At 38.0% G+C, this 72,089-nt stretch overlaps 2 protein-coding genes across 8 annotated transcripts; one reads left to right on the forward strand and one right to left on the reverse strand.

The window, feature by feature from the left end:
- Nucleotides 1–2,909: 2,909 nt before the first annotated feature.
- kdm1a (lysine (K)-specific demethylase 1a) lies at nt 2,910–22,314 on the reverse strand. Of its 6 annotated transcripts, none has more exons than XM_079833531.1 (21): nt 22,262–22,314; nt 21,090–21,371; nt 15,373–15,538; nt 15,052–15,185; nt 12,693–12,771; nt 11,809–11,901; nt 11,557–11,663; nt 11,381–11,462; nt 11,172–11,266; nt 10,629–10,646; nt 10,026–10,168; nt 9,809–9,899; nt 9,597–9,731; nt 7,558–7,631; nt 7,336–7,447; nt 7,000–7,132; nt 6,719–6,906; nt 4,893–5,007; nt 4,537–4,664; nt 4,149–4,295; nt 2,958–4,063 (listed from the first exon to the last, which is right to left on the reverse strand). In XM_079833531.1, exons 2-21 carry the CDS (start codon nt 21,348–21,350, stop codon nt 3,875–3,877), a joined length of 2,490 nt encoding a protein of 829 aa, XP_079689657.1. In that variant the 5' UTR covers nt 21,351–21,371; nt 22,262–22,314; the 3' UTR covers nt 2,958–3,874. The 6 variants fall into 6 exon arrangements, with proteins under 6 accessions (XP_079689658.1, XP_079689657.1, XP_079689655.1 ...); XM_079833529.1 differs by having other exon boundaries at nt 15,361–15,538; XM_079833530.1 differs by having other exon boundaries at nt 15,373–15,541.
- Nucleotides 22,315–22,696: 382 nt separating this feature from the next.
- On the forward strand, nt 22,697–31,703 carry tmem30b (transmembrane protein 30B). 2 transcript variants are annotated; one of them, XM_079832617.1, is made up of 8 exons: nt 22,697–22,862; nt 24,058–24,243; nt 24,547–24,654; nt 24,743–24,850; nt 24,963–25,050; nt 25,138–25,281; nt 25,392–25,598; nt 30,938–31,703. In XM_079832617.1, exons 2-8 carry the CDS (start codon nt 24,058–24,060, stop codon nt 31,123–31,125), a joined length of 1,029 nt encoding a protein of 342 aa, XP_079688743.1. In that variant the 5' UTR covers nt 22,697–22,862; the 3' UTR covers nt 31,126–31,703. The 2 variants fall into 2 exon arrangements, with proteins under 2 accessions (XP_079688743.1, XP_079688744.1); XM_079832618.1 differs by having other exon boundaries at nt 22,705–22,746.
- The last annotated feature ends 40,386 nt before the right edge of the window (nt 31,704–72,089 follow it).

A 72,089-nucleotide genomic window follows, 5' to 3' on the forward strand; every position in this document is an offset into this window, starting at 1 on the left:
ATATTGACATAATTAAATGAGTTCATAAGAGGTAACCAACTACCTAGATGGAAAGACACCACAAATCAATATATGACAGTTATTAGAGTTCACTCACTCAGCATCAGAATTCACTATTGTTTGTCCAAGTCCTTGAAACGGCTCTTAACGCTTTAATCCTGTTCTTATCGGTCTTAACTGGACAGTTATTTGAAAAACATTCAAATTTCAACAAACGAAGAAGTGAGAAAAGTCTAGACAGTGAAGTCAATCTTGTTCCCGCCTTTTCTTCCAGTCTAGAACATTCATCAGCATTACCGAAGAAGAGTTTTAAAAAGCACTTTAATGGAGCATCAACATGAAACCGACTAGGTGATTAAAAGAAATAAAAACCTTAGACAGCCTATCTCTGCGTGGAGGTAGGCCTATTGTATGAGTGCCTGTGTGTATATAGGAGGCATTTTATTCCATCTGAAGTATATTTCTGCACTCGAGGAGTTGTGTGTTGAAGGGCACATTTGTGAAGTTGTTGTGTGGGTGATTAAGTGTAACATCTGCCTGTGAACAGGATGAGTCAGGTTTGAGTTCTGACACGCTTGTGTACCCATTACTGCAAGGCCTGAAATCAGAAATCACTCTCAAAAAGAGTGACTCAAGAGTCCAACATATTGAAAAAATGATCAGAGATCCCTGAGGGCATCCAGGTGTTATTGAGAACATTATGAAACGTCAAAGGTGTTACAAGTGGAGTCTGTCCTGAGGCGGCGCAGCTTGTGCATCATTTCCTGCTAGCCGCTAACGTTCTAGGAAAGTCAACTCTAGAGGAACTGGTCTTGGATTTGCCTGCAGTTAACAGCTCAAGATAAAAGCATCCACAAAATACCATAATATCTAATACACATGATTTGAGGGCAATTCGGCTCTGCGGTCAATGAACCAAATGTACTCACATTATCAAAACCACTGGTCGACTGCAGTATTATGAATAAGAATATGGTTGTGGCATCTTAGTACAGGCTGCTCAAGGCTCTAATCACGGACCAAACTGCTGGGGCCAATATCAGCTCAGGTCCCTCAGACTCCCACAATACAGTGCAGCTGCCAGGGCCCACACCACACAAACTAGGGCTGCAGCCAGAGGCCTGGAGGGGTTATAGCAAGAACAGAGAGCGGGGAGAGAGAGATGCCAAGAAAAGCCTATGGGCAGCATGACAGAAAATGGTCACAAAACTGGAAGAGCGAAAAAACGAAAATGTGACAGGGAGCTAAACAGTGTCTGACTGAAATATTAAGTCAATACATTTAAGAACTGCAGACACATTAGCTTAATGTGCAAAAAAGGTCCATCGATGAATAAAGCACAGCTCACACAGAAGTCACTTTCAAAGCAAGTAGCTTTCTGTTGGTCAACGCAAACGGAAACATTCCAGATAATATAGATTTCTTTTGAAATAACTATTTCATCTGCAGAAATTCGAGGAACACCGGTAATTGTGGCCGCATCTCAAGGAACAGTAAATAACTCAGTGCTGGGATGCATTTTTAGGGCAATGTACAATGAAGTACCAAAAGATCATTAGTTTTGTTTTGTGATGTATTTCAGAGAGAAATTGATTATTGAAAATAAAAAGAACTCGTGTGGCAGGGACTTTGTTCTATCCATTCATTGATTGTTGACTGGGTGAGGCATATCTGAATGCACACTTGGTCAGATTTATGAAAGGGGCGGGTTAGTCCACTGTCACCAGAAGATTGAGTCATTGATATTTTCATTAAAGTACAAAATTAAAAATAACTAAATAAAAATAAAGCGCGTGTGCGTAATTTGGCCAATACAGGTAAGCTGCATAAGATACCCACACCAAAACATGATCACACAGTTGTGTCCTTTGAACTACAATTTAACAACCTTGTAGCCAGAGGAACAAAGGAATTCTTATAGCGGTTGTATATCTGAACCTTGGAGTGCGAAAATTGACCCGATGGAAGTTGTTCGAATTCTGGATGCAGCAAACGAGAAGGGTCCAAAGTAATTTTCTTTGCCTGTTTAAAAGTAACTTTGTTGAATATGGACTGTAGATTGGGATAAACCCCCAGACCAACCACTTTCATTGCTATACTCACCAACCGGTTCAACGGAGATCTAAGAGTAACTGTTATATTATCCAGACCGCTATACCATACAGTATGATAGATTCAATACAGGCATGATAACGGCAACCTGACCCTCGAAGCAACTCCAAACGGTCTGAGCCTCCGTCAAAAGTAATTTTTTTGTTGCACCTTTCGACAGATTATCCACGTGCACCCCCCATGAAAGTTTGTCATCAATAAGCAACCCTAAATATTTGTATGAGGCAACCTGTCGATCATAATTGGGGAGCGGTTGCCTGCTACTAATTTGGAATCAAAAATAATTTTCTGTATTTTCTACGTTTTTTTATGTGTTTTTTATCTTTGTTTTTTGTAACAAAGTTAGCAATATGTGGTATAATGTTCAATGTCCTCATCCTCACAAAAGTCCAAGAATGGCAGTATCATCTGAGAATTATACAACAATATTCCCAGGATGGTGACTCCTGTATTCATTGGTGTCTTGAGTGCAAATAAGAGTGGTGAACATACACGACCCTGGGGAACACTTACATTAGTAGGTCTAATGGACCTACACTCAGAGAGTCTGCTTGATTTTAACTTGTGGAGATTAATAATTCCAAAAAGATGAATAACACGCATAGAATTACCATTTCATGCCCACTTTAGTTTGACTTAAGGCAGAACTCATGTGCGTTGTGTGAAACGGAACTAAGCAAACTTGAGGGGTTCATTCAGAGAGCGAGAGACAGCACTGAAGAATGGAAAAGAACAGAGGTTCTCTTTAAAAGTTGAATGTGGTACCAACGTGCGAAATGCTGAATAATAAACATTAAGACATAACATTTTTTTTAATTAATAATAAAATAGAGGGAAATAAAAATGCATTTTGTCCAAACCAGCTAATTTTATTTTGAAATGATCAAATGAAATAAAACCCACAAAAACTATTAAGAAACAGACAGCAGGGAGTATGAAGCTGTTTTCATATTTATTTTTAATCCTAAAACAACTAAATATAAAAAAAGATTGCAATGACCATACGTAAACAAATAATACAACTTCAGCTGCTCAAACAAAAAGATACAAAGCTACAAATGATATTCTATTTTAACAGAAACAAACGACATTAGCAAAATGTAATGTGCATTCCAGCTAATAAGACACAAACAAATCATTCAAGCTACAAAGTGAGGGACAGCAAAGTCAAAACATCTGCTTTTGTTTTCTTTCTTTTTTTTCCCTTTTTTGATTATTCTGAAAAAATAAAAAGGAATGGGCTGTGTGGCCAGTTGGATTTCAACTAATGCATTAATGTCCATCTCCTGTTTTTACAACTGAAATTTTAATGCTCTGCCTTGAAATATCTGATACTTTGAAACAGGACTTTGCATGAGTAGCATTAAATGTTAATAACTGTCCTTGTCCGTATACGTGCCTTAGAAGGGAGCAAACCATTCCAGGTAAATTCCAACATACCTGGGAATTCGTCGGGAACCATCCACCTGTCCTTTGAGATGACCTAGAAGTTAGCCAGTAAGCTGGCATGACAGGAGGGAACTGAGTGAAAGGTTCCTTTAAATCCTGGCTGCAGCTCTCAGATTAGTGAATGATTTCCCTAAAGGCATGTTCTAACACGCAGACAAACTCCCATAAATACACACACACACACATTCCCGGTCTAAAGAGTCACCCAGTGTCCTTACTTGACCCTCTCTCTCTTTATCTACCAAGACATTCTTTTACTGACAACCCCCAACTTGTTCTCTCTCTGGGCGCATCATGTGCTGGGTTGAGATGTTTATTGGATGCTGGGGGACGGCTGTGGGTTTGGATTGGCTGTGGCTTGGCGTGGCATAGTGTACATGGCTCCCAGGAACTGATCGGCGATCCTTCCTGCCTCCCTCAGCCCACTCAGCAAAGCGCCGTGCACCGTAGCGGGGTAGTTTCTAATCGTGTGTTCACCCGCGAAGAACAGACGTGGAACTGGCTGCGAAACGGCACACAATCAGCATGACATCTGCTTCAGGTAACCGACATCTCAGAGGAAATGAGCAATAAGATATGACACTCACCTGTGAGGCTCCAGGTATGGCAGGACCAGGTGTGATGGGCTGGGCCATGAGATCATAGTCGTTACCAGACGAACCAGCTGCTACGTATGAGTAGGACCCACGAGCCCAGGGGTCGGCCCGCCAGCGACTCACCACCGTCTCTTTTGGCTACCATGACGACAGACACATAACACATAGTCAGTTTGCTATCGTTGGAGCAGAGCCAGGCGGTCTATACCGCCAGAATGAGCCACAAAGTCTTGTGTGTGTGTGTGTGTGTGTGTGTACTGAGATACGAGAGAACTGATTTAGGTTGAGGTCTCCTCCCATGGCAGTTATTCACACAAGCTTTTGTTGTACAGTATGCAAGTACAAATGAAGAAAGCTACTCTAGCGCATCTGAGCTCACCTGAGGTACCGCACTGCTTCCAAAGATACCCTTGAGGATTGCCAAACAACGGCCAACGATGACATCATCACTAATATTCTCCATAATGCCTGCAGCCTCTCCAGCCATCAGAGCCAGCAGTATGGGTGCTGAGAAAGCACAAAAAGTCAGATTTAATGTAAGCTCTAAATTACATAATCATGTAATTATAAGTAATACATAAATAACATTGTTAGATGTAGTCTTTAGCAGATCTCAAGATAAATATGTTGTTCATATTTTGAGTCATTTCTTGGTTATCACCCATTACATCAAAATAATTATCAACTTAACCAGAAGTTTAATATTGGTGCATTGTTAAATTGAACGATGATCACCTTTGTAGAGGTTCCAGAAGAGAAACAGTTCCCCTCGACTGGCTGTGGTACTGCCCACATGTCCAAAGAGGTTAACGCTGGGGTCCCAGAATACTCTGTCAAAACACAACACCACCTAGGACAAGGACAACACATATTTTTAAATCACACCGTGGTTAGTGGAGGACAGTAAAGGGATAGTTCACCTTCATTCACTCATCCTCATGAATTTAGGGTGTGTGAATACAGTGACTGAATGACAGTGTGAATTCTAAGCATACCAGGACTAAATGTCATTTTCCTTTTTTGGTACGAAAAAAAAAGGTTGGCTCGTTTAGGAATGTAAACACGGCAATCGCGCTTGGATCTGCTCCAAAACAATCTCTCCGAGACCGTCTGAACGAGGTGGTCTCGTTCCCGATTGCAAGTGAACTCTGGGGTGGGTCGCTTGAGGTGTGAAAGCAATCCAACCAAATTAACTCAGTGGTTTTATAATTCAGAACGGGAAATGTGCTATAATATATTAGTACACAAGCACATTAGTCATCACAATTGAAAACCAAAAGAGTACCACTTCATCTTAAAATGTTGCTTCTCTTTGCGAGAATACTGTCCCGATGAAGCATTGACAGTGTTTGCGTGTCTTGAAACAGTTAACCTCTAAACAGCGCTGGGAGATCCAGAGAGAGCGTGTTTGAATTTGCTGCAGTATTAATATGGATGTAGCAGGCGAATAGTGTTTGCGTGTCTCGACAGTTAATAAAGCCACACGTGACTTTGATAAACACATTTTGGTACGCTTTGAAATGTTGCCTTGTGAAAGCGAACCGAATGAAGAAGAAAATGTAATTAAATTAAGTCCCTGTTTCGAAACAAAACAAATGATCTATTAGGTGTGAAAACGGCATTAATTTCCTCTATGGAATATAAGATATTTGGAGAAATGCATGTTTTTTTTTTTGCCCATACAATGGAAGCCAATGGGCACCAAAATGTTTGATTACCAACAGTCTTCAGAATATCTTTTGAGTTCATTCAGGTTTGGAACGACATGAGGGGGAGTAAACTGACAATTTAAATTTTTGGTTTAACTATCCCTTCAATTAAATCCCAATAAAATATTAGCAGTCTAATGCTGCATCAACATAATTCAAATGTATTCAAGACCACTTTAAAAAAAAAAAAACTATCAAATTACAAAACCACCATTATGCATTTTTTTTTTTATCACATGTACATGCGGTTTAGCAGATGCTTATGAAGCAAAATCACTTTCACTACAGTGCACAATACCACAGAAGCCTAAAGCCAAAACTGAGAGATTATTTTTATCACTAGAATGATACAAATTGATAAGGGAAAAAAAACATGTGATCTTAAAGTAGCTGAAGCTTGCTTTCAATGGAGTCAGAAAAAGCATCTCGGTGAACATTTCTGATATCCTGCGGTGTATACAGACAGCTGTTTCTGATATAGCAGCATTGTGAATGAATCTTGGAACACACTGTGCCCCCTTGTGACAAAAACTGAGAAATGGAGTGGGACAATTGCATAATACTGCAGTATTTTTCTGCTGCAGCTAAACTAGGAGAGGGAGTGAAGGGGGAGTGAGAGTGCAGTGGAGGATGATGACGCATCCTGGACACTCAATGTGTGTGGGGGTAAATTTGTTAAGGACTCATTAAATACACACCCATACCGATCGCATTAAATATGATTTGACCTTAGCAGCTCTAAACAGCTTCACTCTGTATTAGCCAAATTGGATCAGTTTGATATAAATATATAAAAAGTCCAGCATTGTCTTAACATCAACACCTTCCTGCCTGCAAAGGAATTATTCACACCTTGTTGAGGTTCCCAAAGCCCATTCTCTGGATGGCAGCCGTCTTCCATTCCGGCAGGGGAGGCACAAACTGCACGGCTGGCGGCTGTTGCTTCATCACTCCCAAAGGAAGAGTACACAACACGGCATCACACTTATAAATAAACGTTTGGGTAGTGGAGCGGGTATTTACCGCTATCACCTCACAACCTGAGAAGGAGAAGAAATTATGTTTAAACTTGCACAATAAAAATCACACCAAAATACAGGCTTAAACAGCAGGAGCTGGACTGACTGACTCACCAGATGATGTGTATCGGACCTGTCTCACTGCAGTGTTGAGCTTGATATCCAAACCCTCTGCAAGTGCCACTGGTACGCATGAGTATCCATTCCGCACGGTCAGGTGACTTCCCGTGAACTCAAAATCATCGTCCTACTCAAACACAGGAAGAAAAGGGAAAGGTTGCAGAAGCAAGATTTGTTTTCTAGAATTCTGACTTCTTACATTTATATGCATTTGACTGGGAATCGAACCCATGACCTTGCCATTGTAAGAACTGTTTTCTACCAGTTGAGCTACACAAACGCTATAAAGCCATTAAATGCGTTTTGCAAGAAAAGGTAGGCGTGCAGTACCTGATCCCAGTGTTTGAGCGAGAGTGTGGACAGAGGTGTAGCATTGGCAAACTCCAGGTTTGCAAAGTGCCAGTCAAGAATCTGTCGGTCTCTCGAAGACAGATAAACATCACTGAGAAAGAGATCCAGGATAACATTACTTGGACTCATTCGGGAGGCTCGACAGGTAAGTTAATGTGACCTCACTGGTTTTGATTACTTTCATGGGTTTAATATGATTACCTGGGTGGGTTGGCCTCCAGCTCTTGCAGTCTCTCCTCTAGTTTAACCTGCATCTCAACCAGTTCATCATACTCCTGCAGCAGAAAGAACAAAAAAAAAAAAACAGATCAGCATTTACGCATACGTTTGTTATTCTTATTGCATATTAAGGATTTCATATTCTTAAGCGAAAGAGGCTGATGTGAGGTTGAATCTAGAGAGCAGGATGACCAATGGTTGACATAATACAGATTTATAATGCATTTTAAAGATAGATGGGGGAATTAATATGCAGGCTTTTTACAAAATGTAATTGACCAAAAAAAAAACACAAAATTGGTATAATCAGAACTTGATTCCTAAGCCAGAACCATTCAAAATAAGACCATCCTCTCTGCCCAGCACCTGAGTGTGAGGTTTTCAGATGTGTACACTTTTCGGTGAACGGCTGAAGGCAGCAGCAGTGGTTTTATCCCAGAGGGCAGAGTCATCCCTCTCTGAGCGGGCCAGTTGTTCACCAAGCTAACCAGCGTAGGACTATTTAAAGAGAATTCTACCCATAAACCACATCACACAACTCTAAAATATCCAACTACGGTTTCTGTGTATCAGACCATTATAGTCTGCAAGAATGTCTTTTTAGACACATGAAGACCACAAGCACAATGGATGGCATTACTTCACACACAAGGTGAAAGCACATTAAATAGCATGAAAGAGAAAATGACAGGTATAGGTACACATTTGTGTTGCTCTTATGATTTCTTTTAAAAGGCTTATACACTACCGTTCAAAGGTTTGGGGTCAGGGTTTTGGGGTCAATATGCCCTACAATTGATCAAAAGTGTTAGTAAAGACATTTATAATGTTTCAAAAGATTTCTATTTCAAATAAATGCATTTGTTCTATTCAAGGAATCCTGAAAAAAATACATCATGGATTCCAAAAGTACAGCACAACTGTTTTCACCATTGATAAGAAATCGCTCTGAAGATCATGCGACACTGATGAATGGAGTAAAGGCTGCTTTTGCCTTCACAGGGATAAATTACGAATTAACTTATATTAAAATATAAATAAATAGCTTAAATGCATATAATTTTACAATATTACCGTTTTTACTGTATTTTTTACCAACATTTTTGAATGGTTTGAATGATTTGGCTCCTTTGAAGACTTATCATATGTTGCCCATTTATACTGATTTATAAAAAGTTCCTTCTGTAGTCAAGTTGAGTTTTAATATATGAAAATGTGAATACAACAGTTGTCATTTTTCCATACTATAAAGCTGAAGGCCAAGGTTTAAGGCTTCGTCACTGAGTCACGCACTAAAAGTATCTCAAGTTTAAAATTAAGTCAATCCCCAGGGAGAGCGAGCAGGCGTCGAAATTCATGTTTCAACCATAAATGGTTCAAGTTCCTCTAATGGGCTACAATTGAGAGTGATTATGTGAATTAACATGCTAAAATCTCACCAGTGTAGACCGCTTAAGTTAGGAATTTAACTTTCTGCTCTGTGGGTGCTAAAGAGAGTCCGACAGTCTTAGACTGCGGTTTGGAAAATGTACTAAAACAACCCAACTGAAACAGCAGGCTGAAATGGTATTATGCTCCATTACCAAACGCAGAGGTGCTTGGCATGGTTGGAAAATACTGCTGTCCGGTAAAAAGACATTAAGATTGAGCATGATTGATCCAGAGGTGTCTGCAGTTGCTACCAGAGAAGACCTAATTAGGAGATTTTGTGAGGGATGTTTGGCTGTTGAATGTGCATTCAGCATCAGTGGCAAACTAGTTTCAGAGTTTGATTCGACATCACCTTTAATTTGACAAAAATCGGGCTGAGAGGGACATAAGTACAGTTTTCACAGCCCACGTTTACCAGGTTTTTGGCCACTGTAATGGGGTCAGGAAATGAAACAAACCAGAATTGTTTGCAACAAACTGATTATGGCCTTGACGTGCGGTTTTCAATAAGCAAGTCTAAATGTGTAAGCGTGCACAATGTTTATATGGTCAGTGTGGGTTTGGTAAATGTGGGGATTTTGGTGTACTACCTTGCAGAGAGCTGTGAGGTCTCGGTGTTTGCTCTTCACCAGGAACTCAGCTGTGATGTCTCTGGGTGGCTTCACCTCACTGGCCTCTTTATACTGCTGATGCAGCTCCTTTACTTTCTCCTTAGTAGCCACCATCTGAGCAAGAACACGAACAAGTAAATTAACCGTGTGATGTGTAAGAACTGAGGGACGTATACCTGTGTGTTAATTACCTTGTTCAAAAGGTCTCTGAGCTCCTCTTGAGTCTTCACAATCTTCTTCCAGTGTTCAATCTGTTCATCTTTCACATGTTTTTCCTGCAGCCTGAACAGAGAAAAGCAGCATGTCAGTGCCGGTCTATTGTTTTGTTTTTCATTTTAAAGGAAAAGCATTGCTTTTATTCTGAGGCTCTTAGACAAGATTAAGCAAATAAACCCAGAGTTCACTCACTGTATGACAACTTCTAGGGCTTGTCCCAGAGACACAGGTTTGTTGTTGAGAAAGTTAAAGTCCAGTTGGTGGCTGAGATACGATGTCGCCTCTAACAGGCGATTGAACTCTTGCTCTACCATCTCATCCTTCTCTTTAGGGACCTTCAGCAGAGTTAAAACCATTAAATGAACATATATGGATGCTAATCTAAAAACTATTATTTTAAGTGTAAAAGTGCCTGTGCATAACAAACTGTAAAGAACAATTAACAAAATATTTATAGAAACAAAATGTAACATTTTATTAATGAAGACTCATTTCCCAGAGGGATTACAGTAACCTTAACTGTCAGAGCTTAATGATTCATAACTTCCGTTGTATCACCAAACAATGGAGAAAATTAACATCATGCATTTAGAGGATCAGAATGCATTATGAAGCCATTTAACAGTTAATTTTCATCATGTTCTTGGGTAGCAAACTGTACCAAACAGGTGTTCATATAATAATAAAACATAAACCTGTATTGAGTATGCAGTTGTCATTGGGTGTTAAATATATAATTAGAGGAATTGTTCTAATTAATTTATGTTGTATGATATTATAAACAGAAATACTTACACTTGTGCAGCGCTCTCCCTGTTAAACCAGGGCAATCCACCGTTTTAAGAAATGAAAATGGAGTGAAAGCAAGTGAGAAAAACAAAAAGAATAGGATTGAATGTAGCAAAGAGAGCATGTTCAGGGGTTAAGAGGGGGCAGAGAGTGAGAGAGAGAAAAAGACTGTTAGATTGTTTTTTCCCTCTAATTAGAGTCTGAGTGCTTGATTTTAAACATATTTAAGATGCCAATCAAAAGAGAATGGGAGGAGCACTGACTTTTCATATTTGATTTAAACAACTGAAAAACAACTGCACTATAACACTGAACACGCTGAGGTTAATGATGCTATACACATCTACTTATATCATCATGAAGATAATTTGTGACACTTATATTGCTATTTTAACATTACTTTTACTTTTGATACATTACTTTTACTTTTGATATATTACTTAATGCTTGAATATTCTGATCTCTTACATACAGGCATTCACATATTTGTTACTGATCTGTGTATGAAGCCAGTGATGTGTGTCTGTCAATGTTTTTAAGAGCACTCACAGCCTGTCCATTAGCCTCATAGAGCGGGCACTTCTGTTTGATCTTGGCCAGCTCCATGTTGACCTGTTTGCTGATTACAGCCATGGGGTTTCCACCTGAAAAATGTACACTTCAATTTCAAACTGTTGCAAAAAGTCTGAACAAACCTGACTCTTTTCCATGGTCAACAGTGCCATCTCCTGGAGAAAAGAATATTTGATATTTCTTACCCAATCCAGTCACCACCATGGCACCCAGGTCAGCTACATAGTTCCCTTTCCTGAAAGTGGCCACTCGCCCTCCTACACGATCCTATCAAGAACAATTAAGGTTTGTAAAAAAAAACAAAAAAAAAAACGTGTTTCAGCTCTGTGTAAAATGCTGTATCGTAGCAAAATGTACTTACTCTTGCCTCCAGAACAGTTACATCCATCCCAAAACTCTGCAGTTGTCTAGCTGCTGCCAGTCCTGACACCCCACCGCCAATCACAATCACCTTTCCAGTCTTCTTCGCTACAAGAACATAAGAGAGTATAATAACAAACGTCTGTACACCAGACAAATTAAACATAATTGTGAAAAAATACTATTGTCATCCTGTTTGTTTGGACATTAAGATCTCTAGTTCTGCTCTGTTGTAACATTAAGTCTCAATTACTTGGCAGAGGCTTTACTCTCTTGTAGATGCCAAAGTTGATAAACCCATGTCTCTCTAGGTAGCTGTGTATCCGGTGCACAAGCACAGCATCACCTGCAGAGAGGAACCGTAGGCAAATTAAAAACACACACAAGAATATTAAACAAATACAATTAAAGGTACACTATGAATTTTTTGTTGTTCAACGTTCATACATCCTATCTGTAAAAAGAGAAAAGATGGTCCAGCTACTTTGACGTGTGTATGGTGTGGTAGTGGCACAGGTTAGTTGTCACAATGATCGAGAAAGGTTGACATGAAGCACGTGAAATCTCGAACAACTCATCTTGAAAAAAAATGCCAAACAGCGGAGAGTATGCTGTCGAAAAAATAATGTGACGGAGTTCGTAATAAAACTAAAATCAACACTGGCTTGGCTTTTTGGAGATGGCGAGAACTGAGGGATTTGAAAAGTTGTAAAAGTGACACGAAGATCAGCGAGTAAGATATTTTATTGAAAAGATAAAAGCAATATCTATTGTGAAGGGTCATTCCATTATGGTTGTTGCGCTGTGCTGGAATTTATTTTCAAGGAAGTACCATGTCTATTAATGGGTATAGCTACAATGTCTTCAGCTAGTCAGTTTAAGATCCTTTCCATCTAAACTTAAGCATAATACCGAATGCTTTATGAGCAGTATGATAATCATCTCTCTCTTTCTCTCCATTTTAGTTTTGAGAAAGAACAAATTCATCTGTACAGTCATGTTCTTCCACAAAATGCATGCAGTTTAACTGCTGGAGGGCCAAAAGTTACATAGTGTACCTTTAAGTCTATACATTCAGTAAAGTGTAATAACATCACATTTTGGGAATCAGAGCAATGTCAGGTGGAACAGACTTACTGTTGTATGGAGCTTCTAGCTGTTGCACTGTGGCCTCAAAAGTCAGCTGAACTTTGGGGTTGTCCAACCATAGCTGAAGCTGAACATTTGAGAGAAGACATTTTCACAATTGACTGGAAAACACATTTAGTTGTTCCTGAAACGTTTCTGTTGGATCACCATTAAATATCTACATTAATATTCAGTAGTTTGGGGTCAGTAAGATTTTTTAATGTTTTAAAAGAAGTCTCTTATGCTCACGAAGGGTGCATTTATTTGATTAAAAATATAGTAAAAATTGGTAATATGTGACCCCGTCTGTGAAACCCCGGCTAAAGTCGCATAATCTAATTAGGAGATATTGAGCGTCAAAGTAGTCATAGCCATAAAAATGACCAAAACAGGCAATTTGTGTTTATTGCTGTAAATGATAGATTATACCAAGGGCTTTGAGATGCAGTACTCAATTTTTCATTTATAATATTATAAATACTGAAATTAATGATTTTACTGACGCTACGTTTTATTATTTTGCACCAAAAAATACCGGACGTGGGCTTCTTAAATATTGATTTAATGCTTACTTTCGACGCATAAACAACTGCTGATTCTTATATCATTCGGTTCAGAAACTTATTTTTTACAATTACAAAGTGCAAACAGACCATAATATCAATCCGCACGACCAAGGATCAGATCAGTGTCGGGAAAGGCAAGAAAACGGCGACTTAAGCCGGGTTCCGATTTCTGTGTGGATTTCTTTGTGCCATCACCGACATTTCAGGAACAGTTTATTTGTTTCCTAACTCCCCCTTCTACCTATACATCCATCTTATTTAAAAGACATTTAATGGCTGCTAAGTGTCTAAATAGTTTGTTTTTTTGATGCTGATGCGCTGGGTTTATGAATTCGCTCTCTGACAGGGCGGCCGCGGCACGCAAAGCGCAAGGGACAGAACAGCTGATAGTTTAATTAATAATGATTAATATAGGCTTACTGTTTTTGGTAGGCTAAATAAAGACCCCGTATTATATATTAATATAAAAAAGTTGCGTGTGTCCTTCGGAAGCAAAGCTCTTGCGTCTGATTTTTTGGTTTCGGTTTGTAAACCTACACGAATAGAACATGCATTAATATGAGAACATAAAGTGCAGGACGTGCTTTATGTAGGCTAAAAGAGTTATTAAGCACAATGAGATGAGCCATGGAAAAATCCTAATGAATAATCTAATCGAATTGTGAGACAAGTGAAGATTCACAGTTATGACTAACTATCTGCACAAAGTTTGAGACTGACCTGTTAACTTGTTATATGGCATTAGGCCTAGTCCTAAATTTACTCCAAATGTTACACAGTGAGATTTTCTATGGATGTTTTATATATTAATGGATAGGCCTATTAATGACATTTTCTACTGATATTTCATTTTACTAATAAATTTATAGCCTACAAATCATTAGAGTGAACTGACTTGGTAAATCAAGCTCTTGTGATGCCCCCATTCAATGTTTCACGCTTTTTGGACATGCACATCATAATAAATAGACTTGTTTTACAAAACTAAGAATTTTCCCATTAATGTGTCCTATATCACTGAAAATGGGAGAATCTTAGCTTTAATGTGGTATATGGCACATTATCAGAATAATAATGGTTAATGTTTTACAATTTCAAAAATAAGCTTGATTTTAAAATTTGAATTTCTCAAAATCATGATTTTCTGAGGCCGAAATTCAGCTAACTTTTGACATGATCTTACTCAGTCAATATTAAAGATATCAAGGTTATATTTTCACAGAATGTTCTTTACATTATGTAGGATGATTTTATGTATAAAACAGCGAATGACAAAAAAATTACTTTAGCTGGGTTTTCACAGACAGGGTCACATATAGGTGAATATGATTACAATTTAAAATAACTGTTTTCTATTTTAATACAATTTAAAATGTAATTTATTTCTGTGATGGCAAATCTGAATTTTCAACAGCTATTACTCCAGTCTTCAGTGATCATTCAAACATTTCAAGAAACATTTATTATTAAAATAATACTGCTGCTTAGTATTTTGTGGAAACCATTTTTTAGGATTCCTTGATGAATAGAAAGTAAAAAATAACAGCATTTATTTGAAATAGAAATCTTTTGTAACATTATGAATGCTTTTTTTGACCAATTTAATGCTTCCTTTCTGAATAAAAGTATTAATTTATTCTTTAAAAAAATCTTACTGCCCACAAACTTTACAACAGTAGTGTATTATTATCCAAAACAACTTCTAGAAGCATTCTGACCATAATTGGCTCTTGGTTATCAGCTTCAACAAAATTAAAGTTAAATCAAAAATCATAAAATGACGTCTCCAGCTGTGAACTCACTGTGCGGTTCCGGATGTATAAGAACACCTTCTGAGTATGCTGTGGTCCACTGATAATGTCAGGGAAGCATGCAGCTTCCTGTGATGTCATACGATCGTGTGGGAGACGGCTCTGGAAGGCAGCGCCCTCTACACCTGAAAAGTCACAATATTTCAAATTCCTAGACTCACAACAATTAGTACTATTATTTTTCCACTTTCTTTTATAAACACCTTATATCAAAATGACAGGAATCATTTTATGAAAAGTGTTTGTGAAAGTGCTTTTTAAAATTCAGTAAAAAGGTATAAAATTATAGATTAGGCCAACCTCTTTCCATACCTGATGGTTCCTCAGGTTCGCTGTCATTCTCCTCCTCTATTGGTGGGGCTGGAGGAGGAACCACCTGCTTTCGTTCTTTCTCAGCTTTAGCGTTCCTCTCTTCCTCTGAGTAATACTCATCCTCCGACAGATTGGCGAGACTCTCGTCCATCTCTCGGTACTCCACCTGCAGCAGGAGGCACAATAAAAGCTTCATTAAAACCTTGTTCTGCTTCAGCTGGGGTGAAAGAGGACCATTATTCTCTACTTCGGCAGAATCTCTCAACTGTTCTAACTGTACTTTACATTTTTGTGTGCGGTATGTTTTATCCAGTTTCTACTTAACCCCTTAACTGTCACCATCCTACCGGTGGGACATTTGCCGTTATACTTTTAATAATGATCTTTAAGACCAAATCTTGTCTTTTATAAAGAAAATGCTCTTATGTGAAAATAATTTTCATATTGCATATTTTTGTATTAAAACTATGGTAAATTGAAAATGTACAACACGCACATTTAAAAAGTAAACACTATGACATACTATAAAAATAACCTGTAGCTCTCATTTGATGACTGATTTCTCACCTTTTTTATGTACAGTGTTGGCATGTCCAAACATCCGCATTACCATTATCTGATCCAGGGGACATGAATGTTTTTTCCTTAGGCCGATCACATATCGCTGAAAAGACCGCTGTTTTGCATAAAGCTCAAATTCCATAGGAATGAACTGAAAACACTTGCTCTGCTCCGCACCAGTGGACACGCACCGTTAATGCTAATCCATCAGTCGCATCATTCTTACGCTGCATCAAAGCAGCCGCTTTGAAGAAATTGAGAGGCAAGTGTGTCATTACGAAGCGAAATAAGAAGTGAGCCACTTTTAGGACTATAAGCATTTTGTAAAAGTCTGACATGTAAAAGTCTAGATCCTGAATATAAGACGACCTAATTTTTTCAGATGTATTTCCAAGAAGAAAAAAAAGTCATATTCAGAACAATATGGTAATATTGACAAACTATTAGGGCTGCAACAACTAATCGATAATAATAGATAATGAAAATCATAGATAACGTGTATATCAATTAATCGGGTCTGCTCTCTGTACGCAAAGCTTCCATCAGGCACGCCAAATTAAATCACTGAATAACATTTTTATGGACAAAATGTGCATCTAGAAATAGTGGAGTGGAAACAGAGAGAACTGATGCAGGAAAGGTACGTGATCCTAGTGCCCAAAACATGAGAATTGTTTATTTTAAGCTTCAAGCGAATGCAATACCGTTTAACATACCCTGTCATGCTCTTAGACAGATGTGTGTGTGCGTATGCGTCCTCAGCGCAAAACGTTAATTTTACAGGTTATATCCACTGATCTTCATAGCGAACTGCAGTTATATCCTCATCTGTAAATGTTACTTAATCACGCGAGTATTTCCATTTTTCATGAAAGCACGTCCTGGTCCTGACAGTCTGTGTAACTTCACTGAACGAGCGTCAGCGCGGTGGGGTGCGCGCATGAGCACATTCATTTAGCTGAAATATCTGCTTTAGGCGCTAAATTTGGTTTTAAAAGTAAACAAGTAATTCAAGAATTTTATGAGAGTAGGAACTGCAAAGGGATAACAGCATGTAATTGAATATAAATGTAAGAAGTTTCTACAGAATAAAGAAATGACAGTAACAGGTACTGTGTCCACAGAGAGTGTGTGTGTGCTCATGCAGAACATTCCTCTTATGTGGTAACACTAAGTATGTTTGTTTTTTCTTTAATATCATTTTAATGTAGGGATTTGCTTAGTAACTTTTTTGCACATAATGTATAGCACAAACAAACCCTTACGAAAATAATGCAGTATTGATAACCATTTGTATAACCACACAAATACGATATAGTTAAACTGGATTTGAAGCAAAACAATGGTTAATTTGTGGTTACCATTGAATAACTAAAATAACCCTGTTATTTATTTATTATTGTTTGTTTTGTTCATTGTAAAACCGTGGTTAATTTATGTAATGATATATTCACTATGTATGTGTTCATTGCACTCAGCTGACACATTTGTTTGAAGGACAGCATTTGACAGGATAGTGTTTTGGACAGAATAGTGTTTTGCCAATAAAATAAATAACAAGCTTTTTATCCTATTAATTGAAAAAATAACCGGCCAACTAATCGATTATCAAAATAATCGTTAGTTGCAGCCCTACAAACTATGTATAATTTGATAGCTTACAAACTCTAGTTTTCAAATGCGCTCGTATCAAACTACTGTATATCAATATAAACGGTATTGCCTCAATCCATATTGTTTCTAAAAAAATAAATTGATATATCGTACAAACTCAGCCCTACCAAAGTGTGTCAGAAAAGTGAGATTACATACTCCTAATATGTTTTTTTTATTTGGTTCCCCTTTCAGTGATTGCTATAACCCCTTATTCTTGTCACATTTGTAATATTAGCTGATTGGACTATCGTGTTATGTTGGGAGCTGTCCATGAAAACTAGGGATGTGCAAGACTATTCAATTAGTCGATTAAACGATACTGCTACTGCTAGTCAACTTGAAAATACTAGTTGTTAACATTTCTTTTGCACATTTAATGTTTTACCATAATGTTAATGTTACATTTTAAAAGTAATATATTATTTTGAAAAGTGTATATCTGGACTGGAAAACAAACTCATTTAATTTAACCTTAACAAAAACATTTTTTCCCTGTGGCACTCGCAGCAGGTTCAGAAATTTCCATTCGGAAGATGAGCAAGGTGAAGCATTTTGGAAGCCTACACAAAACTTTTCAGTTTTCTTCTGTCATGTCAAACTAGCAAATAACAATTAAGCTTGACAATTTTATTCCAACATCGGTCGGATCCAACGCTTGGCCCAGATTTTCTGTTAATATACCTGCTCACGGACACATCAGGGGCTCGGTCTTCGTTAACTCAGCTGAATTTGACTGTTGATGATTTCGCTTGATCTTGGATTATTTGGTTCTTCGAAGCTCATCCTGGACTTGCTGTCATAGCAACAGGTTCACAAGCTTAAACCTGCTTGGGAGCAAGCTAGGGATGGGCGATATCTTATCGTTTGCGATATACCGGTAAAAATTCTCCCCACGATAAGAATTTGTCTTCCCGCGATAATAACGATAAAGCCTAGTTGATGGCGCGACCCATCCGCACAGTGCCGTCGCTGGCCGTGTTGATGCCCTAAGCGTTATTACTTTATGATGGCCGTGGTGGCTGCGTTCGTCACTTAGTATATATGAACTTTTCTTGTGGTGCTCCCCGCAGCACTTGGTGCCCTACGCGGAGCGCGTGATGGGAGTGGCGGCACTGAATCCGCATCTCACGTGCAGAGCTGCGGAAGAGTTCATAGCTAAACGAGGGGCTACCTGAGGGCAATCTGAACCTGTACATACAGATGTATTTTCACTCGCTGAGCACTTGGACTGACCGCTTAAGAGATTCGCTCCGTCTCAATCGATCGGTAAAGCACACTATTTCAGTTCATCTCAATGAATGCGTGCAGTGTATTTGACGCACAATAAACACTAGTGTGAGGCGCGCGACTGAGAGCGCTCAGTGTTACACACACACTCAAAGAGAGAGCGAGAGAGTCTTACACAACACAGAGTTGACGTGCTACATGTAAACAATATCCTTTGTTGTATTTTCCTGTAAAATAAAGGTGTTTATTTGGAATTATTCAGCCTTTCGTGAACAGGAAGAGACGAATGCACAAACCAAACGGGAATCTCATAGGCTGTGCCTGTTTTGATTTCAGCAAATCAGGGGCCTGTACCATGATGGTAGTTTAACAAACTCAGGGTTACAGGATTAGTTTCGAGTTGACAAAACCAAACCAATCTATTCAGGCTTTGTTGGTCCCATGATGCTGATCATCAACTTTCTCTGTCAACTCAGGCTTTGATCCTGAGTTTAGGAATTTAGCTGTGACATCAGCAGTGAACAGCCTATCACACGCTGTGGATCAGTAAAACTGAGATTCACTTCTCGCGAGAGAAGCAGTGTGATTCACTTCACTCTTCTGCAGAAAATTACATGATTGAAAAATATTAAGAATTTAAACAAATTTACACAGAAGAAAATAGCTGTCGAGGACAACTTTAAGAAAAATCTTATACGTCAATGCAAGTAAAAGTTATGAAGTTAGTTTAGTTGATATATAGAGAGAATTGAACATTTATGCTCACATGTAATTTTTTATAGATTTAGTTATTGAATTTAAAGCTTATTTGTATGACCTTTATATAGGCTATTTATTTTAATATTAACAAAATGCATATTAATGATTGATTTACTAAAATTATACATGTGTAATTGATTAAGGGTATAATAATTGCATAAATTATTTTTAAATAATTGAAAATTATTATTATTATTATAAATAAGCATTGTTAAAAGCCAGAGGCTTAAGTCTTTAATAGCCATTTGCTATGTAGTGCCCTTTAATTTGGAGTGGAAAAAGGGGGAGTGACTTTATTGCATCAGATATGTGTCACTTTGCTCACAGCTGATTGGTCCAATTTCAGTTTGAGATCTCTTATCCAGAACATAACCTGCCCTGGAGCAGGTTAGCTGTGGAGCGTAAGTTACTATGGAGATGAACACTGCTAAAAGCCAAACCACTTTAATGGTACCTAAAACCCAGGATTAGCACAAATTAAGCTTAAACATATCTGGCTAGCCAGCTAAACCGGCTTCATGGTATAGGCCCCAGTTCGAATGAGCGCTGACAACGTGATTAATATTCATGAACCCAGAAGCTCATTAATCCTTAGTGCAGTTTATTTTTATTAGTTGAAGAATTCGTGGTATTATTTTATCAACTCAAATGACTGAAGTTCTATAATTAAATCCTTATTTGTAACTTTTTTGTACTCTGAAGACATGGTTGGGATAATTACTTTTGCTGTTTCTGCTATTTTTACCACTGTTTGCACCATGAGTGTATAAATACAGAATCGGTTTACATTTAAAACTTGTCATTGATTTGAATTATTATTGTTTGTATTGTGTGATGTTTTTCAGCACAGTTGCACTATTTAAACATTACCTGCACTTTTACAGAAGACAATTATATCTGCAACTTTTCCATTTCTGAAAAGGCTGGTGTGGAATTTTACATAAAAAAAAATAAATGTATATATATTATGTATTATAGGAGCCTATTTGATGACAGGTACGTTTTAAGTAAGATCATTTGTTTTTCTGAGTCTGCATGCAGAATGCATGCAGCTCTCACTTGTATCCAAAAACATGGGGAATGATACTACATTTGTCGTCATTGATATCGTTATCGCAATAAATACTAGAAAATATCGGGATACATTTTTAAGTCCATATCGCCCATCCCTAGAGCAAGCTTATTTCATGCAAACAGGATTAGATTGCATCTTGAGGTGATACTTAAATTCTGCCGCAACCACTGCTACTTTATTACAAGAGATTCTTACTGAACCAGGGGCAATAATAATTAATAATAATATTATTATCAAATGATTACACAGCAGATTCCACCATAGTTGCTGCCTTTGTTGCATAGCGTGTACAAGAATGTGGGAGCAATAAAAAGTAATGTATTATTGAGTGGAAATGTATTATTTTATTTCTCAGTTCAACTCAGCTAAATAAATAAACCTGGCTCAATCATTCCTGTTCTTTCTTCAAAGAACAGGAAACATTAATAGAAATGTTTACCTTGGCCCTTTTACGGCGACTGGTTCTGCGCCCCTCTGCAGAGTCTTGATCAATCCCTCCTGGTCCAGGAGGGTGCAAGAGAGGGGGTCCACCTGGTTCCCCACTGGGGGAGGCTCTCTCTTTCTTTTTCACATCTGCTGAACACGGGCCAGAGGGACCGGCCAGACCAGCCTGAGGGGCAGAGAGGGGTTCAGGAGCACGGTCACCACCGTTACCCCCTGAGGAAGAGGAGCCTGGGTCTGACTTCTTACTGGACAGCATCACAGGTGACAGAGGCCTCTCCTGAAATAAGGAAAGAAAAGCTGAATACATGCGTACAAACAAAAAATGACCAGCAATCTAAGGAGAAACAATACAACATGTTCTCCGTCTATATATTTGAGTCCCTGACATAAACTATAAATGCTTCAAGATTAATAATGATCATGTATTTTTTCCACAGTTTGGCCCCATATCTAACATAATTAATGTACTGTTGGCTGCCACACAGCACATGTACCAATGGATCTGAATGCTTATCCTCAAAACAAGGTTCGCAGAAGTTTAATGTCGTACTTGTGCACCTGCTCTAAACAAACAGGCTTGGAGACACTCATGTTGTTCAGGTATAAGAGACGTTGGGTAAATGTTGCGTATTAACTCTATTACAAAACGTATCTTATTGTGGCCCCATTTCTCTGCTCAAATAGATCGTGAACAAATTCTGTAGCATTAAACCCAATGAAAGCTGTATTTGAATCATAATCATTCTCTGATTTAATTTAATCGGAGACTAGCTCAATAAATGAGCGGTCTGAATATAATTGACGTTTTGCTGTTTTAATAGCAGTAACAGATAAACGCTAGACTGCACATATTGATATTTAAAGCCAGAACACCAGCCGTAGCTCTTAATGTGGGCTAACATATTTTATCAAACGTTCACAAACAATACATTTTGAAACTATGAAGAAATAAGACAATAGCTGATGCGCTCGAGCGCTGGTTAGCTAATATGCTATTGCTAGCGGCACGAGCTCTTTCCTCTGCTTATCAAAGTACAGAAAACCTCAGCTATTCATTACTGTATATTTATTATAGTTATCATATAGAATATTACATGTTTATAAATGTTATGCGTTCCTCATTTAACACGTTGTGCTCTGCTTATAAAAAACATTATTTATATTTACCTCCTCGCGGCTGTGGGTAGTCTAGCACAAAGAAACAGACGCCTGTCCCTGTCGGAACCGAACAGCCAATCAGTGTAGACGACGAGGGTAAAGAAGGCGGGATCTAAATTGCCCAGGGTTGTAATTGGGTAAAAGGCCATCGATCAAATGTTTGGGAAAGACAGGTTTAATTTATGCAAAATTATACTTGTATCGTCCAACTGTATGCAAAATTCATGTACTAAATCAACAACATAAAATGTCCCATGCCTTGAAGGTCCCGTGTACCCAACCCCTTATGATTATGAGATTTCGCCTATACATAACAAGGTTTAAACAATAAACAAATAAATATATTTTCAAACAATATATTTCTTATGAAACCATCATAACAATCCTCTGTTACATATTCGCTTCAGGAGGAGCCATGTGTGTGACGTAAGTAATTTGGGAGGAGCACACGAAACGCGGAAAAGCTGATTCCAGGTGCTGGACAAGTAAAACAGGTACGGGACTGACTGTGTGAAGGCGTTTTCTGTTTGTCGATGTGCTGTTCCTCCCGATTTGTTAAAAGCGGGCAACTAAAATAGGCCAATCTGACCGCGCGGATCTTTTTCTAAAGGTTAGTTTGAATCTGTTTATTAAGCTTTAAGGTTTCTGCTTTCAGATTGAGTGATTAATGATTACAAGATTCATGAACCAGGGTTTTGTTTTCCTTAAACGTCACTCGATGTTGTTGAAGTGCAGGTGATTCTCACTAACTTGTTTGACTTTATCATGTTGTGCAAAATTTGTATCTGCTTTTTATTAATAATATGATGGCCGTATACTGATAAAAATATTTATTAGGATCAATTAATAATAATCCTATTAAAGAAACATTTATTAAACCGATATTAACCAAAACAATATATGTGACTTGCACGTTAACCAACCAACGGAATAATTGTCTATTTTAAGTCATAAACATCTTATCCACATCATGTACTACATTTAATAACATTCTGTAATGGAAATAACGTTTTTGGAAATGGCAGACGTGCTTTATAGTAAAAATCATTTAATTATGTGTATTCAGGATAAATAATGTGAAGAAATTAAATATTGATTCCAAATAATGCTTAATATGAATGTAAAGTGTTGGCTACATTTTTGTTTATTCATTTAATTATTATTGTTTTTTTATGTATAAATGTATATGAATAATTTCTACACAATAAATATTGTAATTGTTTATAATTGTTTATAATATTTTATGATGGATTTTGATTTATGTATATATGTATGTATGTGTGTATATATATATATATATATATATATATATATATTATATATATATATTATATATATATATATATATATATTATATATATATATATATTATATATATATATATATATATATATATATATATATATATATATATATTATATATATATATATATATATATATATATATATATATATATATATATATATATATATATTATATATATATATATATATATTATATATATATATATATATATATATATATATATATATATATATATATATATATATATATATTAATGATGAACATTTCCAGTGCAGTTTTAAATGTAACCTTAATAATAATACAAAAAATCAACCCCTGGGATATAAAGTTACCAAAGAAGAAGAAACTCCCCTTTTCTGATGTATTATTTGTTGCGTTGAGGCTGAGCTCTGATCTGTTTTCCACTGGGCTTTTAAAAAGTTTTATTGTTGTATCATGTAATTTAGGTACACACAATAAGCTTGTCCTTCCCTTTTTTTTTATTTTTTTAAACATCAAGATGAAGAACGAGGGAGAGACAGCTGAACGGCCTGACAACACAGCCTTCACGCAGCAAAGGCTCCCGGCATGGCAGCCCATACTCTCCGCTGGCATTGTCATTCCTGGCTTTCTAATCATTGGCTTGGCCTTCATAGGCATTGGAGTTGGCCTCTTTCTGACCTCACAGACCATTCAAACGCTAGAGGTAAGCGTTTACGGCAGGACAACATCAGGAGCCAGCTCACAGGGTGGATGACATGGCATTTTACTGTAGAGTTTGTTCAGCCTTAGGTTAACAGTTGTACTGAGGTCAGTTTTTGCTTGTTTGTTAAAGGACAGACAACACTAAACAATCGAGTCTGCTTTAGAGTGTTACTTTAGACCCTTGGCTCTTTACAGAGTGCCTAATAGTTGAATTAGTTTGGAGGTGTTATCATACCGGGGAGTTATGTTAAAGGTGAGATAAGTTAATTAAAGATTAATGCTCTGTTTTCTCACCTTGTCACAGGGGGATTACACAGGCTTTGAGAAGGATTCACCCTGTTTCAGCTGTACAATCCCATATATCCAAAACTGCACTTGTGAACTCAAATTCTCCCTCAGCTCATTGTTTGTGGTAAAGTCTTTTGAGTTTGACTGTTTTAAAGACTGATATTTCTCTCTCAATGTTAGAAAGTGACTGATAACGTCTGTGGTGCTTACAGGGCCCTGTCTTCTTTTACTACGGCCTGACTAATTTCTACCAGAACTTCCGAAAATATGGTGTGTCGAAAGACGATAATCAGCTCACTGGCGATTTAAAATACTTCAAGGTTTGTTTTTGGCAAGACTGCTCTTTAAAAAAAAAGTGATAATCATTTTGGATCTTTCTTGTCATGTAATGGATCATACGTTCCTTGTTTTTATTTTCATCTGACTTTCTAGAGTCCACAAGATACCTGCTATCCATATAACAGTGACACAAATGGCCCCATTGTACCATGTGGCGCTATAGCAAATAGCATGTTCAATGGTATCTTTTCTGTTTTTTTCTGATTAACTATATGCATGTACTTTGCTCTGGGATGAATTACTAATATATTTTTTTGTTTCTGCAAAGACACATTTGAGCTCTACCAAATAATCAATGGTACGAAGAAGCAGGTGCCATTAGATGGTAAAGGAATCTCCTGGTGGACTGATTATAACATCAAGTACAGGAATCCTGTGCCTGTGAACGGCAGTATTGCAAATGCTTTCGATGGTAATTAGCCTTAAACTGTGTAGTAATACAAAAGTCGCTATTCCCTTGCATTTGATTTGAGACTTGAAATGGAACCTAAATGCTTTTTCTTTATTAATTCTCATTAACAGGTACAGTGAAGCCCATAAACTGGCCCAAGCCAGCATATGAGCTGGACCTCAAAGACTCGAACAACAATGGTTTCATGAACCAGGACTTTCTTGTGTGGATGAGGAGAGCAGCACTTCCTCAGTTCAGGAAGCTGTACCGGCGAATCACAGAGGGTGATTATGCCGGGGGGCTCCCTGCTGGGGAATACGCTCTGACCATCCATTACAGTATCCTTCATCTGCAAGTCAAAATTCATTCAAGACATTAATTGAGAATTAATAGTGGGATTATCATATTTTATTAATGGATTCCAAGTTCTAAAGTTTATAGGATTTTATCTAAGCCACGTCATAGCGACAGTCAGGAAGTCTTTAGATATTTGTAGTGTAAAGCCAACAATGCATATGGCTTCAGTCCTGTTTTGCAGATGTCTCCTGTGATCCAGGAAAACAGGTTTTACATGTTGGGTGTGGCTTTTAGCTGATCCATGGCAGAATGTAGAAAAAACAGAGGTTTTTTTTTTTGAATATGCATCACGTGCCTATGCAAATCGCTGAAGCCATGACAGTCAAAAGAGCAGCTGAAATTTGTCTTAAAGGTGCACTTTTGTAAATTTCCCTCCTTATCCACCTTATTTTGTAACGTTGAAGTAAGCTTTTTTTTTTGCGACTGTGGCGATTCATTAGATGCTATAGGTAAATCACTAGGAATTTGAACTGTAGAACATTTTTTTGCTACAAAAGATTATGTTTATAACCCTACATAAAAAAAAAAATGTGATAAGAAATGGCAGTTTGCAATATCAAGCAGGATAACAAGGAAAAATAACTGGAAGCAGATGAGACCGGACATTCAAGTAACAAATAGCCATATAATAGACTTTTGATAAATGTGTTTATGCACACTACCGGTCAATTGTTTATATGATTTAAAAAGGGAAAAAAAAGAGGTATCTTCTGCTCACCAAGGCTGCATTTATTTATTTGATAAAAAATACAGTAAGGAATATTGTGAAATAGTATTAAAATTTAAAGTAACTTTTTTATTTTAAAATGTAATTTATTCTTGTGATGGCAAAGCTAAATTTTCAGCAGCCATTACTCCAGTCTTCAGTGTCACATGATCCTTCAGAATGTTGATTTGGTGCTCAAGAAACATTTAATGTTACTACCAATCAGTGCGTTTACATGCATAATGCAATTTATAATGGGTATAATTACGATTTAAGCTTTACCTCATGTAAACGCAGCAATACTTCGATCAAAAAATGCGATTAAAGGATTAATTCACTTCAAAATGAAAATTTCCTAATAATTTACTCGCCCCCATCTCATTCAAGATGTTCATGTCTTTCTTTATTCAGTTGAAAATAAATTAAGTTTTTTGAGGAAAACATTCCAGGATTTTTCTTCACATAATGGACTTCAATGGAAACCAACGGGTTGGAGGTCCAAGTCAATGCAGTTTCAAAACGCTTCGAAGGGCTTCAGAGGGCTCTGCATGATCCAAGATGAGGAATAGAGTCTTATCTAGCGAAACCTTAAATAAAAATGTATATACTTTTTAACCTCAAATGCGAGACTTCGGTGGTGTTCTTCTTCACGACGTATGGCATCATCACGTCGGAAAGGTCACATCTGTGACGTAGGTGGATGTACCGACCCAGTGCCGAAAAACTCCATCTCATGTTCTCCTCCAACTTTAAAATTGTCCGACATCGTTGTTTTCCCTTCATTTTTGTAATGGGCTTTTGATTTAGTCTTTGCACGTTCGTTTTAACACTGGGGTCATGGACGTACTTCCACATACGTCACAGACGTGACCTTTCTGACCTGATGATGTCATATGCAGTTAAAAAGAACACCGAAGGCGTGCATTTGAGGTTAAAAAGTATATAAATGTAAAACATTTCAGAAAATGTCCGATAGTTTCACTATATAAGACCATAGGCGTCAATTTCAGGGGGGACGCGTACCCACCAGATTTCGTCATGAGTCCTTTTGTACCCACCACTTTTTTTTTTTTTTTTTTTTAAACCTCAAGTTCAATTTTGCGGTGAAGCATTGCTGACACACACATATTATTTTTTCCACTCAATTGTGTTGTAATAACGATATCTTATGTCGTTTTAACTACATCTTTTCTCATTATAACGAGATCTTATGTTGTTTTAACGACATCTTTTGTTGTAAAAACGTTTGAAAAGCAGAAGCAAGCTCCGTAAAATAGGCTCTTCCGCTGCCTGTATCAGTGGCAGTGCCCATAACACGAAATTGTTGTAATGGATTGATGTAGCCTATACAGTTCTTAACAGCCATGGGTAGCAGGTGCCATGGACCGCTCATGATTTAGCGTAATGACGGACCCCGGTGCAGCCACAAATATCATAATTATCTATAGGCTAGGCCTACTGTAATTGAGACATTCAAGAAATGTATTAAAAAGAAAGACGCTTTCAGCCTTACTCAAAGTAGAGCCCTACATTTCTGCCCGAGCCCGACGGGCCCCGACTTTTTTACGCCCTAGGGCCGGGCTTCGGGACAATTTTCCAGTCATAGCCTACCTCAGACGCGGGCCGGGCTTCGGGCTTTTTTAGGCTATAGGACGGCGCTATGCAACACGCATCGCCGCAAATGAGTAAAGCAAGCCAACACGCAAACTGCCACAAGTGAAACTGAAAATAAGCTAAGTTTTAGATGCTCAAAAGCACAATCATCTTCATTAAAATTAATGAGACTAAATGCTCTTACCAGTGTTTAGGTCGCTCGTTCTCATAATGCGGTCTTTGATGTTGAAAAGAGCTGATGAATAAAATACTCATATCGGTTGATTTCGTTGACATGAACTCCGTTAAATGTGCATATAGCACGGGAATTGAAGATCGGATATATATTCATTTCGCGGAGAGGTGTAGCCTAAGGTAAGACAACCAGCATGTTTTTTATTTTTAATTATTTGTTTACAGTAGATTGTGTAGCCCGTTTTGTTTGCGCGCGCCGTTGCGATCTGCCTGCCTCTTGTCAAAAATGCCTTTTTACTGTGATGGTGGTGATAATAGGCTAAACGTTTAAACGATGCTTTAAATGTTTTTTATGGATTTAATAAGCAAGACAAGTCAAGTGTTGATTTCAGAGGCTAAAGTGTTGGGTTAACTCACTGTCGGCCGCTGGCCGCTTGGTCGTCACTTTAAAAAGCAAAAACTTTAGTTTAACAAACATTAAATGCTTTAAACATTTTTCTAAATTAACTTAATAAAGAAACAAAACGAAATATATCTACTTTGACATTAAAAACAAAACTGAACTATTTTAATGGCTGTAACTAATGTGTAATAGGGAGGATAAAAAAAACACGGGCTCCAGTGGGACTCTGATAATGAAGTGGTAAAAAAAATTGCAAAAATGAAAAATATTAAAGAATTCGCGGGGCGCTTTCGTCGGCATGAGTAAGATAGGCTATAAGACCCGCAATATGTCTCTCATCTGACATTTTTATTTATTTACATTAGTAAGCTGCAGGACATAGTCTTTCAAAACATGACCTGCGCGAAAGAGAAAAAAAAATTCTCACTTCCAGCACTTCTGAAAATGCACTTCTGAATGCGTCTCTGTCCCCAGCACATTTCAAACCAAACTGACGCCCATGTATAAGACCCTATTCCTCGGCTGGGATCATGCAGAACCTCTCAAGCCCTTTGAAACTGCATTGATTTGGACCTCCAACCTGTTGGTTGCCATTGAAGTTCATATGCAGAAAAATCCTGGAATGTTTTCCTCAAAACTTCATTTCTTCAACTGAAGAAAGAAAGACATGAACATCTTGGATAAGATGGGGGTGAGTAAATTATCAGGATTTTTTTTTTTTAATTTTGTAGTGAACTAATCCTTTAAGCTTATAATCGTAGTAACCATAGTCGCATTAAACTAGGGAGCGTATGCCGAATTTAATCGTAATAAATTACTGCTCTGACCATTGTGTGCATGTGCTCGGACGTAAAAGGAAGCTGTGTGTTGTTCACACAACTTCATGAATGAACTCTGTGACATTCTGAAGTTTTCTCTTCTCCAAAACACTAAACTCTGTCAACACAACTCGCTGTGTGCAGACTCTGCTCCGTATCTTCATGAATATGGCGCAAAGAACGCGACGGCAGCATGGGCAAACCCGGCATTGTGATGTTCATCACGGCGCCGAGTTCAAAACAACAGCATTTTCTTGAAGCATAAATCTTTTGTAACATTCTAAATGTCTTTATCATCACTTTTGACCAATTTCATGCGTTCTTGCTAAATCTTACTGACCTTAAACTTAGGGCGCTTTCACACCTACCTTGTTTGGTCCGAATCAAAATTACAGATGTGAAACCTCCCCCGTACCACGGTCCGGACCAAACAGACGAAATTTGGTCCGACGAAAAGAGGTAGTCTCGGTCCGGATCAAACTGAACAAAGGTTCGGTTCGTTTCTAGTGTGAAAGCATTTTCTGTATGATTCGTACTTTCAGACCATTTACAGGAAGTTCCTGTTTATGTTTAAATATTATAATGTTCTTTATAAATTTCATCTAGGCTACATTGATTATGAAAAGTGAAAAAATGCGCAATATGTCAGAAGACAGAAGGTCAGAATTTATTTTGAAAGCCTTTCTTTAATGTGAATTTCATTTTGTATAAATTGTATCTTAATTTTAACCAATGTTTAATCATATAATTGCCTGGATTTAATAAATAAGAAGCAAATAATCTATAGCAGATAATAATCGCGGGAGCGATCACATGCTTTGTAAATGAACTGGAGCGCGTCTCAAATAAACCGAAGCTCAGCAGGCTACTCGTCTCACAAACATGAGAAATATGTGTAGCCTATATAAAGCTTGAAATGTCCACTTTTAAACGTAACGAAAAGAAAATAGTCAAGCAATGCGCACTGTTCAATTGTGGCAACGATATGCGTCTGTTCATTCATTCTTGTCAAAGACGCTGACGTCAGACGCACGTCCGTTTACAAACCAATCAATGTCAAGATGCAGCCCACATAGATGATGACGAGTGGACCGAAGTGTGTCATGTAAAGTTCTTTAGTGCGCTCGCATAATTGCAATGTGAAACCAAACCAAAACTAACCAAATGTATCAAAACATGGACCTTGGTGCCGACTTTCAGGTGTGAAAACGCCCTTAGTGTACGGTAGTGGTCATTCACATGAGATTAAGACTCACTTTAATAAAAGTATTTTATTAAAAATACTTTGGCTGGTCTCCTATTTGTAGATCACAGGACCAGCTGAATAGCCTCGCTTTATCTCTGTAACCCTTCTGTTATTGGACACGCAATTGATTATGACTGGCAGCGAATAGAGTATTTCCACAATGGCGTCAGTGAAAAAAATCCTTTTACTGTAGGTGTCAGTATGCGTCCAATGACTGTGTAGCATAAACACAACATTAGTGCACCTTTAAGTTTTCTGAAACACTTGTTATCTGTGATAGATTTGCTGTCTTTTTGCAGTTGAAGTGCTCATGTGCAGAAGAATGAACCGTGTTTGTTCCTTAACCACATCATTTCCAGACTACCCAGTACTGAGTTTCGATGGACGGAAGAGGGTGTTCTTCAGCAATGTGTCTTGGATGGGAGGAAAGAACGATTTTCTGGGCATTGCTTATTTAGTGGTTGGCTCCTTGTGTGTGGTCATGTCAGTGGTTATGCTCATTGTTTACGCCAAATTCAAATACTCAGATGACGATGATAGTGCGTAACGATACATCCAAAAAACATGAAAGGAAAGAAATAAGGGGTTCCTTAAGATGGAACCAAATTTAGTTTTCAGACAATAGCATGAAAAATCAAGTTCTAGAAAATAATTTAGCATTTACTTGCTAAAAAGTTTTAACTTCAGGGTCATTTATTTATTTCATTTTAATCAGGAATTGTTAGTTTACTAAAAGAACTTTAATAACAGGATATGCATTAGTCTTTAGGAAAAACTCAGTTACGCTAATGTCCAAAGAGCAAAAAGCTTTAATCAATGTGATATCTTCAAATTAGTTAATACTCTAGAATCTGAAGCTCAAATTGGTTATCCAAGGTCATTATTCAGTGACTGTTACAGGTTTTTAGTCTACTTAGACTGTCTCAGGTATAAATAATGAATTAGCAGTTGACATTTGATCTCTTGACTACACAAATGTTTAACTGATATATAGAAAGAGAGTTTTAGGTGCCATGTGTACCTGTCAAATGCAGGTTTAGTTTAATATATTGAAAATTAAAATTCATTGTGACTTGTATATTTTCTGTAATAAACTTTAAATACTGTTTTTTAATTTTAAAGTCTACACAAGCATTTTTTTGCTGTCTTATAATATTTAGCTATAACAGCAGCACAGTTTTTGCTGTGAGCTTATGACCGTAACAAGCATGAAAGATTTTATTTCCAAGCAAAGGAAACTTTGTGCTTTTACAGTGCCATTTGTACTGGACAAGTTAAATGAATGTGAAGGGCGAATCGTGACTGACTGAGTCTTTGCTTGCACGCATCAGTGATATTGATCCCTATTAGTGAAAGAGATTTTATTTGGAAGCAGTATTCTGTGCAGAGTTTAGCTCTAATTCTGCACAATGGTTCAGTGTTTTGTGAAGTTAAAGGATTAGTTCACCCAAAAATTTAAATTCTGCCATTACACTCTAAAAAATGCTGGGTTAAAAACAACCCAAGTTGGGTTGAAAATGGACTCACGAAAATTGATTTTTTTTCAAGCAAACATTTAACCCATCCGCTGGGTTAAAACAACCCAGAGTGGGTTTAGAGTGTAATTGCTCACCATCATGTCGTACCAAACCCGTTAGAACTTTGTTCATCTTCGTAACACAAATGAAGATATTTTTGATGAAATCCGAGAGCTCTCATGCCCTTCCATAGACAGCCATTTAATTAAAACTTTTCAAGGTCCAGAAAGGTTGTAAAAACATTGTTAAAATCGGGACTGTGACTCCAGTGGTTCAACCTTAATTTTATGAAACGACGAGTATACAGTGTTTGTGCGCAAAAAAACTAAACAAAAATAACAACTTTATTCAACAATTTCTTCTAGCCTGTGTCCGACGCTTGCGCTGTTGACGGAGTGTAAACAATTCAGCACTTCCTAGTTCTACGGCAGAACGACTCGTGCGCAAGCGTCGTGGTGCTCACGTGAACGGCGTCGGCCAATGGTTAGCCGGCGTTCTGGAAGCACTGCACTGTTTACAATGTGTCAACAGCGTAAGAGTCTGACACAGGCTAGAAGAAATTGTTGAATAAAGTCGTTATTTTTGTTTGTTTTTGGCGCACAAAAAATATTCTTGTCGCTTCATAAAATTAAGGTTGAACCACTGGAGTCAGACTATTTTAACAATGTTTTTACTACCTTTCTAAATGAAATAGCTGTCTATGGAGGGGTCAGAGAGCTCTCTGATTTCATCAAAAATATCTGCACTGAAGATGAACGTAGGTCTTGCAGGTTTGGAACGACATTATTTTGAGTTTTTGGGTGAACTAACCCTTTAAGTGTTTGAGAAGTGAGGATAAAGCTTCAGTAAAATGCTTTGATCAAACTGTAATATTTCAAACATTTCATGTCTGAACCTGATTTTAAAGGGGCTATTTGTAGAATTCAGAAACCTGTGTTATTAGTGACATCAATTTATTGCTCATGTTCAGCTCATGTAACATACAAGAGACTGAAGAACGTGATTCAAGGCCCTGATAGACTCATGGTGAAGTAATTTTTCGCTTCAATGTAAAAAGAAGTTGGAAATCCTTTTGCTACGACGTGGTTAACGAACATCCAGACGCTGTCCACGAGAGCGCTGAGAGTAAGGTTTAGACGAATATGTACTGCCCGCTTTCTTCTCAATAATATAATCACACAACAGAAATGACAATGGTGAGAAAACACTAGTTAAAGGAATAGTTACCCTCAAGTTGTTTCAAACAACTTTGTATGACTTTCAACTGTGTGAATTTCTTTCTTCAGCAGCCTTTGACTACCATGGGGGAAAATACTATGATAATTAATGGCTGCTTGGATCTACTTGGTTACAAACATTCTTCAAAATATCTTCCTTTGTGTTCAGCAGAACAAAGAAATTCATAGGTTTGGAACAACTTGATGGTGAGTAAATGATGACGGAATTTTTATTTTTGGGATCACTATCCCTTTAATGTAACTCAAATCCTATGAATCCTTACTTTTAAACATGGTTTGGCAAGTAAAGGTGAAAGTCAAGTGAATGTTTTAATGTTTTTGAAAGAAGTCACCTATGCTCACCAAGGCTGCTTTTTTGGATCAAAAATACAGTAAAAACAGTAATATTGTGAAATACTATTACTTTAGTGCTATTCCTTTAAAATGACTGTTTTCTATTCTAAAGTGTAATTTCTTCTGTGATGACAGTTACATTCTTCAGTGTCACATGATCCTTCAGAAATCATTTTAATTATGCTGATTTGGGGCTCAAGAAACATTTCTTTGTGCTGCTTAATATTTTTGTGGAAACTGTGGTCCACTTTTTCTGAAGTCTTTGAATATAAAGGTCAAAAGAATGGCATTTATGTAGCATACATAAAGTAAATACAGTTACTTTTGTAGCATAAATTACTGTCACGTTTGTTTAACTGAATGCATCCTTACTGAAAAAAAAAGTATTAATTTCTTTACCTTTGTCTTTTGAACGGTATTGTAAGATAAGTATACATTGATTTGGATTAAAACAACATCTGCTAAATGATGAAGCAAGTGAGGCGATGAAATTGGTAACACTGCTGTATTTGCACTAGGTGGCATGGTTGGGTCAAGGTTAGCAATGTTTGTGTTGGTACATTTGCTGCCACTCTCTTATCTTCTTTCTCTCTTTAAACTTGTAGCTCTTTTAGGCCTATAAATATCAACCGTTTTATGTTCCAAGATGGCTTTATTATTAAAGCTTTAGTAAAGCACTGCTCAAATCCCTTTATTTCAGTTTTTAATCTCATTAGAAGGATAAAAGCCTCGTCTTGCTCGGTTGTTACGTTGGTGCACCGGGATGTGGTGAGAGTGAGACGGCATGTAGTGGCGGCTCTCTCGCTGATGACTCTGTGCCGTCTTGGCCAGGCTGCTATCACTGTTTTGTATTATTAGCCTGTGATATGGGTGCCTTCATTTCCTGTTCTTTCAGATGGGTGAAGCAGGCCTGATATTGGAAAGGCTGAGAGAAGCGAGCGGGGAAAAAACCCCCAACAACAACAAGGCCAGAGGTGCATCTCTTTCACTCACATGATCTCTCTCTCACTCTTCCTAATATAGGCATTGCATTATAAGTACAAGTGATGATGGTTCTTGGGTGATTTTTCTCTGGAGAGCGAGGGACTTCTTCATGAACAGAACAGGTAGTTTTTATTATCCTATACTGGTTCCGCCCTTCTGGAAAGGGCTTTGTTTTACTCTTAGTAGTCATTTCATTTTTAGGACCCTTACCAATAATGCAGAGCATTGTGTCATTATCTAAGTCATAAGTGTCGCCAACAACAAATCCTCTACATAATGACCAGTTTCATGACCGTAACAAGAGCAAAAAACCTTTTAGTTCGGAGCGAGTTAGAGCACCATGCTCCTGAAGGACAACTTAAAGGGTACATAACACACAGTTTCTGCCAATCTCGCGTTAATCTTGAGTACCTATAGAGTAGTATTGCACCCTTCATATTTCCGAAGAGTCTTAAGTTTTATCATATTTATATAAGACATATACGCTGTACCGATTCTTTCCGAAAACAGCTGAACTCATGCAGCATGCAGTGGGCAGAGCTAAAGAGTCACGAGCACACACACACAATACATCATGGCATTATCACTGGATAACTTTCGATTCACTATATGTTTGTGTTGTTTACATTATATGCACTTACGCGTCGATTGCCAATAAAACACAGACATTTTATGCGGTTTCACTCACCGCATGCTGTTTCGACTCATGACCTGAAACCAACAAACACACTTGCAGAACTCTTTTGCTGCTCCGGGAAATCCAACTGCATGTTTCCTTAACGCTGGGTTATTTGGGAAGCTGAACAAGGTTATCTTTCCTTCACCACCAAAAACACACTTCTTTAGTGACATTGTTGATTTCGTGGTAAAAACAAAATGACAGCGCTGCCGACGGCTTCCGTTAACCAAACGAAGCTCATTGATGGACGTGCTCTTGCTCTCGCTCTGGTTGATGTGCGCACGCGGTCATCTGGGAGAAGTGCCCCATACAAAGAAATTCCACCCTTTATGGCGTCATACAGGGCCATATTCGGGAAAAACACTTTCCGAAATTTATTCGAATCCTGAAGGAGTGTATTTGGCATTTGCCCCCCCCCCCACCCCGCCACCACCAAGACTTCATTAGCACACTTTGGCGGTATTTATGCCATAAGTGAGTGGAGGAAATTTTAGCACAATTATGTATAGGATTTAGCCTTCACTGCAACTGTTTGCACAGAGTTGATAAACATCAATTCAAACGAATTCAAGCATTCAAACGCTCTCACACATCCTACTGTGGCAACACCCTTATTTAAATGAGTGCACTTCACTCAAGCTCTAATAATAGATTGATTCCACATTATCAAGCAATTAGGAGCCGTGTTTTGGTTTCTGAAGTGATGGGAAACCTTCGCAACTCCTGTGAGTTTTTAGAGAGGGTTTTAGTGCGGATCACAGAATGCCAAACAATTACACGGCAAACAAGTGCAAGCATTTATGCAAAACAGAGTTGAGCAAATTAATCCAATGACGGTCTGGGTGTCTGTCTGGAACCATGAGGTTGCACCCATCAGTTTCACACAGATAACAGTGTGCTCTTTGTCAGATAGGAGTGAAACAACAAGAGTCATTTGAAGAGGTGTGTATTAAAGGACAGGACTGTGTCAGAAACTGCAAAAACAATACAAAAAGAAGACCAGTTTGACTTGAGAAGCAAAACTGACCAATACTCCTTGAGTTTTTGTTTTGTTTTTAAGCATAAATGTCTCTAGCCTACATTTTGGTAAATTTTTGGTAAAAGGATTTTAACTTGTATTTTTTATTCTGGAAGGACACATTGAATTTATCAAAAGTTATATTAAAGACTTTTTTTTACTGTTTTACATTATGATTTCCATTAAAAATATTAAAGGGTTGGTTCACCCAAAAATGTAATTTATTCTTCCCCCTCATGCCGTTCCACACCCATAAGACCTCCGTTCATCTTCAGAACACAAATTAAGATATTTTTGTTGAAATCCGAAGGCTCAGTGAGGCCTGCATAGCCAGCAATGGCATTTCCTCTCTCAAGATCCATTAATGTACTAAAAACATATTTTAAACAGTTCATGTGAGTACAGTGGTTCAATATTAATATTATAAAGCGACAAGAATATTTTTGGTGCGCCAAAACCCCCCAAAATAACGACCTGTATAGTGATGGCCAATTTCAAAACTCTGATTCATAATGCTCCGAAGCTTCATGAAGCAGAGTTTCGAATCATGATTCGGATCGCATGTCAAACCGCCGAACCTGAAATCACGTGACTTTGGCGCTCCGAACCGCTGATTCGATACGCTCCGAAGCTTCATGAAGCATTGTTTTGAAGTCGGACATCACTATATAAGTCGTTATTTAGTTTTTTTGGTGCACCAAAAATATTCTCGTGGCTTTATAATATTAATATTGAACCACTGTACTCACATGAACGGATTTAAATATGTTTTTAGTACATTAATGGATCTTGAGAGAGGAAATATCATTGCTGGCTATGCAGGCCTCACTGAGCCTTCGGATTTCAACAAAAATATCTTCATTTGTGTTCCAAAGATGAACGGAGGTCTTACGGTGTGGAACGGCATGAGGGTGAGTAATAAATGACATTATTTTCATTTTTGGGTGAACTAACCCTTTAAGCAGCACAACCTTTTAAATCAAATAAGGAATGTTTCTTGAGCATCAAAACAGGATATTAGAATGATTTCTGAAGGGCAAATTACATTTTAAAGTGTATTACAATGGAAAAAGGTTATACATTGCAATAGAATTCCACAATATTATTGTTTTAGTGTATTTTTGGTCAAACAAATGCAGCCTTGGTGAGCATAAGAAACTTTGGTAACACTTTACAATAATGTTCATTAGTTAACATTAGTTAACTAAATTAGTTAACATGAACTAATAATGAACTGCACGTATAAAGCAGCTCAAACCCTATTGTATTTGAGCCGGTTTTTATTATTATTATTATTCAGACCTAAAACGCATCATGCAGACAAAACTGTAAGGGCTAGAGACTTGAAACTTGGCCACTAGCTAGTACAAAAATCGAGGAGAGGTTATCAAATTATGAGCCAGATTGGCCTATAGGTGGCGTTATAGCAATCAATTGCGCAAAACTGCTCATAACTCCTAGAGTGTATATCGTAGACTCAAGTGTCTTATATCATTGGAAGGCTGAATAAAAAACGCACATCCGATTTCATTTCCGTTATGCAAATGTGTCCGCCATTTTGAATTTAGTTGAAAACCTACTTTTGCAAACTAGTCCTAGGTTTTTTGTTCGATCGGAACCAAACCAGTGCAGAAATGTTCTCTTTGATCATAGTCTGATTATCAATAATTATCGAAAAAAAGTTTAAATTTCGATTCACGGTCACTAAGGGGCATAAAATGGACGTTCAGGGCAGAGCCTATTTTACTAAAATGGCTATAACTCAAGAACAAAATGAGATCTCTTTACCAAACTTGGTACACATGAATGGGCTCAGTTTTTGGTCACGATAAAAAAATTGCGATGATTGAACACTTGGTGGTGCTATAACATGAAAAAAACATGAAAATGACTATAACCACCCGACCGCTAGTCCGAATGACTTGAAAATTGGTATGCAGTGTCTTGGTCCAAGGTACCATATAAGTCTATGAGGACATTGGCGTATCTCAAAAAGCATGGCCGCCATCGGCCAATGAAGTTTGAGCACCTCTAAGACAAGGTTAACGGAGGCTTATCGGAACGAAACTCGGTGGGCATGTTTGACTGATGGTCCTAGAGGTCTGTAAGAATTTTGAAAGAAATCGGCCACTAGTTGGCGCTAACGAGTTTTATGGCTCTGTAATCACGCGGTGTTGCACACATCAACAAAATATACATATCATATGATAGGTATCCTCATACTGAACAACTTTGCCTCTAGAAGCATTGCTGTCAATCAAATCGTTCATTAAATATTCACGATTATTTTAAAAACCTACTTTTGTGAACTAGTCATTGGTTTTTTGCCCGATCGGAACCAAACCAGTCTAGGACAATTCTCTAGACTCTCTAGATCAATAATTATCGAAAGGGAAAACTTAAAACTTCACGAAAATTGATGGGCATGTGTGACATAACATCCTTAACAAGCGTGACAAGTTTTATGGAAATCGGACCATAGGTGGTGCTATAACTGTTAAAAACCTTTTAAAACCATGTATTTCCTATGGTAAATTGCCTGTATTGACTGTAAATACTCTTTTCAATATGAATAAGATGTTTATAAGCTTGCTAAATAAAATGCTTGCATGTGTGCCTTAAAGGCTTGAACCCCGCTAAATGCTGCTTGCAGCTTTAATTTATCTTTGTTAATGTTAATTTCAACATTTACTAACGCATTATTAAAATCTTGTTGACATTTGTTAATGCACTGAACTAACATGAACAAACCATGAACAGCTAGATTTTTATGAACTAACGTTAACAAAGATGAACTAATGCTGAACAGAGATGTTGTTCATGTTAACTAATATAACCTTATTGTAAAGTGTTACCGAAACTTGTTTAAACCCCCAAACTTTTGAACTGCAGTGTATGCTTAAAACAAGAAAATGTCATAAACTTTGACTTTCTGATTGAACTAAGGGGTTGAGTTTGATAAATTATTTGCATATCATGCATATATAATGTAATTATAAACCATAAATGGGGAGTAAATAAGAGCTCAATTTATTCATGAATAGGATTAGATATGGCATTCCAGTTACTATTGATTGATTTGCATGGTCAGGGCTGATTTATAGCTTTAAATGGACAAACCGTATTACAGTGAAGTTACAGACTTGATAAATATCCTGAAATACACATAATACCCTGCAGTATTTAAAAATTCACTTTAAATGGCTCTCCATTAACGTGAAATTAAACTTCTGATAACTGCACCCCGCAGCTAAGTTTTGCAAGTGATCATCAATCTTGACATTAATTAGAAAAAGATTCCCACACAAGTGGATGCCGGTCCTCACTCCCTCTGGCCACCTTCATTTGGGTGAGAATTCAGTGTTGGCCTGCACAGTCTTCCTTTGGGGAGAGCCATTATCATAAAACTACATTATAAATGCCAAATAAATACTCTAAACTGAGAACAGAAGCTTCTTAATTTTAAAGCATCATTTCTATGACAAAGTGGCCAAATTTATAATGTACATGTGCGAACTTGATCTGAACAGAAGGAATAAAAGACTGGAAAGTGGGAGAGTGATTATACATTTCAAGCAGTAGGAAAGAGAGTCTTGACCTTAAGTGTCACGTTTAGCAGGTCTTATATTTCCATTAACATTCACAATTTGTATCGTCTTTCTACATTGTCTCTGTCATTAAACCCTGATTTGCCTCTAATTGGAAGTAAATGGCTGGCAGTTCCCTGCTAATCACTGTAATTGTGGTCTCATTTGGTGTGCTTGATAACTAGCCTGCTCTGACTTCATCAGCCACCCAAACGCAGAGGAGAGGTTGAGTTATATTCAGCCAGTCGACCGTGTGTATTTTTTAAATTAATATTGATTTAAAGTAGGGCACAATTCATGCGTTTTACAATACTCAGCACAGATAGATTCAGAGGGCACAGCAGAAACCCAGCCACAGTTCTGCTGCAATGCCCCTATATTCAATTATTTGAATTGGTTTGTATGGTGAGTTGCCTGATTTGCATGTGTTGGTTTTTCTACCAAGTGAATCTGTAAGTAAACCCATACAACAGATTTGAGGAAGTGTCTTGCTGTTTTGCTCTGTGTGACGGTAATGAGAATTGGCATCTTTATTTTAGATCTTGTGAGAACCCAACGGTTACCCCTCATTGCATGACTGAGGGACACAAAAGTTTGTTCTAAAATAAGGGACTGATCTTTGTGTTTGACTGTCTCTTTGCTTTCTGTTTCTTTCATGTCACATGAAGCCACAGAGCTGGGCTGAATCTATGCAAAACAGGGTGTTAGTTGCGAGTCCGCATGGATAAATTTAGCTTCTTCATGTCACCTCGCTGTCTCCGATAGACATAAACTCGCTGGCTGAGTTTGGGATTCAGGCCATTGTAGTTTCTAGGTTGCCTCGGGACTTTGTCTGTTTTTGTGGCAGTCCTCCTGATATTTTTGCAGTTTTTATGCACTTATCAAATCTGTAAGAGAATTGATTTAGTATGTAACCATACATTTGGTGTTTTCGTGATGCACTCGGCTTTACATTCATTTTGTACTGATGATGTCATGTTTTTTACAGCTGAAGCCTCCAGGAGCTGCAAATGTGCTTTTGCATTCTCACTGTCCTTTGAAATTAGGTTATTTTAAAATATTAAATGGCTAATGGAATGTATTAATATTTATATATTAAATTTGGCTTGAAATTTTGTCTTGTGATTAGTCTTTTCTTCTGTGATCTTACACTATATTGCCAAAAGTTTTGAGACGCCTGCCTTTACATGCACATTAACTTTAATGACATCCCATTCTTAATCTGTAGGGTTTAAAGGGTTAGTTCACCCAAAAATGAAAATTCTGTCATTAATTACTCACCCTCATGTCGTTCGAGACCCGTAAGACCTCCGTTCATATTCGGAACACAAATGAAGATATTTTTGTTGAAAGCTGATACTGAGAAAGGCTTCAGATAGGCCTCCATTGGCATTCAGTACACTTATACTCCCAAGACCGATAAAAGGCACTTAAAACGTTGTTACAAAGTCCATCTCACCACAGTGACTCTACAATAATCTTACGATGCGACGACAATAGTTTTTGTGCGCAAAAAAAAAATCAAAATAACCCCTTTATCCAACTTGTTACTGCCTTCCGTGTGTGCCTCCACGACGCATGTGCGAGTATGTTCCTCCAGACCAAACTCGCTCATCCATGTCTTTATGGACCTTGCTTTGTGCACTGGTGTGCAGTTATGTTGGAACAGGAAGGTGCCATCCCCAAACTGTTCCCACAAAGTTGGGAGCATTAAATTGTCCAAAATGTCTTGGTATGTTGAAGCATTAAGAGTTCCTTTCACTGGAACTAAGCGGCCAAGCCCAACCCCTGAAAAACAACCCACACCATAACCTGTAGCTATTGACTCTGCTGAAAGACGGCGACCGCTCTGTGATGTTTATTTATTTTTTTTTACGTGGCCTACCACTTCATGGCTGAGCTGCTGTTGTTGCCAATTGCTTCCACTTTGTTATAATACCACTAACAGTTGACAATAGAATATTTAGTAGTAAGGAAATTTCACGAATGGACTTCTTGCACAGGTGGCAACCTATCACGGTACCACGCTTGAATTCACTGAGCTCCTGAGAGCGACCCATTCTTTCACAAATGTTTGTATAAGCAGTCTGCATGCCTGCTTGATTTTATTCAGTGATTTGGAGGGGTGTGCCAATACTTTTGGCAATATAGTGTATGTGAGTGACAGGTTGTCTTGCCCTCGTGACAGTAAACACTTCATCAGAGAAGAAATGTTGCTGCAAAAGGGAGGAGAATTAAAAAAAAAAAATGTGCACAGACAAAACATACAATTGTCATGGCTGGGTGCAGAAATGAAGAGAAATTGATCTAATTGCTGCAGTTTTATTAACAGAACTCAAAAAGAAAAACACTAGGGAGAAAACTCGAGCCAGGAACAGCACAAGCACAACGTAACAATAACGGACAACTGAACTGAACAAAACACAGAGCTTCAATAGTCCAAACTAATCAATTAACGAAAATAACATCATGTGTATAAATAATAAAGCAATAAAAAAACATGGAAAACTAAAATAAACATGTACTAAACCCACCCATAAACAGAAAAAACAAAACAAAACAGAATACCGGTAACAATAATAAATACTGGAATATTCCATTAAAAACAAGATTTGTCCATTGTGATTTCATGGTGACTTTATTTCACATACTATAAGTGAATGTAATTCAATATTGAATAATATAAATGTAATTAAATTATGTGTAATATTTCACAGTACATGTATTAATTAAACATTAATGCTAATTAACATTGTTGTTGTTAAGAAAATATTTGAATTAGGTGATATAAGCCTTGAAATTAAGCTATGAATTCAGAAGTTTATACAGATATTTTCATATTTGTTTGGTCAGAGGCACTTTGTTTATAAAATGCAGCATTGTAAATGTAATGTTTAGTTACTTGCCAGTTTGTTTTCTATGAGATAATTTTTTTTCTGTTTTGTTACTTTTTCAAACCTGGAGATTACTGCAGTTCAGATCAGTAATCATTCTGGACAGATAGCTTCGCTTCTGGAGTTTAAAATTGTTTAATATTTGTAAACTTTGGCCATTCCTCCCAACGTTTCTTTCTGGCACTTTTATCACTTAATCTCCTCCATTGTTGAAAGCCCATTTACAAGTTGAAATCTTTAATTACGACCTATAAATTGTATGTCTGTGCCAATGCAGTGTCTATGTTATGTGCATTTATCTCTCGTTCATACTGCTTTTAATCGACTATGTGACTAATATTTATCTCCCTCTCTGACACTGCCTTTTTTCCCCTATAGCGTCCATCAATAGGTGTGTTTTGATAACAATGGTAATGATTTCAGGTCTACAAGTCTTTTTCTTAACACAAACAGGGAAGACTGTGAAGAAAGGTTTTTTGTTGTTGTTTGTTTTGTGCATTACAGTTTCCCAGGGGAGAACTTTATTTTACAGAGGCTACTCTTGCAAAAGCTCTGGTGTTTTAAAGGAGGTCTCAGGATTTTCTTCTGTGGAGGTTTTTAGGATGATAGTTTTCAATCTGAGCACACATGCATAGACTAAAGATGTAAGAGCTTTAACAAAAGGGAAGATTTTCTGTGAATACTGATGGTCCAATCTTCACAAAGCTACTATATTGGTCCTTCTTTTTTGGTTCTTGGAGCATGACGACCGTAGGCACAATTAATTGTATTTGTATGGACAAGAGCCCAAATGTCTCTTTGTTCTCGACAGGGAAAAAAGGGGTTTGGAATGACATGACGATGAGTTAAATGATGATAGAATTTGGACAAACTAAGTCTCTCTTAATCTGCCGTCCTGGAGAAACAATTGAGATATAAAAGAGGTCTAATTTGGGATTTTCTTTATTATGTGATGCAACAATTTTGAATAGATTCACTCATCTTTCCACATTTTGCCATTTTCATACCTCTCATGCATTCTTGATTCTCATAAGTGTAGTTTTATATTTACGTGTCAGTGTTTGATGGTGTGCAGCATGGAAAAGCTGAACGGGAAAGCGCTGTTTCACACTGCCACATCCACTCAGAGCTGAGCAGATGACACTGCCCTTCACACACTCTGTCTTCTTCTGCCCTTCAACCCTGAGGCTGTCTCACTCTCAAACAATCCCTCTGGACTGACGGAGCAGTTGGCATGTTGCTGCATTGTGGAGACTGACTGGATCGCTATAGGGAGTGACAGCAAAGAGAGAAATGCTGTGACATCACACAAAAAGTGTGATACTGTGACACCACATCAATTGGAATTGAAGGGAAAGTTGTATTCAAAGGATTAGTGCACCCGAAAATTAAGCCTGTCATCATTTATACACCTACATGACTTTCTCCATGGAAATTGAGCAATGTGCTGGGTTCTATGAAATTGCAATGAACGGGGACTGGAGTTTTCAAGCTTCAAAAAGGGCAAAAAAAAAATCACAATTTAAGTGTTATAAAGGTGATCCTCATATGTGCTAATAGGCTTGCTGCATTGTCTGTGTTACCGGTGTCACACTGTGTTCGGCCATACACCGATTACATTACTTGCCCTGACGTTTTGCTGTTTCATAGAAATATAAATAATTCCGTTCAGTTGAACAACGGATGTTAGAATTATAAAGTGAAAGCGTCTGCTCTAACTCTGAGTTAGTGCATCAGGAGCCAGATTTCACTTATCACGTGACGAGAGTAAGGAAAGATGACTGACGTGCGCAAAAAAAACCTAAATAACGACTTGTATCATGATGACCGATTTCAAAATAATGCATCATGAAGCTTCAAAGCGTTATGAATCAGCGAGTCGAATCATGATTCGGATCGCGTGTCAAACCGCCAAACTGCTGAAATCACGTGACTTTGGCAATTCAAACCGCTGAATCGACTCACTGATTCATAACGCTTCTAAGCTTCATGATGCCTTGTTTTGAAATCAGTCATCATGATACAAGTCGTTATTTAGGGTTTTTTTTGCGCACAAAAACTATTCTCATCACTTTATAAAGTTATTGTAGAACCACTGTAATGAGATGGACTTTGTAACGACGTCTTTAGTACCTTTTATGGGTCCTGAGAGTGTAAAGTGCATTGTCCCAATGGAGGCCTTTCTGAGCGATTGGATTTCAACTAAAATATCTTCATTTGTGTTCCGAAGATGAACGGAGGTCTTACGGGTGTCAAACGACATGAGGATAAGTAATTAATGACATAATTTTCATTTTTGGGTGAACTAACCCTTTAACTTACCGTCACATAATACACTCACCTAAAGGATTATTAGGAACACCACTAATACTGTGTTTGACCCCCTTTTGCCTTCCGAACTGCCTTAATTCTACGTGGCATTGATTCAACAAGGTGCTGAAAGCATTCTTTAGAAATGTTGGCCCATATTGATAGGATAGCATCTTGCAGTTGATGGAGATTTGTGGGATGCACATCCAGGCACGAAGCTTCTGTTCCACCACATCCCAAAGATGCTCTATTGGGTTGAGATTTGGTGTGGGGGCCGTTTTAGTACAGTGAACTCATTGTCATGTTCAAGAAACCAATTTGAAATGATTCGAGCTTTGTGACATGGTGCATTATCCTGCTGGAAGTAGCCATCAGAGGATGGGTACATGGTGGTCATAAAGGGATGTCTCAACAGAAATCGAGACTCATCAGACCATCTTCAACTGTCCAATTTTGGTGAGCTTGTGCAAATTGTAGCCTCTTTTTCCTATTTGTAGTGGAGATGAGTGGTACCCGGTGGGGTCTTCTGCTGTTGTAGCCCATCCGCCTCAAGGTTGTGCGTGTTGTGGCTTCACAAATGCTTTGCTGCATACCTCGGTTGTAACGAGTGGTTATTTCAGTCAAAGTTGCTCTTCTATCAGCTTGAATCAGTCGGCCCATTCTCCTCTGACCTCTAGCATCAACAAGGCATTTTCGCCCACAGGACTGCCGCATACTGGATGTTTTTCCCTTTTCACACCATTTTTTGTAAACCCTAGAAATGGTTGTGCGTGAAAATCCCAGTAACTGAGCAGATTGTGAAATACTCAGACCGGCCCGTCTGGCACTAACAACCATGCCATGCTCAAAATTGCTTAAATCACCTTTCTTTCCCATTCTGACATTCAGTTTGGAGTTCAGGAGATTGTCTTGACCAGGACCACACCCCTAAATGCATTGAAGCAACTGCCATGTGATTGGTTGATTAGATAATTGCATTAATGAGAAATTGAACAGGTGTTCCTAGTATTCCTTTAGGTGAGGGTACATTGAACTCTCGGTTGATTAACCCAAACCTTACTCGAGGTATGCTGGTTCCAAAAACGTGTCCGTGAGTAAGTTCAGAAAACTCAGAATATGTTCCCGGTTAACACGCAAGACATTCTCAACAGAGCAAAGAATCGATGATTCACCATGGAATCAGATGCTAAGAAAAAGCGCGCCATTCTACTTCCTTCTTCTTTTGTTTAATGGTGATTTACATAACCTAGCCTACTTAGTGCACGTTGCCACCTATTTGGTGGTTGTGCAATCGCTTTTTCAATCTTTTCGTTTAATAAGTAATCTTTAAAAAATTCTATTGTTTGTTTGATAGTAATTAATTGAATGCATGTGTAAGATGACAATAAAATAAATAATCAATGTTTTAATTGAATTAACATTTAAACATTACCTTGTTATAATAGTGCTTTAGAATTAATATACAGTATAATAGTTATGTTTATAGTTATTATATAAATGTTATATAATTATATAACACACATCTGAATACCTCTTAAGCAAACTAACCCTGGAACCTATGGAGCAGGTTATGTTCAGAGAGTGAGTTGCTATGGCTTCTTACATACCCTGAAAGTTTCCTCCGTTTTTGGAACCAAAAGTTGAGGCTATCTGCTTACTTACTCTTAAACATACCCATTTATGTCATATAACCTGCTTTCTGGAATACACCCCTGGTTTATTCTTGCCTATTTATTTGGGGGGAAAAAAATCTTATTAAAACCAAATGTATACAGTATGTAACGTTAGTGTCCCATGCCCTGACAACCATATAAACATTCTCGATCCAGACTCTGTAATTTTGGTCAAATGCAGCTGTCTTTGCTGTGTATTAAACATAGGCTACTTCATATGATTATTCATATTTGTAAATATGCATTAATGACAAGACAATATGATCAAGCTGTTGTGAGGAAAATCTAAATCATACCTGACACAGCAGTAGAAGTTTATGGCACACCCATCTCGGGAATTTGGGTATCAAAATGATTTCTGAACTTCCCAGTGGTAAACACGACATCAGAGTGCGTTCCTGTGCAATTTCTACCTAGGAAACTCATATTTACGATAATTCCGATAGCACATGAATGCAGCATTAATCCCTCCTTTCCGTGAGCTACTCTGCTCTGATTGGCCAGATGGACCAGTCTGTTGTGATTGGTCTATTGTTTGCATTGAGTGTTGGAAGCTAAACGCCCATCACCATAACTGAACTTCAGCTCAGGAGGCTTCCTCAGTCCTCAGTGATTGCACACACTGTAAAGACAGCAATTATGACGTCACTGATGAAACATTGTAAGAACTAGCAATTTAACCTGAACCTCCATCGCAAGGACGACTTGAGCAGGACGTTTCTCAGTACGCTACTCATTTTGAGGTATGTTGTGAGATGTTGTTGCACAAATCAAAAGAGAACATAAATCCAGCCTACTTTATTTGATTGGCCATCTCAATCATTTTGACATTGATGAGCGCCGACTAAAAATGTAACTTTTAAAACTTTTTGTCATCCTAACATACAGAGCGCTGGGTAATGGAGTGCAGGAGAGCAGTACAATAATTTCAAATATTGGGGGGGAACAATTTGGACATTTCTAATTATTGGGGGGGACTTGTCCCCCTCAATGTCTATGGTGGTTACGGCCCTGTTTTATGCTATACTTTTATGGTTTGTCATTTTGGAGTTTGACAGTTCCAGATCTCATTCACTTTCATTGACCATACTTTTCAAAACAAAAGAAATTCATACTGGTTTGGAGCAACATATGGGTGAATAAACAATGATACAATTGTCAGTTTTGGGTGAACTATCCCTTTAAAGCATTTTCAGCCCAGAGCTTTTGATGAACCCACCAGTGACTGTTTACATGAGCCTGAAGAACTGTACATGTGTTTTTCTGTGGGTAGCAGGTGTATTGCCTTATACTCCTTTTTTATTACATAAAGCATCTTCCTCCATACACGTTAAAATTTGATCTAGTGTTCTTTTGTTTTTGTTGTTATATTAAGTTTTAATGTTTGCACTGAATAACTGTACACGCCTGTGTAATTGTGTGAACATCAGCTTTGCCCTCTGGCAACATGTTGTAGGGTTGCAGATTTCATTGAAAAAAAAATAAAAAAAATACAGATATTTCACAATTTGGAAAATTAATGTAACCTAACATCATATAACAAGATGCAGGAAAAAGCAGCAAGTGATAAAATCAGTACAAAAATTGACCAATATAGTACCATTCAAAAGATGTTTTAAATATTTTGAATGCCTCTTTTGCTCACCAGGACTGCATTTATTTGATCAAAATGTAATTTACTCTGTTATTGTAAAGCTGAATTTTCAGCATCATTACTCCACACTCTAAAAAATGCTGGGTTAAAAACAACCCAAGTTGGGTTGCAAGTGGACTAACCCAGCAATTGGGTTGTTTTTACCCAGTGAATGGGTGAAATGTTTGCTTAAAACAACCCAATCGCTGGGTTAGTCCATTTTCAACCCAACTTGGGTTGTTTTTAACCCAGCATTTTTTAGACTGCAGTCTTCAGAGTCACACGATCCTTCAGAAATCATTCTAATATGATGATTTGATGCTCAAAAAACATTTCTTATTAATTGTGCTGCATAGTATTTTTGTAGAAACCATTTTTTTTTCAGGATTCATTGATCAATAGAAAGTTCAAAAGAGTAGCATTTACTTGAAACAAAAATTGTGTCTTTTTTTAATCAATTTAATACGTGCTTGCTGAATACATTTTTTAATATTGTATTAATCATTGAACTGTAGAGTAAATCTGAAATTATGCACAATATAACATTTTGTCAGTTCATTGGTTTCTATTTCTGTGATGTCATGCCTGCTGTAAAATCTCATTCATCCAAAATCCTGCTCACTGTACATTAAACATCCAATACATTCGGATTGGCTGTAACTAAGTTTACATACACTTTAATTCAGTTCAATTTCAGTCGGGCAAGTGCTTTAGTCCGACTGAAATCACGTTATTTCAACATATTATTTTGTGCACAACATGTATGTAATTTTTCAAGAATTCAATTACGCATTGCGCATTGCATTTAGGCAGTGAGCTGAAACTTGACAATGCATAAATTTGCTGCAGTTTGATCATAATTGTGCATGTAAATGTACTTTGTGTCATGCAGCAGTTAGTGTGCTTAGACAAATTGCTTGTCATGAGAAATTTATCATACCTGGTTAGGACAAAGAGTAATATTCATATTCTTGTACCCAAGATCCTCTGTGGCACGTCCCTGCTGACCAGTAGGCATAATTAAGGAGGCCACAGCTACCTTGGGTAAAGCATGAAAGAATGATAAGCAGTGTGTGTTACATTTTCACAGCCCCTGAGGCTTTGACCCGAGTCTGTTAATACTGTTTTCACACACATGTAGAGCATGTAAAACTCTCAGCAGTCTGTGTATAACCCCTGACTGTGGTGGGAAGGCCGGCCTGCTGTGAGCGAACTCCTGGGCAGTTGTATTTCCTCCATACTGACAGCAGTGTCACAGAGGTCAGGCTTTCCCACATTGTGATTAAGGGCTTGGATCTGGCAGGCGATCATCATGGTGAGCGAGACATCAGTCTTTTATCATCGTTATGACAGCTCCTCTTCTTTACCGGGTAAGAACTGTCAGGCATCAATCCCCAGGACTCCCAAATAGGTAGGTGTGCGTGTGTGTCTTACTCTACTAGGACTCCATCTTTATTCAGCTTTCACAGCGAAGACCTGAAAGAGAGAGAAACACAGGTTTAGAGTTGTATTGTGCTCAGTTTGAGCTTAGGAGATCAAATATTATAGCCCTTTCCTGAGAAAACACAGGTGCACAGGCCTGTTCTCACAGCAGGGCTAAGTAACGATACATATGCAAATAATAAAGTACAATTATATAATCATGTATAGGTAGGATAGCTAAATAAATAGGCTTATTTCTGATTGGTCAGTCGCTGCGTCTACAACGTATTTTGTATGGTCGCCGAGAGCATTACATTTTGAATTCACTTGACATTTACAAATCAAACACTCTAGCAATAAAGAATGTCAATAACACCTCTGCTGTTGTTTATGCATTTATGAAATTGCCACTTTTCCTGTTCAGCCAATGGCATGGTAATCATTTTATTGGGTCTGTGCAGATCAGGGTATATTAATACATTTCAAGGTTATATTTTGGTACTTTGTTGGATTTAATACAGATGGCAATTCTTTGCCCTCGAATATGGGACAATTTCATATGCAGGATGGTTGTCAGCCTTGTGTGCGTGTGTGTTGGTTGTCTTCTATATCTCCAGGTTGTTTTTATCATAGTTGGAGTGGAAATAGTGGAATGGATTTCGCCTCCACTGTGAAGTTCTCTATTCTTTGCGTTCAGATAAACTTCACAAACTATAAAGAGCTGCTCACCGACCCTCTCCTTCCTCTGATCTGTGTAATGGCCCATCTCCTTATCCCTCTGTCATTTGAGTTTCCATTTACACTTTCTCGGTCTCTCCCCTTCATCTCTCCGCGTTCAGTCTGTCCTGCTGTCTCATTGTCCATCTCTCCTTTCTCCTGTTTATTTAGTCCCTTTCTCCAATTCTCCATTCCTTTCTGTCTCTCTTCTGTCATTTTGAGTTTCATCACATGTTCATTGGCTCTTGGCCGATAGAGCTCTCGGGCTCTGAGATTAACTGGCTGTCTGGCCTAATCTGAGTTGTGCAGCAAGCTATGAAGTTCAGGTTGAAGCAATGGCCAGCCTTTCGAAAGAGATAAGAGGCAGACAGATGATTGGAAGTGTGGAGTGTGGTATTTGACCTATAAACAGAAATGATAACCAGCAAGGAGTCCAGGACACAAAAATATCTGGAGTCCCTTCATGGGCGTGATTCAGTATGGATGCTGCAACATATTGAGTAAACACAATACCTCAAATCCTATACTGGCAAGTCACTAGCTAAAGGTAGCAATGCCACTAACTTTGTTTAGCTGGTTTAAACTGGTTTTAGCTGGTTTACCCATGGGCGGCCAGCTGGTCTCTTGAACTGACCTGCTAAAAAGTGTCCAAACCCTTTTAAAATCAGCCAAAAGACCAAACTGGGTTCCTAGATCATAGGTTCCTAACAATTATCTTTTTCCAGCAGGGTATTTAGAAAATAATTTAATGTGTAGTTAAATTTCATGGATTCGCCTTGCTAAGCCAGCTATTTTTTAGTACCTTGTAGTGTAGCTACCTTTACAAAAAAAGTATACTTTAAGTTCATTTTATGAAGTATACTTAAGTGATGTTCAAGTATATTTTGAAATAAAATGTCGACCCAGAAAGGGTTAACAAATGTGAAGCTTTGTTGATGGACTCAATCATTGTTGTGAATTCTATCTGGACGAAGTCTTTGACAAAACTATGTTTTTTTGCTGAAAATGTAGCTTTTTTTAAATTAAACCTACCCCCATTTAAGTGTTGATAAAAAAGGATGCATGATGATAAAAAAAAAACAATACCTAAATAGGAACATAGTATAATATAAATAAATTTTTTTAAAAACGTACTCGTATACTTGTAGTATAAAACTAGTAATTTACTGAGTACTTCAAAGTGTACTTTCATAAACTAAAAAATGTGCTACAGGTATTTGACTTGTAGATAAGTTCACTTGTATTATAGTTGCAGTACAAATGAAAAACTTGGTTGTAAACTAGTGTTACACTTAAAGTATACTTAAAAGTATACTTTTGTACACTAAAAAGTGGGCCAATTTAGTCCCAAGTAGTGAATCAGTACACTTGCAAGTAACTTTACTTCTAGTACATAAAGTATACTAAAAAATATACTTGGGATGCTTCTCATTTCTAATTTGTACTTCCTTGTTTCCTTTCCTCACGTCTCAGCTCCATCCCTGTAGGATGCGAGGGAAGGCTGCAAGGAAAGTAAATGAGGACAGAGGAATCGAAGGAAGGCTTATTTGTATATTGGAATGTCCTTGATCGCTCTAGCGTCACTCCAAAGTGTCGTCAGCTATGCTCAAGGGGTCTGCCCTTATGTTGTAAAGGTTTAGTTATTTAAGAACATCTTAATAAATGATAGTAACACAAGATGTCCTGTTGAAATATGTGATATGTATGGTTTATAAAGGAAAAGCATAAATTAAAATTATTGTGACAGATGCGAAGGGGGAGGAGAATTTACACATGCGTCAGGTTTCTCAACAAGAAAGACTTCCGCATATACACCTGTGCATCCTCGCTCATAGGTCCTCTGAAAGCCTCCTCACTCCTTGCCTCTTTGCGGTGCAATTACAGAATTGAGATGTCCTTCAAGATAGCTTACTTTGATCGGTTTCCAGGTTTCGAGGCTGGAGAAGCGAGGAAACGAGGAAGCATTAATTTGAGTATTGAGAAGCCTGAACTTTACTTAAGTATACTTAATAAAATGAACTTTTTTGTAAGGGTTTAGAATATTGAGAAAAACACAAGTGTTATGTTAACTGAGAAATGTTAACTTGGCATTCGTTGTCGCAGTGTAGCCTTTGCATAAATAGCACACCAATATTTTCAGTAAGGCTGTTTTATATTGCAGATTTTCAGTATTGAAGAGGCTTGTATTGATGCCTATGAGATGCTGCATTATACTGTTCATAACAGCCTTCAGGTGGCGGTTGTGAATAGAGCCTCTTTCTCTCCTGCAGGGTCCTTTGACAGGCACATTTTTAACACTTTTCCCTAAATGTGAAGCGAATGAGAGGTAGATGAATATTTAGCCTGCATGAAGGTTGTTTACCAACTCGGAGGCTTGCAACCAATTAATGATGATTTGTTGCACTCAAACGCCATTAGGAAGGCTTGAGGAAAAGAAAAGTTGAGAATACTTTAGGCCAAAATTGCAGAAACAACTTCTACTAGTCCTGAAAACTAAAGCTTGACTTTACACCAAGACTTTCTCAAGCTCTGCAATCATTATTCAAGAGAATCCCCAAAGTGTTTTGTACATGAAACACTGGCCTTTATGCTACGATTCTCAGCAGAGTTAGTTGTGGTTTAACATGAGCTTAGTGCATAAATCCTTCTTTCTCTCTCTCTGGACCTTCAGGCTGAGTCCTGGTGGAGTGATGAACTGTTGTTGTTGTTTGACAACAGTGCCAGTGCCAGTGTTGCAGTGCCAAACTGCACTGACTATGAGAGGGGTGAACAGCAGTAAATGAGCAGGAAAAAGAAAGTGTAGCAGTAACAAAGAGTATCTTCTTCGCTCTAATTAATCTCATCATGCTCTACGGCAGGTTATCAGAATTCCATGGCAATTATGCTGATGGAATCAGGAAGTGTGGGGTTTTTTTCATGGTGAGGATGAGTCAAGTGTGTGCGTTTCCGCTTCTCCACATGAACGTTCATCTGTGATGCCATAATGGCGGTTGTATCTTCAGCACGCCTCATTTCCTGTTTGTGCAGGTGAGCGATAACACGCATGTAGAAAAGTAGGGTAAAGCTTCTGTAATTTCCTCTTATGCCAGCAGGTCTCCACTGGGGAGATATGTTTAACATGTTCACGTTCTCTCTCTTTCTTCCAGCTGCTCCTGTTAGTGGTCACCACATGTTAGATCGTGCCGAAATCCTGCTGAACAAAAATTTTATATCAAATCTCCATGCCCGGAATATTGGATCCAGTATCTTTACCATATCCATACATTTTTTTCTGGTATCGAAAACTGTCAGCTAATACCCAAAAACAGATAAAAGCAATTGTCTAATACCCCAAATCTCTGTATTAATTAAAAGTTCTCTGTTTATTGAACAATCTTAGTTGTAATTCTCAAATTTCGTATAAGCTTCATCCCTATATCATCTGAACTTTGTCTTGTATGTAGTTTGACCAGTACAAATCCAAGAAGTGTTATTATAAATAACCAAAAGAAAATGGAAAACAACTTTTTCTCAACATCATCTTGTGACATGAAAAACTTTGAAACGGAGCCTTTTTTATCTCTAACTCGTAAAGACAAATAATTCTTGAAACTACACAGTCATACGATTAAACAATAATAGCAAGCATTGCAAGAGCAATGAAACGATAAGTAATATAAAATATAATAAAAATACATGAGTTAATGACTGAATTATACATTTTTTAAATGGGAAAAAGAATAAAGAAAGGAAGACACGACACAGATGTGGTCACTATCTTAAAGCTACAAACACACAGGTGGCTATTAAAAATCTTTAGCTCCTTCAGTAGCCTAAGAAATCTTATTGAGTACATTTTTAAGAAAGCATCAATTTTTTAAGAGAAGGCAATCCCATAATGCACTGGAAGGAGGTAGATAAACATACTACCAATAGAAATTGTTTAAAATTTAAAACTAACCTTTTTTACCCTTTAAATTGTGTGCTATTTTTCATTCTCATTGAAATATTGCATTGTTCCTCTCGCCTGTATTGAATTCAGCTGTGAGTTGAGTCTCTCCTTCTCTTCCTGTGAGGAGCGTGAGTGTTTTTTGTATGGCACACTGAGTTCATGATTATGTAGAGCATTTCAAATCAATCACTAATGGGTTCCATTTCAGTTAGGATAGTCTCATAGAAGACAGCTGCCTACGTAGGCAGCGAAGCAGCTCAATAGTTTTTGAAACAGAGCTAATGTTTCAGTAAATTCATTAGTGAGATTTATTTTTACAGTTATGAACCCAATGTACCCAAAAAATAATCCATCTATATAACAGAAAACAACTTTACATTGAGGTTTAGTTCATTATTCATAAACTTGTTCAGAGTCTGCAGTGCAGTTTGTTCAATATAGCTTTGTATTGAGTACAGACAAATAAAAAATGTATTCATGTTTACGCAGTCACAGGGTTGATGCTTAAAATGCCAGGCCTTGGGGCTCACTTTTAGTGAAATATGAGGAAAAATGCATTTCTGTCGTTCGTAGTATTACATTTAGGCCCGCTTATCAACTTAGTTGTCTCAGGTAAGCTGTAAAAATGAATTAAAGCTGCAAATTTAACTTCGCCAAGGCCTTTAGATTAGACTGATCAAATATGATGTTAATCTAATCAAATCTCTTAGGAGGAGTTCATGAAAGTACAAATGAAATGGCGAAAACTGTAGAGAAAATTCAAAATATCTCACTTCTTGTTGGTTTTCAGATTTTGTACCAGGAAACCTTTTTGTAGGTATGCTTTTACATGTGTGTACCCAATTTCATATACCTACGTGAAACGTAGCGTGAACAGCGCTTAATTTAAATTATGTAGGTGGCACTGTTGAGCCATTTTGTCACAACCAATTCTGAAACTCATATCAGACGGAAATGTTTGCCACTTCTGACACGTGTGCAAAGTTTCATGAGTTTTCGAGCATGTTTAGGCCCTCAAAAATGCGATTCATTTCGGAGAAGAATATTATAGATAGATAGGGTCCGTTATGAGAAACAGAAATTGGGAATTATTAAATAATTCTGTATCCAATACAGCTGTCACGTCACAAGAAGTGTCAGACCCGAAGACTTGAACTAATCATTTCTGTTTCCGGTACAGGCTGCATAGCCTATATGGGGCTGGGATGCGAATGACTCGAACCCAAAGACTCGAGACGTGAATTAATCAATTCCTTTTCCTTCACCATAATACCCCCTCCACCGAACGTGATACTTGTCCATCGGACTGCCAGACAAAGAAGCGTGATTCGTCACTCCAGAAAACACGTCTCCACAATCTGAAGGCCATATGAAGTTTGGAGGTCTGTAGCTATTGAGAAAGTTGATGAATTCTGCTCACATTGTGCCTCAGCATGCGCTGACCCCGCTCTGTGATTTTGTGACTTTTTGATGAATTTATTGAAACTGGTAACTTCTTACAACCCCAAATCAGAAAAATTTGGGACAGTATGGAAAACGCAAAAAAAAAAAAAAGAAGTGATTTCTAAATTTACTTTGACTTGTATTTCATTGCAGACAATATGAACACAAAATATTTCATGTTTTGTCTGGTCAACTTCATGTCATTTGTAAATATGCATCCTTTCCTGTCATTCAGACCTGCAACACATTTAAAAAAAAGTTGGGACAGGAGCAATTTAGGGCTAGTAATGAGGTAAAATGGTTAAATAATGATGTGATTTAAAACAGGTGATGTCAACAGGTGATTGTAATTATGATTTGGTACAAAAGCAGCATCCAAAAAAGGTCTAATCCTTTAGGAGCAAAGATGGGCCGAGGATCGCCAGTTTGCCAACAAATATGTGAGAATATTATTGAAATGTTTAAAAACAATGTTCCTCAAAGAAAGATAGGAAGAGATTTGGATATTTCACATTCAACAGTGCATAACATAATTAAAAGATTTAAGGAATCTGGAGGAATTTTCAGGGCGCAAGCCTAAGCTGAACAACCGTGATCTCTGATCCCTCAGGCGGCACTGCATCAAGAATCGTCATTCATCTATAAGCGATATCACCACATGGGCTCAGGACTACTTTGGCAAATCTTTGTCAAGTACCACAATACGTAGTTACATCCACAAATGCCAGTTAAAACTGTACTGTGCCAAAAGGAAGCCCTATGTTAACAGTGTCCAGAAGCGCCGTCGACTTCTCTGGGCTCGGAGGCATCTGGGATGGACCATCACACAGTGGAAACGTGTACTGTGGTCAGATGAATCAGTATTTCAGGTATTTTTTGGGAGGAATGGACGCTGTGTGCTCCGGACCAAAGAAGAAAAGGATCATCCAGACTGTTACCAGCAACAAGTCCAAAAGCCAGGGTCTGTCATGGTATGGGGTTGTGTCAGTGCCCTTGGCAAAGGTAACTTGCACTTCTGTGAAGGCACCATTAATGTTGAAAAGTACATAGAGATTTTGGAGCATAATATGCTGCCTTCTAGAAGACATCTTTTCCAGGGACGTCCATGCATATTTCAACAAGACAATGCAAAACCACATTCTGCACACATTACAAAGTCCTGGCTGCGGAGGAAGAGGGTACGGGTACTTCACTGGCCTGCCTGCAGTCCCGACCTGTCTCCAATAGAGAATGTGTGGCGCATTTTGAAGCGCAAAATTTGACAACGAAGACCTCGTACTGTTGCCCACCTTAAGACTTGTTCGCAGGAAGAATGGGACAAAATTACACCTGAAACACTTCATCACTTGGTGTCTTCAGTCCCTAAACGTCTTTTAAGTGTTGTGAAAAGGAATGGCAACATTACAAAGTAGTAAATGCTTTACTGTCCCAACTTTTTTTGAAATGTGTTGCAGGTCTGAATGACAGGAAAGGATGCATATTTACAAATGACATGAAGTTGACCAGACAAAACATGAAATATTTTGTGTTCATATTGTCTGCAATGAAATACAAGTCAAGGTAAATTTAGAAATCACTTCTTTTTTTATTTGTTTGCGTTTTCCATACTGTCCCAACTTTTTCTGATTTGGGGTTGTAGTTTGTGAGTCTTTTGAACGATTCATTAAATTAATGAATCATAAGGGTCATATGGATTGGTATGCAGGTCACTCTGTATAGGTTTGTTTTTGTGTGCAGCTCATGAGGGGCATGGGTGCTTGAAACACTGCTGTGATCTGTAACACACTTGTGGTGTGTCATGCCAGATAAATGTAAATACAAGTAATTCCCACCTAAAATTTGTTAACAACTTACACTTTTCATATTTCTGACATGAACATGGGCTCACCACCATTCTAGATAAAATCCACAGTTGTCCCCCATGGCGACATTGCATGTCATTATGTGTAAGACTTGTCGCAGTTTGGCATTTCAACAGAGATTTGACATCCTGATATGAAAGAACATTCAGTTCAAGTGGAGCTTCAGAGAGGATTTAGCTTTTGTCTGGCGTAATATGGACACAAAGGAGCACAGATATCTCCAATCAGCCCAACATCAAGCTAAGTTTGACAACAGATGGCCCAAGTTTGTTCATTATTGAGACTGTGGGCTTTGATGAAGGGCATGCCAGATATTGCCTTATCCCTCCACTTGTTTTATATAATACAGAGCAGACATCATCTCAGATGGATGGCAGGCCAATACAAAAGCATTCTGTAGTTCTAATGCTCCCTAAACTCTCATCCATTTCCAAACTTCAGAGGAATTAACCTGAGGTCTGGACCATGTGTTTCACATTAAGGTTTATTATACAGATATCACTTTGTGTATTCTCTCTCTCTCTCTCCTCTCTCTCTCTCTCTCTCTCTCTCTCTCTCTCTCTCTCTCTCTCTCTCTCTCTCTCTCTCTCTCTCTCTCTCTCTCTCTCTCTCTCTCTCTCTCTCTCTCTCTCTCTCCCCAGAAGCTGTCTCTGTTCTATCTTGCTCTTCAGTTCTCTGCCTTCATTCAGTCACTGCATAATTCATATTTTGTTCATAATAACTCTGCTCCTGCAGGGTTAACCATTAAATCAGTTTTGCAAGAGAAAGAGAGATTGGCGAACAAGATGTCTTTTCAGCCCAATTGCTAATCTAAACTTGACCAATCGCGTCCTGCTAAAAAAATGTGTGTTTTGAGGGAAGAAGCGGCAACAGTGTAAAAGTAGCCCAAACCCATGGGGTTTTTCCCCTTCAATTAACTAAATATTTAAATTGTTATTATATATGAAATACTTGCTGTATATACACTGTACATATATCCGACAGATGGATGGATGGATGGATGGATGGATGGATGGACAGACTGTAAAAAAAAAAATCAGGTCTCCAATTTAAAATTTTCTAGTGACCGATCACATCTAAATTTTTTAATTGGCCAAATTGAATTTCTGTGAATTAAATTGCATTAATTCGCAGAAATTAAATTTGGCCAACTGAAAAATTTAGATGTGATCGGTCAATAGAACATTTTCAAAAAAATGTTTACAGTGTAGATGGATGGATGGATGGATGGATGGATGGATGGACAGACACAAGCGAAACAGTACAGACACATGATTGTGAAACAGCCGCAAGCGATGACCATCTGTTTAATCAACTATATTCAGATCCTCTGCTTGACCATCACAGATTGTTCAGTGTTAGCAACTGTGTGGCTTTTGCAAATCTCTTTGGCTGGAGGACTTGAGGAAAAGAGAAGTTGGACTATGGAATCAATAGCATAAAGCCTGTAATTACAAATGTGAGCTCAGTAATGCCTGCGGTCTCCCACACTCTGTTTCTCTCCTAATTCTCTTTCGTCTACGCCTCACGTCTTTCCGCACAGCAGATAAGAGCAGAACGACTCTTCACTGCTCTCCATGCATACCAATGTTTGAACCTACCCACAGGCAGAGAGTGAGACAGACACACACACACATACATATAGAGATGATCACTGACAGGAAACCAGACCAGAGAGAGAATACTGGGAATTTTACAGCCTGACAGCCGCCTAATGATGGAACCTCTTTCTAAGTGATTAATGAGCTTCATGTGCAGAGATGTACTGTAGAACAGCCGATACAATAATCCTGCCAGAGATTTCTATGCTGAAGGACAGTATTTATGCATGGAAGAAGTGTTTTGGTTTTAGTTTTATTAGGATGAAGTGGGGAAAACTCAAAATCAATGATCATGTTATTTTTGCAGTGTGTGTGTTTGTTTGCTCTGTGCTTCTTTAATTGTTTCAAGTGTATAATTTTCCACTGTGTGTGGCGGTAAGATTCATTGTCATTTTTTTTATTTACTTTTATTATTTTTTTACATTCTGGTATGACTGCAGAAGATAATTTATTCTAATTGCTTCGTTTAGAATAACAATCTTTTGTGTCAAAACATAATTACCCATGAATTGTTGTGGCTTTAGATCTTTGTTTCTAGACCCCGACAAGGACAGTGTAATATATTTTACATAATTTTTGTTAATACTCATTTGTAATCACCTTGCAATATATTTAAGGCTTTCTACTTTTCTTTATGACTTTAATTCTGACTTTTTGACTTTGACACTGATTATAATATGTTTGTCTATAATGCTGCCACTCAAATATCATCTAGGCTCCTTACAAATATTGTATACTACACATTTACATTTATGAATTTAGCAGATCAGTTCATGTATTCCCTAGGAATCAAACCCATGGCCTTGTCATATTATAATATATAGGCTATAGTGCCTGGGGAATAGTGCAAATAGATACCTCTGTGCAGTCAAGCATGTGACAAAACATTATTAATGTACCAATAAAAATGTAATATATAACAAGGCAATTCAAATTCAAACTAAATTTTTAGTTTGTTGTGCATGACTGACTGTATATCTCTGCAAGACTCTCTCACACCACATACAGAAAGATGTGTGTTATTTTGCATTAAACATGAATTAAAATTGGATCATTTTATGTTCTGGCTGCTTTTTCTCCATGAAAATATACTCTAATATCGGACGTCAAAATAATATGTTCCGTTCAGCAATTTTTCTTCTGTCTGAACAGTGAAAATGTCATTTCACAATATTTTTAGTTTTAACATTTTCAGTGGCAGAAATGTAGCATTCCCAGCTTTATAGTCCTTCAAAATCATATTCATCAACCTTTAACTTTCATTTACTTCAAAATATTTTTTGTAACAGACATTGATAAGGAGACACGCATCTTTTCAGACTATAGGTATATTTTCTTCCGGTTTGACAGCAGAGGAAATACAGCACTGATGTTAAAATGTGCCCAACAAATGCTCTTCTATTGCTTAAAAAACATTGCACTTTTAGCTCCTCATGCTTTCATGAGCTTAAATCAATACAGCACTCTATTTTTCCATTTCACTCGCTGCTATGGTTTAATATAAGCTACCTCAAACACAATGAAATTCACACACACACCATCAAAACCAGCACAGCAGGAGTCCTCGAGCATGCATTCAACCAGGTTGTGTTTCAAATCAGCTGTAAGGTATGCCCTGGGATGTATACAAAAACATGACCATGATATAGGGTGTTGTTCCTGAGTCTCTTGAACACAAATGCAAGTGTGACTGGATTGAAAATGTTATGCGCGTACTGTAAAAACCACAGTGCAGAAAAATCCAGGATGATTCATTCATGAGCAGCTGAATCTAAAGTGATTTGGTACAGGTGAGTCCGGTGTGAAAAATTTCATATTCTGTAAAGGTCTAAGCACATCATGGTTTATTTATGAACAATTGGCTCTAAAGCAATTTGGATTCTAGTTTTTTGGAAATTTTACAGCACGCAGGAGACAGAGTAGTAGATCCCGACCATTTTATATCTTTAACAGAGTAGACAGTTATTGTGAATATGTTTAAATGGCACTCTGACGTGAAATTGAATATAGTTATAGGGGGTCTCACAAAGGTTTGTGCAATCTTCGAAGTTGTCACCCATCTTCTCACAAGAGAGAGGCAGATTTTAAGTGTTCAGTTCAGGAGAGGCTCTGCTAAATGGAAAGGTGTTGAGTCCAGGTGAGACAGCGGTCAAGGTTCAGGAGAGAGATGTGTGCAGATGGCTTTTTGAGCACCTTTTATAGCTGTTGTGGTCCTCTCTAGCAAACTGAAAGCATCAGTATGATGGAATGTCTTCACGATCCATTTTAAAACATCCTTTGCCTGTGCATTTATTATCTCAGAGAGAGTGTGTGGGAGAGGGAATGTATGATTTTTTTTTAAACAAGTATATTTCCCTCTGTGCTTTCTCTGTCAGGGTTATCACACAGTGCAATTTATGTCTGCATTACAGTGATATTTCAGCTGTGTGTCAAGTGTCAAGTTTATTCAAGTTGTTGTTAAGCCCTGTTCGAACTGACTGTGATTTGCTGGACGTTTGCTGTGGTATTTAAATGCGGAAAATTCAGTGTCTATCAATGTCTATCAGCTTAACCAAAAAAAAAAAAAAAAAAAAAAAAAACTTTTATCATATACACAACCATTCAAAATTTTAGGTGAGTTATATATATATATATGTGTGGGGCTGCATAGCCGCAGACCAGTCAGGGTGCCCATGCTGACCCCTGCCTACTGCCGAAGGCGCCAACACTGGACACGTGAGCATCAGAACTGGACCATGGAGCAATGGAAAAAGGTGGCCTGGTCTGATAAATCAAGTAATTTTTTTTCCCACAGTAAAACAAGCAGCTGTGAAAAATTTATTTTTTGCCAGATGAGAAGTTTATCTATGTATCATCTTTTTATTATTTTATTTCCTTTTATAATTTTATAATCATTGTTTCTTTATTAATTCCTTTTATAACTGTTTTAATTTTCCTTGCCTTGCCTTGTGATTATTTTAATTCCCTTTTCTGTGTAAAAATAAAAAAAAAAGGAATAAAAAAAATTTGAATTCCCTTTTCGTTGCCCTGTACCTGTACTTGTGCAATGACAATAAAGTTGAATCTAATCTAATCTAATCTAATCTAAAGCACTTTGAATTACCATAGTGTATAAAATGTACAATTATAAATAAACTTTGCTTGCCTTGCCTTACATCATGTGGATGGCTGAGTGCATGTGCGTCGCTTACTATTAGATGCACTATGGGAAGAAGGCAAGCCGGTCGAGGCAGTGTAATGCTTTGGGCAATGTTCTGCTGGAAAACCTTGGGTCGTGCCTTCCATGTGGATGTTACTTTGACACGTACCACCTACCTAAGCATTGTTGCAGACCACATGGGGTGTCACCAATGACACCCTTTCATGGAAATGGTATTCCCTGGTGGCTGTAGCCTCTTTCAGCAGGATAATGCGCCCTACCGCAAAGCAAAAATTGTTCAGGAATGGTTTGAGGAGCACAACAACGAGTTTGAGGTGTTAACTTGGCCTCCAAATTCCCCAGATCTCAATCCAATCGAGCATCTGTGGGATGTGCTGAACAAACGAGTCCGATCCATGGATGCCCCACCTCGCAACTTACAGAACTTAAAGGATCTGCTGCTAGCATCTTGGTACCAGATACCACAGCACACCATCAGGGGTCTAGTGGAGTCCATGCCTCATGCCAGACCTGGTCCTCTCTCGTCCTTCACTGGTGTCGCTCGTCCTTATATGCCTCCGGGCTCCCTCATGAGAGGACTCGCTAGCTCCTCTCATGTCTCTCGCTCGCCAACCTTGCCTCATACCCCTATTGCCCCTCGCAGGCCGGGGGTATACCCGAGATGATGCCTACCCCCCGGGGGCCAATCCAGAGACACAGACAGCGACCGGACGAGAGAGTGGAGAGAGGAAAAAAAAAAGAACTTGGTCCGGTTCATGCTCACTGCTCCTCCCCAACATGGTGGACGGCAGCAGGCTCTGGCCCACGGCGACTCCTCCGCTCCCTCTAGGACGGCAGCCACCCCACCTCGACCCAAGGGCATGGCAGCGAGCTCTCTGTCCCACTGGTCTGCACTCGCTCCAATACCACCGCCTCGGGCAGCCACTCGCAGCCTTCTCTCTTCCGCACTGCCCGAACTCCTCAGCACCCCGATCCCTCTCAGCAGTGAGGGCTCTCTCCGACAGCATGTCTCTCCTTCCTCCCAGGTTTCGGCACCAATGTAATACTGTTCGTTGTTATGGGAAGAAGGAGATGGGAACCGGAACATTCAAAGACTTTAATCAATAAAACAAACAAACTGAAAGCAAAAGCAGCAGCCCCTCACGGATGACTGCCGCACACACACATAACAAAATGTAAACAAAACAACGTACAGTCCAGGCCTGGTCCTCTCTCGTCCTTCACTGGTGTTGCTCGTCCTTATATGCCTCCGGGCTCCCTCATGAGAGGACTCGAGACCAATCACGCTCATTCTCAATCACGCACCGGTCTCGCTAGCTCCTCCCACATCTCTCGCTCACCAACCTCGCCATACTATCATAGTTAGGTTCCTAGGAGGTCATAATGTTATGCCTGATCAGTGTATATATATATACACTATAAAACACCTAGATTATTGCTCTTATTAATTCATTAATTAATTTATTTATTCAGTGCTGTATAGCTACCCAATGACCCGGCAGCAATGTGTTCAAGCCCCCTTGATCCTGCCCAGTGGCAGTGACGCGAGTGTGCACCACTATAACACCAGAAGCCTCTGTAAAATGTCAGAATTTCCACACTTTACCTGCTAATACAGCACACATAGCCTTCTCGCACAGGTCGCTTTTGATGTAAAGGGTAGCTGTTTCTCCACAGAATAACATTAGTTTAAAATGTGTAGTAAAATTCATTGCAGTTTGCTTTATTACTCACCAATGATATTTTTTGGACACAGCACAGCAGATCAGCCTGTTAAAACATATCAACCTCCCAAAGGGCCATAATGAAGTGCCAGTTCAGAAATTCAGAAACAAAATTAATGAAGGCATTGTTGAGTTTACTTGCAGAGTATGACCTCTCTGATGCAGCAATGTCCAGTAGAAAATAACACAATTCATTGTTTCGCTATGTGGATTTGGCCATTATTGTGTGAGAGATATTTAGTTTTCTGTTCTTCCCACATTTAACATTCACTTAACTTTACCATATATTACTAAATAAAATTGGTGCCATGTAGAATATTTTAGCTGAAGGAAATGTTGGGTGTACGACGTAGGCTATTTTGATTTACAGCTGATAAAGGAAACTTGCTGTGACAAATGGCTTGTTTTATATTGTACTGGCAATCGCTAGTACGATGTCTGAGGCTGTTTTTTGTTCTGGACCGCTCCCTGTAAAAAGGAGTGATGAGATAGTTAGCAGACTATCATCACTCAATGGCTGGTTGTCTAAGTGGTGTCTGCAAAATAACATAGGGTTCATAGACAATTGGAAAAGTTTTTGGGGCAGACCTGACCTGTTGAAGAAGGATGGCATCCATCCCTCTTCGGGTGGTGCCGCTCTTCTCTCTAGTAATTTGGCACATAGTCTTAGAGCTAAACCTTGACTCACTAGGGCCCAGGTCAGGAAGCAGACAAACTGGCTAAACCGACCGTCTGCTAGGTGTCTCACGTTACCGGAGTCAGATAAATCCCAGCACATAGAGACTCTTTCACCTAGATATTACCATATAGAGACTGTGTCTGTTCCCCGAATTAGTAAATACAAAAAAACATCAAAACCATTCAACAGTAAAAATTGAATTGACGTCCAACAAATAAACAAAATATATAATACAGATGAACAATTGATAAAGCTTGGGTTGCTGAATATTAGATCCCTTTCCCCAAAAGCGCTTATTGTTAATGATATTATTACAGATAATAATCTAGAAGTGCTCTGTTTGACAGAAACCTGGCTAAAACCTGACAACTACATTACCTTAAATGAGTCCACCCCCCAAGATTATTGTTATAAACATGAGCCGCGTCTGAAAGGTAAAGGGGGAGGGGTTGCTGTAATTTATAATAATATCTTCAGTATTACTCAGAAGTCTAGTTTCAAATATAATTCCTTCGAAGTTTTAGTGCTTTATGTAACGCTATGTAGTGTACATGATAAAACCCGTTCAACATTTGTGTTAGCTACTGTATACAGGCCACCAGGGCATAATACAGACTTTATCAAAGAATTTGCTGATTTTCTATCAGAGTTAGTACTGGCCGTAGATAAAGTACTAACTGTTGGTGATTTTAATATCCATGTAGACAACGGAAAAGACGTATTGGGATTAGCATTTAAAGACACACTAAACTCTATTGGAGTTAGGCAACACGTGTCAGGAGCCACTCATCGCCATAATCATACTTTAGACCTAATATTGTCACATGGAATAAATGTTGATACCGTTGAAATTCTGCAGCAGAGCGATGACATCTCAGATCATTACTTAGTATCATGTATACTTAATTTAGCTAAGGTTGCAAAGCCGCCCCCTCGCTTCAAAAATGGCAGGACAATCACTGCCGCTACGAAAGATTGCTTTTTAAATAATCTCCCTCATCAGTATCATCTGCTCAGCATCCCAGATAGTATAGAAGAACTCGATGTTGCAACAGAAACTATTGACTCTCTCTTTTCCAGTACTTTAGACACAGTTGCTCCTCTGCGCTTAAAGAAGATTAAAGAAAATAGTCCAACGCCGTGGTACAACGAGCACACCCGGGCCCTTAAAACAGCAGCCAGAAAAAAGGAGCGCAGCTGGAAGAAAACAAAATTAGAGGTATTTCGTAATTCGTGGAAAGAGCACATGATCACATACAGAAAGGCCGTAAAAACTGCTAGATCTGCTTATTTCTCAACTCTCTTGGAAGAAAACAAACACAACCCAAGGTATTTATTCGATACAGTGGCTAAATTAACCAAAAATAAAGCTTCAACTTCTGATGATTGTAAACAGCACAGCAGTAATGACTTTATGAACTTCTTCACATGTAAGATTGATAATATTAGGAAAAATGTTTTAACCATGCAGCCGTCTACTACAGCATCACATCAGACAGAGCATTGTAGTGTCACTGAGGAAAAATTACACTCATTCACTGCTATAGGAGAAGAAGAATTGGCTAAACTCGTTAAATCATCAAAATCGACAACATGTATGCTCGACCCTATACCGACTAGGCTATTAAAAGAGATGCTACCAGAGGTCATAGATCCTCTTCTTAATATCATTAATTCATCTTTGTCATTAGGATATGTACCGAAAACTTTTAAGTTGGCTATTATTAAACCACTTATTAAAAAACCGCAACTTGATCCTACAGATTTAGTCAATTATAGACCAATCTCAAATCTACCCTTTCTGTCAAAAATACTTGAAAAGGCAGTGTCTTCACAATTATGTTCCTTTTTAGAAAGAAATGGTATCTGTGAGGATTTCCAGTCAGGATTTAGACCGTATCATAGCACTGAGACTGCTCTCATCAGAGTTACAAATTATTTACTCTTATCATCTGATCGTGGCTGTATCTCTCTATTAGTGTTACTCGATCTTAGCGCTGCATTTGATACTATCGACCACAACATTCTTTTGAATAGACTCGAAAATGATGTAGGTATTAGTGGAATTGCATTATCATGGTTTAAATCATACCTATGCGACCGTTATCAGTTTGTAGTAGTAAATGAAGATATGTCACACCGATCGCAAGTTCAGTATGGAGTACCACAAGGCTCAGTGCTAGGACCGCTACTCTTCACCCTGTACATGCTACCACTGGGAGATATCATTAGGAAGCATGGCGTTAGTTTTCATTGTTATGCTGACGATACTCAGCTCTTTATTTCTTCACGCCCTGAAGAAACTTACCAATTCACAAGATTAACGGAATGCATAGCTGATATAAAACATTGGATGACCGGTAATTTCCTGCAACTCAATTCAGAAAAAACAGAATTTTTAATTATTGGACAAAAAAGCTCCACAAGTAGTAGCCTAGAATACTGTCTAACACTTGATGGCTGTTCTGTCAAGTCCTCGTCATCAGTGAGGAACCTGGGTGTGCTCTTTGATACCAATCTTTCGTTTGAAAGCCACGTTTCTAGCATCTGTAAAACTGCTTTCTACCATCTTAAAAATATATCTAAATTACGGCACATGCTCTCAATGCAAAATGCTGAACAGTTAGTTCATGCGTTCATGACCTCAAGGCTAGATTATTGTAATGCTCTACTGGGTGGTTGCCCTGCTCGCTTAATAAATAAACTCCAGCTGGTCCAAAACGCAGCAGCTCAAGTTCTTACTAGAACCAGGAAGTATGACCATATTAGCCCAGTTCTGTCAACACTGCACTGGCTGCCTATTAAACATCGCATACATTTTAAAATCTTACTTATTACTTACAAAGCACTAAATGGTTTAGCTCCCCAATACTTGAGCGAGCTCTTAACATATACTCCATCACATCTACTGCGGTCTCTAAACTCTGGCCAGTTGATAATACCGAGAATATCCAAATCAACTGCAGGCGGTCGATCCTTTTCCTATTTAGCTCCAAAACTCTGGAACAGTCTTCCTAACATTGTTCGGGAAGCAGACACACTCTGTCAGTTTAAATCTAGACTTAAAACACATCTCTTTACTGTGGCATACACATAACACACTTTTTCAATGAAATGATTGTTAGGCTGCATTAACTAGGTCAGCCGGAACCGGGAACACTTCCCATAACACCTGATGTACTCGTTACATCATCAGAAGAATGGCATCTACGCTAATGATAGTCTCTCTGTTTTATCCCGAGGTTTACTGCAGTCAGCCGGATCCGGGCCGGATCCAGATCAGATGGTGGACCTGCGCCCAGAGAAGACCAACACAGGACCCTGAAGTGTCTGCAGAGACCGTGATTAGACTCCCCCTGCAACTGCCTCATCGACACGGCATCTCAATAAACCCGTCTCCGGCGTGTTGACTGAGATTGTTCGAATATTACAATTAAATAATACTTAAATCGATATGTCATCCTCAATAAACCCGTCTCCGGCGTGTTGCCTCCGATCATTCGAATATTGGACTTTAATAATTATTTAATCAACATCATCCTCAATAAACCCGTCTCCAGCATGTTGCCCCCGGTCCCTCGAATATTCTGATCTATTATGACCTCCGAGCTGTAAAACTGCCAGAATAATAATAATAATCATACGCTGTTTGTTAATTGGCCAGAGGAGAACTGGCACCCCGACTGAGCCTGGTTTCTCCCAAGGTTTATTTTTCTCCATTAGGTCACCTGATGGGGTTTTAGTTTCCTTGCCACTGTTGCCTCTGGCTTGGCGTGCTCAGTTGGGGACACTAAATTTTTCAACTAAACATCGAAATAAATCTAAATAATAAACTAAATTAACCATTTAAACTAAATTACTGATCGAATTATTGATCTAAAGCCCACACTGTCACTGTATGATAATTGAAATGAACTGATGACATCAGCGTTTTTTCCAGAATGGCTATACAGCTGAATAAAATTATGCTGCATTATTTTCCTGTTTAACACTGTAAAGCTGCTTTGAAAAAATCTACTTTGTGAAAAGCGCTATATAAATAAAAAAGTTGAGTTGAGTTGAGTTGAACCTTACTCAAGGTTTCGAGTACTGAGTTGATAAAGTTGTGCAGTTGTTTCAGTAAAAAAACTACTACTGTATGGAGCTATTATGAGTTTTAAGAAAGATTTAAGAGAGGTTTGCCATCTGCTAAGTTAGCTTGATGCAGATGTTTGTGAGCTCTGGAACTGCAGGGCTGACTTTTTAGTTAATTATGTGATTGTGTGCAAGCGCAATAGAATAGTAATCACTAAAAGACTGGGCCCAGATATCAATGAAGAAATCAATGAAGGACATCTGGGGATTTGAAAGTGCTAGAAAAGAGCATGTGAAGTCTTTATTGGCCAAGAATAAATCAAGACGTTGCAGTAATCTCAATGTCCAACATTTTACACCAGCCCAATAATCCCAGTTATCCACTCAAACACATCCAGTGTGCAAAATAATATTATGCAAAGGTCAATATTGAGAAGGTATGCAAGAAGTACGAAAACTACTTTCACTCTTTTTTTTACAACAGCACATGGCAATTACAGTAATTCTGAATATCTATATCATTCAATTTCTTGAATATGGCAACTACAAATAGTCGTTTGACTCCTAAATGTTTCCTTTTAGGAGTCACTAACTCAGTAAATTTAGTCCGGAGCCTTGTAGAATTGGTAACTCAGTACAGTAGCAGAGAAAATTGAGTTTCTGTTTATCTTTGTGAATAATGTGATAATGCATGCCCCAGTGGTACATTTCTTAAAGGAGTAAGATAAGGTAATAACTTTATTGGTTTATTCATACACTGTGACCGAATATGCATATTTGTACTACATGCTAAAAATATGTTCTTTGCTGTTAAGTTGTTGAGTAAAAAAAAGGTTTTTATTGTGTGCACTCTTACAAAAAATAAAGGTTCTTTATTGGCATTAATGGTTCCATGAAGAACCTTTAACATTCATGGAATGTTTCTATTGCACAAAAGGTTATTTACCATTATAATAATAATAATAATTAATAATTAATTAATAATTAATCGCCCAAAATGTTTCTTCAATGGCATTACTGCAAATCCCCTCTTTGGGAACCTTTATTTTTTCAGAGTGTATATTACCATGCACATCATAAAATCACATATTGTTGCTTTTGAATGCGATCATTAGCATAGCTTTAATGAATTAACTTAATTAATTGCAATTATTTTACTATGTATAGGTTAAAATTTAGGATAAAAGTCTAAATTCATATTCACTAAATTCAGTTCTTTCCTCTGTCACAGTAATGTAATGTTTTTAATAACGTCACTTGGGGACAATTTAATAGCAAATAATGATAAACTAACTAACCAGCTTACTGTGATATAATTAACATATCATGTGCTTAATTCAATTAAAAGTTCGACAGCCCATATTTATATGTTGTTTGATAAAGGGTTTATGTAAACTCAATCTGAGGAGTCTCAATAGGCTACTGTTAGGGGTAACAGTTTAGGACACAAGACCAGTTATGAAAAATGAAGACCGAGAGTCAGGAGTGCAATTAATTAAAGAAACATTTACTGAAGAATAGTTCATCAGCAGAAGCCAACTTCAAGTCTCACAAGGAGTTCGTAGGTTGCGCTCCCTCTCTACCAGATTTTCGTACATACAATTACTCAACAGTAATACTCTTTTCAAGGTCTAGCCACATCATTACTTAAAGTTGAATGATTCTGATTGGCTAAAATAAAATAGACAGTCATGGTAAATTTCCACACATTGTCAGTTAATCAGATTCGCGTGTCCATAGATCACTTGTTGACGCTTTCACCCCGGAATTAGGCACGTAGTGACCTTCCAGGTCTGGAGGAGGCGCCTTCTTGTCCAGAACAACAAGTCCACCCATCTCTTAGGATGCCCGTAATCCACCTCCAATACTGATCTGTAAAACAGAATACTGCGCACATACACAGATACACAGTCTCTCCAAGGCTGGAGTTGATCAAGCTCCAGTTCTGACCAGAACGTTTCCCAAAACATACTGATAACATGTGCTTTCTCTCAGTGAGAGGTGCAGACAATAGAACAGGCAATATTTATCTTGATTCTTTAGGGTTTCAGTAAAAGGAAATATAAAATGAATACAATATAATATAAAATGAAAGACACATCCATGGAAGCCGGGCTAAGTGAGTAAGCACAGTTACTGCACTTCTGGCATGTTAGGGGTGTGTGATACCTCCAAAATCCAAACACACGGCACATGTTTTGCTATCAAGTGTTTAGCGACACATCACACATCCCTAGGACAGACCCTCAGTCACTCCTCAGAGACCAAATATAAACTTTAGAAATCATATATGAAGAAACAAACAAGCAGTGGTTCTATTGATTTAACCATCATAACTGGAAATGATCATCAAAAAACATTATAGTAATATAGGAGGATAGATATTTATTAAGGCTTTGATTATACATTTAAATAGGATATTATATATATATATAATATAATATAATATAAATATTGAAGTGGCATTGGATTTCAGAATCCGCCCATTTCACTACATTAGTCATTTTCAGTGATTTGTTCACATGGATGACAGTCTGACAGTCATATATCAATATTTAATTGATCCACTAAGGCAGTTCATGGCAGAAAGGAAAATGTTATGAAAGAGGTCAGCAAAAGTTTACAGCAAAGGTCTTTGACATCAAATAAAATATCACTTATGCCTTAGAGACAGCACAGATCTGGGTGAATGGTGGGCTGGCTGCCCACACTGCATGTTATTGAAAGTATTGTCATGGAAACCCAGAGGGCGGCTCATTTCCATAATTTTACAAACTCAAATCACTCAACACTTCATAACATTGTTTTTGCTGTTTTAACACACGCTGTACATGCCCACAGACATCATTCACTTGTACCGTGCTTCATGTTCTACACAAGTAAAGGAAGTAAAGCAGTTATGCAATTAATCTCCACAGGTCAGAATCAGCAGGGAAGCTGTACTTCTATGAAAAGGAACATCAAACACTGTTTGAACCCCAACTATGTTCTATTTTTGAGTGAACTAGCCTATCATTTTAAGGCTCTATCAT

This window comes from Gobio gobio (genome assembly GCF_949357685.1).
Source record: "Gobio gobio genome assembly, chromosome: 13".
NCBI lineage: Eukaryota > Metazoa > Chordata > Actinopteri > Cypriniformes > Gobionidae > Gobio > Gobio gobio.

Bases quoted from the DNA above. Each gene is read 5' to 3' on its own strand.
- kdm1a (XM_079833528.1), bottom strand. From the start codon at position 21,350: ATGCTGTCCAGTAAGAAGTCAGACCCAGGCTCCTCTTCCTCAGGGGGT. The intron at 7,448-7,557 runs GTAATCATATTA...TCTCTTTCTCAG, and splicing joins CTGGAGGCCAACCCACCCAG to TGATGTTTATCTGTCTTCGA. The intron at 4,064-4,148 runs GTGAGTGTCATA...GCCGTTTCGCAG, and splicing joins CCATACCTGGAGCCTCACAG to CCAGTTCCACGTCTGTTCTT.
- tmem30b (XM_079832617.1), top strand. From the start codon at position 24,058: ATGAAGAACGAGGGAGAGACAGCTGAACGGCCTGACAACACAGCCTTC. The intron at 24,244-24,546 runs GTAAGCGTTTAC...ACCTTGTCACAG, and splicing joins AGACCATTCAAACGCTAGAG to GGGGATTACACAGGCTTTGA. The intron at 24,851-24,962 runs GTTTGTTTTTGG...CTGACTTTCTAG, and splicing joins GCGATTTAAAATACTTCAAG to AGTCCACAAGATACCTGCTA.